General features: G+C 45.5%; 1 non-coding gene and 1 pseudogene across 1 annotated transcript; one reads left to right on the top strand and one right to left on the bottom strand.

The window, feature by feature from the left end:
- Nucleotides 1–16,814: 16,814 nt before the first annotated feature.
- Nucleotides 16,815–17,967, bottom strand: LOC142434823 (glyceraldehyde-3-phosphate dehydrogenase-like; annotated as a pseudogene).
- Nucleotides 17,968–38,102: 20,135 nt separating this feature from the next.
- On the top strand, nucleotides 38,103–38,266 carry LOC142435113 (U1 spliceosomal RNA). Its single transcript, XR_012781258.1, has one exon. It is a non-coding gene; the product is annotated as a U1 spliceosomal RNA (small nuclear RNA).
- The last annotated feature ends 30,303 nt before the right edge of the window (nucleotides 38,267–68,569 follow it).

Genomic DNA, 68,569 nt, shown 5'->3' with positions numbered 1-68,569 from the left:
TCGGGACGCCTTGGGCTAATGGGTTGACTTTCTGCTGCTGAAAGGTCGTGCATTCTGGAACGTCCTAAGGGTCACAGTTCTCCCTGGCCCTCACGAGGGGACCTGGGGCTGCAGTTGACTCCATGGCAATTGGAATGCTTTTTGAATCAAAGGTGAGCAAATGGACAATCCACGTGGATGCCATCAGGACCGTTGGTGGTTCGGTGCTCCCAGAGGGGCCCTGGCACAGAGGCCTGGTGATCAACTTCCAAAACACCATCCTCTGAAAACCACCCTAAGGTCAGCGGAACTGGAACACACGGATTGATCTCCACGAGTTGGCAAGGAGGTTGGAAACTCAAGTGGGGTCCTTATGCATGAACGACCATGTGATATTGCACCCTGCCCGTTGTGACTAGAATCCCTGATCGGGGAGATGTTGATTCCTCCTTTCAGGGGTGGAGCTGATTCTTACCCAGAAGTTCTGCCGTTTTGGTAAATCCTCCAAATGTATCTACCCTATTGTCCAGTATTATGAAAACTTCTTTCAGGACATGGGTAAGTTTCACACCATTGTTGAATGGACCTGGGAAGAAAATAAATAATGAGCAAGGAATATACCTATATTGTTTCTGGCATTGCTAGGACTAAGCGCGCAAAGGGACAGTCTCTCTACAAGCCTAGGGGCATTCCCACCGTGTGTCACAGAGTTGTAATGAAGAATCAAAATCAACTTAGTGAAGCCGAACTACCACCACCACATTGAGGACGGGACTTGAAAAGACAGTGAAAAACATGAAATCGAAATCTCATGGACTTTTCCTCCGCCAACTTTTTAAAGCCACCTCATGTACATTTACTGATAAGCACTTCAGTGTCTGAGGAGCCAAGATGGTGATGCTAAGTGAGCTTTGTACTCTGAATGGCAAGGTTGGTGGTTCTAGCCACTCAGGCACTCATGAGAACAATGAGGCTGTCTGCTCTTAGAAAGATTTACAACGACTCTGACATCTTATACAGGGTCACTATGAGTCAGAGATGACTCAATGGCAGTAGGTTGGTTTCCTGTTGATGGGCTGATCTATAGATTAATAAACAGTGGCTGTTGAAGAATTCAGTGAGAGCTTATATAAGAGATAACAGTTACACAGAGGAGATAAAATTGATTTGTAAGGCAACCACTGGGGCACATACTTTCATTGTTCGCTTATTTCTATTCACAGAGCTGCTACTCAACTTTCATCAAAGATTTAGTCTGAGCCGTTGAAAATGCATAATGTTCTTCATGACCATTAAAACATTAAGCAAAAATAATCAAACAGACAGACAAAATGAGGGGAAGAAATCTCAACCAACACCTGATTTTTAATGATATCTGACTTGGAGAAAGGGTGATGGAGAATGACATAGATTCCACGTCGTATGGGAATCAACTTATACGTTAAATGATTGGCTGGGATTGCTTTAAAAATCTCTGCTCTTGACAAGATGGCCTTCGTATCGATACTCAAACTGGATCCATCAGACTGTAGTCCTTTAGGTTATTTTTAACGGGCACAGAACCTTGCTATCTACCCATGGCTGACAAGAAATATTCTAAGCATTTGTCTTTAGTTTCTCCTGGTTATATTCAAAGTTTCAAGGGGCTTTTAATGTAATATCATTTATCTCCTTGCGTAACAAATTAAAATGCTTGGAAAATTCAGGGGGTTCTACTTGGTTTTACCTCTGATGGTTAGCAGAAGCAAAATTTGTATCTCCAGATTCCATGTGAGAAAGTTTGGCCCTCAATTGCATCTCAACAAGCGCCTATCCCAGAGAACACTATGGTACTTACCAATATTAACAAATTCATCGCTTCCTTTTCTCGATACATATTCATAATGGGGAAGGCATCGTTCTTTAAAGCTAGAACAGAAAAAAATTGTCAATTGAATTGGTAAATGTAATAAAATCATTCAATACATAACTGGATGACTAGGATTTCATGTCTGGCCTTGCATGCATCAACAATGTCCACATAGCTCCCTTGTCTACAAAACAGCATGTGTACACTTTACTCGAGGCAGTTTCCAAAGACCTTCCATTTGGAATATAATGCAACTGGTGAAATGCAGTAAGACTGAGTGAAATCAAACAAGGTGCGACTCTGCGGGCCTGTTCATCATGTGACAACTGTAGAACCACGGAGTCACACCCTGATCACTGTCACCAGTGACTCCAAGGATGGGTGTTAGTCAGAAAGAGCACCACCTTCCTCTCTGGGCTACAGACACACTGATACGTTTTCAGTGCTTTCTTGCTTACAGGGGCACAGACATTTGTCACCACTGAAATGTGAACCTCAGAAGGACAATTCTTCTCATGGGAAGAAAATTGAATCTCGGTAAAGTTGCTTGAAAGCATGTGTCCACATGTACGGAGGAGTTAAAAACAGTAGGAAGCATACATTCTCAACATGATAAGGAAAATGATACCCTGTTCATTTTTTTCTAATTTAAACAAAAGAAAAGGCTGGCAACATGGTTATTCTACTGGAAGGTTCTATGACACTCGTCTAGATGTGGAACCATAGGCACCTTACCCATTGTCACAGCGCCTTTGTTCATGATGTTTTCAATGCTGGTTTCCTTTCATCATTCAAAATCTCTCTCTCTCTGTGTGTGTGTGTGTGTGTGTGCTTGTGCTTGCATGTGCGCGTGATTCACACAAAGAGGAAGAGATACAAAGAAAGATAAAGACAAAGATTTGCACTCAAATAAATATTTTAGGAGTTAATGTCAAATTGAAAACCTAGCTCGTTATATACCCCCAACACAGGTCCAAAATCTTTTCTCTTTAGATCTCTTTTCTATGTCAGATTTAAGAACTCGTTATTGTTTACTTACAGAATTTCAAAAACTGTCTGTTATTTGGTATTTGAATGCATCCTGTGCCCAAGAGTTCCCAGAAGGTGCATGATCAGAAGGAAGCACAGAATGTAGCCGACTGCCAACTTCCATTGGCACCTGTTGGTGGTCTGGAGATGCTGAGTTCAAACCATATCCACAGCAGAAAATCGTCTTCAGCGTTATCGCTTCCTCCTCCTTTCTGAGAACTCTGACCTTATGATGCCATCACCCTGCTTCCTGTATTCAGCACCCTGGAACCTCCACATTTCTTGACCACTGAAGTGTTAAAGTATTTCTTTTTAAAATACCTGAGTAATTCAGAACACAATCCTTTCCCCTCTTCTTGCTCCCTAACTTGAAAACTCATTTCCTCCTCCAAATGCATTCCACACCTGTGATATCCCAGGTATAATCCGCTCATTCTTACCAGACTGCCACAATCCCCAAACATCACTGCCCTCTCTGCCCCTCATCTTAACTTTCCTTTAGAAACCCCAACCATATTCCAACATCTGTTTCTGGATCTGAACGAGGATTCCAAAGGAGCCAAAAATAATTCTACTTCTTTCTTCCTGACTTGAGTTTTTACCAAAAGCGTGCAAAATACCAACCACATTATCAGTTACCCTTTGGGAAATGAAAGCGTTTCCACAGTGTGTTTATGTGATTTTACGTCAACATGGACATGTGACATCCAAGGTGGAATTCCTGCTGTGAAGCAGGTCACAGCCGGATGTTGCTTCCTTGGAGGTGTGGCTCTCTATTACTTTTTAATTTAATGCACGCACTGTAGCATTCCATATTCTACCATGTCAATCAGATTTGGACAGTTGCTCCCACGATCCATTTCCAAACACTCTTTCTCTACTTGGACTACAAGATTTCATCTTCCTTTCTCCTGACCACCACCAGTACTGTAAACCCCTCCTCCTAAAACCGAAATTCTACTTGCTGTCTCTCTACGTACACCAATCCTGGGTTTCATATACCAGACTTCGGCTCCTAAATCTGCACATCTAGAGACTGTTCAAAGCCCACCACCCAGAGCCCTGAGATTTCTCTGCAACCAAGGAAGGTGGATTCTCCCTTGGTAACCAGATTTCCGTGTTCATTTTCATTCCATGAAATGACTACTTACTTGATATAGAATCCTAATCTGATGAGTCCATATAGCGGGAAATGCACAACATCGCGGATGAAAACACTGGAATCTCCACCGTCCTTTGTCTTGTTTGGGTTGGTGGAGGCAATGTAGAGTGGTTTATAATTTTCTCTGATCTAAAAGTAACATATTCATGAGAAATATTGGCACGGGACTGTCTTTTTCTTGAACGTCTTCGACAAGAATGCCACACATTTGCATAAGAACAGTAAGTGCTTGTGTTTAATATAAAAAGCATTTAACAACAATAACACCAAACACAATGGCAAGATAGGAAATGTAAGTGAGAAATCCCTGCAGGATTTCTACTATTTCCACCTGACATCATCTACTATTTCCACCTGACATCCAGTGTGTATTTCTAGGGCAAGTACAGAGGGAGACAGGTAGAAATGCAGCATGCCATTGATGTTGTTTGTGGTTCCAACTCACATCCACTGTGTCATTTCATGTGAAGTACAGAGGGAGAAAGTAGAAACGCAGCATGTTGCTCATGGTGTCTGTTTCAGCACTCCATTCAAACCAGAGAGTTGCCGGACAGACTGCCCAGAAGAGACCCCACCAGAAAGTTCCAGTTACCTATTTCTGAAAAACCAGCCACGCAAAACCATATGGAGCATATTTCTGCCGAGCAAGGCATCAAGGTGTCCTGCATCAGCATTCTCTCGTGGGGCTTGGTCGTAGAAACTTATCATTACCCAATAAATCAAAAGACTGTGCTTTGGGGAGTTACAGGTTTAGACCCAGGTGCACACATTTGGAAACACCAATACAATCCCTCAAAGCTACATGCACGTGCACAAAAGAAGACCCCTCTGTGATGGGATTTCCTCATTACCACGGAGAGTTTTTCTTTAGGAAGAGTGTCCAGGGCAGCGCAGGTGGGGGCGAGTCCCAGCATCAGGAGTAGAGTCTTCATCTTGCTGTGTTGTTCACTTGCCTTCTGAAGAGCCAGTAGAAGGTAACCTGCTGTAGAGGTTCTGTATTCTTCCCTCCTATTATGCCTCCTGTGTTTCCATGTGACTCTATCGTGTGGTTCCCTAGAGAGTTTCCTAAAATAGCAATAGTAAACATCCTGGCTGGCAGTTCTTTAAGGACATTTAGACTTTGCAGTTCATTTTTTCCACTCTATTTCTCTAACAAAACAAAACAAAAACCATTTTAGCTCAAGATCTGTTCCCCCAGGTTTCTTGTGAAAGGGCAGCAATGTCTGTTCCGTGAATCCTGAGAGAGATCGAGTGATCGAAGTGCCGACTCTGAGGAGGAAAACCCTGGTCTTTGGGGTCACTTTTGCCTCAAAGCCAGTGAGGGACTTGCTGGTGGTCATCGTCTTGGCGTCCCTCTGTGGATCTGCAGTGTTGTCTGTGTGTCTGACCTCTGGTGGGAAGGAGATCCTGCACTTGTCACTGTCTTCTCTGTGTCTCCTCTGAGCCATTCATGCAGAACCAGAGATGTCTTCCCTGTGTAAAGCTCCTACAACATGGCTTCATATGGAGACATGAGTCCCTTGTGTTTCTTTGACTTCCAGACAAGAGTTAGTCAGCCACTTGGATAAGTTATTACATTTGGTCCCGTGACCATGGCCCACAATCCATTGTCATACAGATGTTGTTCGGGACCGTCAGTCGGTTCCGACCCACAGTGATTCTGTGCGTAAGAGAAGGCATCAGCACTGGCCCTGTGCCATTCACACGGCTAGTTCTTCATGTTAATCCAGAGTTGCAGGCACTGTATCAGTCCATCTTATGGATTCTCCACCTTCCTAATACAGCGACCCTTTGATACATTGTCTCGTGCTGGGGAACCCCCCCGCCCCCAACCCTAAAGTCATTTTCATTGCTACTCTATCCCTGTCATTTTGCACCTCTGATGAATCAGGCACGACCCCTGTGAAAGGGTCGTTTGACCCACAGAGGGCTCTTGGTCCACAGGCTCAGAACTGCTGCTCTAAGGAGCCAGGTTCCCTACTCCATGGGACTTCCTCAGTCTGCACTCACGCCTTCTGTGGTGTCTGTAGATTTACAGATGGTGAAAGAAACTGAGCTCCTGGATCAATACAGACCAGCATCCCTCCACCCCTCACTTACCCCCCAGAGGATGCACGCTAGAAACTGTAGGGGAGGTAGATGGTAGTGCGTATAAGGTATGCAAATAATGATAATTTATGATTTATCCAGGGCTGACAAGGGTGGTGTAAGGGAGGAGGCGACACCAAAATCTCAATAGAAAGTAAATGTCTATGTATGTACAAATGTGCTCGATAAAATTGATGTGTGGATTGTTGCCAGAGCTGTCAGATCCCATAGTAAAATGTTTAAAAATAAAATAAGTAAATGCAAGCATAAAATTAAACAAATGGAGCTCCCAGGTGTATTGTTCTTCTCTGACACTGCAGATAAGTGGTGAGCTTTGACCCCCAACAAATGCCCACTTGCAATCAAGTTATGGAGAAATGTCTGTCTGTCTGTCTGTCCTCAAATGGATGACCTCTTTGAGCCACGTTTGTATCAGGCTGAAGAGTGAATTGACAGAGGAGAAAGGAGAGAGGAGGTGAGGTGTCTAAACCATCATGGGGAGCCATTCTATTGTTCAGGGGTGTGGTTTAGTGATCAGGTGTCTGCCTGCAAATCCCTTAGAAGCACCGTCTTCATGATCACGTGCAGGACATGAGAGAAGAGCAGTGTATGACCCCTCAGAGTGTCGTAAGTAACCATCCTGCTGTCATGCCACCCTCGCTCGAGGAACCCAGAAATGGTGTGGGAGAATGGATAATCCTCTACTGTGGGTTCAACACCAATCAATGATGTGAGTCTCTGAGACAGGAACTGAAGCCAAAAAACCTCAAAACTCGGAAATAGATGTATGTGCCTATATCTATAGGTTTAATATTATGGTGGCGGAAGGATATTGGGCCTCTACTCAAGTACTCCCTCAATGCAAGAATACTGTCCTCTATTAAATTGGCATTCTATGATGCTCACCCTCCCGACAGAACTGCTGTAGCCAAAGCAGGTGAACAAGCGGCTGTGAAATGCTGTTTCCTGCTCCGGAAAATGCCAGAGGAATTGTTGTGTTGCTGAACACAGCTGGCCAGGGCAGCGTTATGGGGAGAACTCAAGTGTGTGAGTGGTTGTCTCGTTTCAAAGGTGAGATGTTGATGGATGACAAACTTCCTTCTGGACATCCTCCAGCCTGCCGCATGGATGAAAATGTCGAATCGTAGTACATTTCGAGTTCGTTCTACCAGGTCAGAGTGTTCATAAAACTTTCCATTTAGAAGTTCTGAAAAGATGGTGTAATAACGTGTGACAACAAAGACCTGATTTGTGGCAACCGCTGGAGGGATTGGTTTTGCCACCTTGACAGGATGGCTCATTGTGTCAGTCTGACTCACCGGACCTCACTCCTTGAGAGTTTTTATTGTTTGTTTTTGCGAATGAAAACGGACATGAAAGGATAGCGATTTGGAGATGTAGAAAAGGTGACGGAAATAACAAGGAGGTGCTGTTCACCACACACACAGATGAGTTTGAACAAGGTTTCCAAGTATGGAATCACAGATTTGAGAAATATAGTAAGTGTCATAATTCAGAGGATGTTGAAGGTGATTAGATTGTTTTGTAAAAAGAAAAATTAAATGTTTTGGGGGTAGGGATTACCCCCTCATAGGTTGCAAACAGGAAGGATTGGGAATTGGAAAATACAGCGTTGGTGACAGAAATGAGACCGGAGGTGACATGATGGAAATTTGTGATTTCCTCACACAAAAGCTTTTTCAACAATGTAGCCAGTGGTTGTACATTTGGAACTCAAAAGATGGAAGACAACAGGCGTCAAATTTTGTGTGGAGAGACTGTTGAGAAACTCCATCTCATCAGCCAACAAGGGCATGGGCCAAAGGTGGATCACGCCTTTAATGAATCATCAGCATGTGGAGGGTGAAGCTGAAAAAAAAAATGCAAGAGAGCGCCCCCTAAAGTACCTTGAATTTATCCCACTAGAATTTAGAGGCCACTTATAGAATAGATTTGCTGCATTGAACGCTAATGACGGAAGACAAGGCAGACAGGAATGATATCAAGGACAGTATAAGAAAGTTCTTGGAAATGTCCAATTATTTTTTCTGTGTTTTTTTCGTGCAGAATTTTCGAAGCCCTGTTGTACTTGAAGAAAGCTAAAGGTCCTTAAAAGGGGGGGAAGGGGAGGGAGAAGAGAACAACATGGATGTCAGCGGAGATGCTGACGCTTTCTTCTACATGTTTAAATGCTACACGTGGAATCCAGGAACAGGCATGGGAAAAGCGATACCAAAAGGGTAGGGGGAAGGCGGGGAGGGGAGGAAGAGGGAACCAATCAGATTGATCAACACATAACAACACACACATACCCTCTAGGGGAGAGAACAACAGAAACCATGGGGGAAGGGAGACAGGTCATGGTGAGACATGAAAATAATAAGAATTTATCATGTATCAAGGGGCCACGAGGGTGGGGATGAGGGAGGGGGAAAAGAGCAGTTGCTTCTGAGTGCTCAATAGAAAGTAAATGTCTAGAAAAGAAGGCTGGCAGCCTATGTACACATATGCCTGATACAATTGATGTGTGGATTATAATCAGAGCTGTGTGAGCCCTCAATAAAGTGATCTTTTCATAAAATATAAAAGCTAAAGCAACTTGAATGCATGCACAGTGAAGTTCAAAGAACAGCTGGAGAAAATGTAAAATATTGTAACAAAACATGCCCGTACCCGGAATTAGGAGACAAAGGGAGAAAAATGTTCTCTGTGTCCCGCAAAGTAAGAGCTTAAGGGGTCAATTGGCTAAAGTTACACGTTTTAAAGATCCCGGGGAGCCTCCTTGGCATTGTGAGGGTTCAGAAAGTTATTTCAGAATCACAGAGAGAACCTGTGACAGCCAAGAAAGAAGAACTGTCACAGGAACCCCTGTGAGACCCCTCACTCTGAAGGGAGGCGACCGAGGTCAAGGCACAAAGACCATGAGACAGAGCAGAGGAGCAGCCATGACATTGGGAGGAACAGGCTTCCCAGAACCAAGCAAAGCTGAGGGACCGCACTGCCAAGAAGCTGAGGAGCAGTGCGAGGCGTGCTCTCCAGAGTGGCCGAGGAGGGGCATTGCAGACAAAAGAACTTTGGAATTGTTAGGGTTTTGTAACCTACTAGCTCCCCTCATAAATCCCCAGAGTCAGAAAGAAAACCGCAAGGGTTCCCATGCACCTGATTCTTCATCCTAGACACCCCACAGGGTGGAGGAGAATTGCTCCGTAACACATCCGATGTTGTCATCCTAGTGGACACGGATGGTCACATGCATGTTTTGGATTCCTAGTGTGAGTTGGGATGGCCACATCCTGAAAGTTTATTGTGTCCACCTGGCTTATGAACACATGGGAGTAATTGAAGAGCCTAGATAAATGGCTAGGTGAGCCTTGCCTTTCTAGTTCTCAGGTCTCTTGCTCTCTGATGATCAGACCAGGGTGCAGCTGCCTCAGCCAGTTCCCTCCTTCACCTGGCAAGACTCACTTCCTGCAAGACATCCCTGAGGAGAAGCTGCATGGAACTACCCTGACGGAGCTCTGGGTGCTGGAGCAGCCGTGTGGAGACCCCTGCCAGCGATGAGATGCTCACACACTCACTCACTCGGCTTTCCTCCTGCAGTCGGCTTCATTGTGTGTGTTTTGTGAGATTAAGGAGGACTTTGTGGATTGGTGTTGGACATATGGGCTAGTGTTGGACCTATGAGCTTGGACAGCAGTAAGTTGGGAGGCTTTCTTAATGTGAAATTCCCCTTTATATAAAACTCATTATACATACGAGTTCCTGTGGATTTGTTTCTGTTATGTACCCAGGCTAACATGTTAACCTAGCTCAGCTGCTGACTGAAAGCTTGGAAGTTCAAGTCTCGCTTGAAGAAGAAAGGGCTAGTGACCCATCATCCTCCAGATCATCAGGGGAAACCCTTCAGATCCCAAGGCTTCCCCGAGGCACTTTGGCTGGACTTCATGAATCAACTGCACCATTAACTGGGATATGGAGAGGAGCATGTTTAAGAAAAGAGCAGAGAGCTCTTCGCTCAACCAGTAAACGTGTTCTGGTCCGGCCAGATTTGTGAGATAGTATTGGGGTCACAATATTGTGGTGGGGTGGAAGGATGAAAGAACTAGAGCAGCGGTTCCTAACCTGTTGGTAGCAACCCCTTTGGGGGGTCAAATGGCCCTTTCACAGGAGTCGCCTGATTCATAACAGTAGCAAAATGACAGAGATGAAGTAGCAACGAAGGTAATTTGATGGTTGGGCGGTCACGACCATATGAGAAAATGTACGAAAGGGTCGCGGCATGAGGAAGGTGGAGAACGACTGAACTAGAGGAAAATTAAGTGTTTCCTCGAGGCTACACTGCACCCTGCGTGGTTTGTCCCTTGTGGCCCTTCTGACCTTGGGTGCCCAATTGACATTCCTGGCAGTTTTGAGGAAGAATGAAGTAAATTCTAACACTATGCATAAAAGTTTGCTTTCCATAAAGCTCCAGACAACCTGAAACAGTAAGGATATCTTTTCCATCTACCGCGTGGGGCGCCATCTAGCCAGCTGTGTGCACAGGATCAGGGCAACATTGCCTAGTGCAGTGAGATCATCGAAGCCCCTTATTATGTATGGCCCCATCGCTGTAGCCTCAAAAATACCTCACTGTGTGAAGGGATGATCTATTTTTCACCGACCCTCTACATTGCCAAACAGGCTATCCCCCTCTTACCAAACCAAACTCACTGCCACTCAGCCAATTCTGACTCCTGGCTCATTTCCCAGAAGAGGATGTGCACAACACGTGACATCAAGTCTCACCAACAACACGTCTGAGGAGCACACTGGCCATGGTATCGATTCTGACTCATGCAGAGCCTCTGGACAGGAGTGCATCTGGCCCTGTGGGTTTCTGAGGCTGTAAATCTTTTCTGGGGCACATGGCCTCGACCTTCTCCAGTGGACAAGCTAGTGGGTTATGGCCGGCAGCCGAATGTGGTGCTCAGTGCATCACCATGACTCCTTGACGGGAGTCCCTGACGTAGTTCGTATTCCTTGCCTACATCGTAATTGAGAGGCATCCTCTCTGGGTTTCCATAGTCATTGCTCAGCCTTCACACACATGTGAATCCCATGAACAGACCGTGTACTTGGGTCAGGTGCCCCATTGTCCTCACAGGGTCATAGTAGCTCCATCCCACGTTCCAGCAGTCTTGTGCACCTGATCTCTCTCTTGTCCGCTTCTGTCCAGTTGCTCTTCCTGGAAGGTGGCAGGAGCTCATTTATAGGGATGAGCTTGGGGTTTTCAGCAGCTACACCCTACGGAGTGGACAGCTGCATCCACCTGCACATTCTGTCTTTACTCTGGAAGCTGTCCCCTTGAACCTCCCAGCGCTTCAGTTGCCAGTGACAGCCTCCAGCAGCCCTGCAGTGAACAAGCCACCCCAGCACAGGAACCAGACAGACACAGTGGCTACCACAATGGGCTCACGTTGAGGAACGATGGTGAGGATGGCTCAGGACCTGACAGGGTACCTTTCCGTGGTGCACAGGGCGGCTAAGCATTGGAAGCTACCCGATGGCCTGGGACAACAGATTTCAGGTCCTTGGCTGGTAACCAGAGGTTGTAGGTTCATGTCTACTTAGATACCCCTTCAGAGCGATACCTGACGCTTGACCTCTGACAACCCAGAAAGTTGGAAACTGCAGGAAGTGCCATTGAAAGCCTGTCAGTCAGGGGACACTGTAGGTTGCACTCACTCCAAGGTCTCCTGCACTCTTGACCAAGCTGGAAGGGATGCCTGTGTCTCCAGTGGTGCTCAGACACCACTGGAGACACAGGCATCCCTTCCAGCTTACGGGGGTGGTGACGAGTGAGACCCAGCCCTCATACCGGAGTCTAAAGGTTTCTGAGCAAGGCCAGTGAGATGGGGACGGTCCAGTGACGCAGGAGGGGTCACCCTACATCACAGCAGGAGACTAGAAATGGGTCGTTGCTTATCAAGAGGTCTAACATACCGACTTCTGACTTTCACATATTATGGAGAGAACATTTTCCAGTTTTTCCATCACGATAAACAAAAGAAACAACTAACTTGGGGGAAAAAAGGGTGCGGGAAAGATGGAACTGATAGATCATGGACTGTATCACAGGAATGTTTTGAAACTCGTTCACACCACCCGTGGAAAATACTTATCAGAAACACAAGCACACATGTACTCAGAGACACTCTGAAATTAGAGACCGAGAACAAGCACAGAGTCCTGAGACAGGAACACAAGAGCAAGCACCTAAAACCCAAGGCCCACAGTGTCGAAGAACAAGGGACTTCTGTGTCTGGAGCTGCCCTCAGTACTCTTGCTAGGTTGTCACAGTCCAACCTGCGTGTTTCCTTGTTTGTCCTGAATGCTTCCAGAAGTGCTTCTGGACACTAGAAAAGGTCACAGAAAGTCAAAGGAATTGGGTAATCCTCTTTTTCACAGTCCCCACCTGCCTCATATGAAAGCACAACTGAGAAAACATCCGTGGGTCTTCACGCAGATGATCATAACTCACGGCAAGTCTGCAAGACAGAGTGCTGTATCCCTGGAGGCATCCAGGATGCCACCGTGATGGGAGTTGCTGCCTAATCAATACATTGGTTACAAACTGGACGGAAATTACCCAGATATGGGACCTGGTGTTGGATGGAATGAGTAGGGACGTTGTCAGGTGGTAAAGCACAATCTTCTTAGTTGTGACCTACAGGAGACTTTTCCAGGGTGATAGGCATAGCTGGACAATTGCTGGGCATACTGTCCAGATAGCAATGTGTGTTGGACAGGGTTCTCTAGAAAGACAAACCAGATTGCTAGTAATTACATATATAAATATATTTATAAAGATATATAATTCAAGAAATGAACCGTTAAATTATATACAGATAGATAATACAAGAAATTAACAGTTAAAGTATAAAGCAGTGAGACACTAGCAGTCCTTTAAGGCTTGAGAGCTGCCAGTTGCCAGTCCCCTTCTGTAGAGAGAGCTGGGCTATATATATCCAGGCAGCAAACAGCAAGGCAGGTCCCCAACTGTCATCAACTGTCGGTCCCCAGCTCCAAAGATGAACATTCCAATCGTGTGGGCTTAAAGGGACCTCAACTTAAAGCGACAGTCCACAGGCTAGACATCCACCAGTAGTGTTCCCCTTTAAACTGAGGCACATAACAACCAAGGTGAGGCTCACCGAGCCAGTTATCCCTCTGCCCTTCAGTAAATCCTACTTGTGTTTATGGGCTGGCACAATAAACTATCTCACAATGCAAGGATTAGAGGTTCAGCTCCACCCAGGATCCATCAGAAAAATTCCAGGAGATGCAACCCCTGAAGAAGCCGCCATTGGAACACAGTTCCGTTGTGGCTACCATGTCTTCCTCAACTCCATGGCCACCGGTTCAGTTTGATTGTTGGAGGTCCGGATGATTATCTAGCCCACTGTCTGAGAGCGGAGAGGGTTGATTCCACCCTGAAGAAGAAAGGCCTGTCCATCTACTTGCCCCCAAGTCAGCAACTGATAACTCTGCAGAGCACAGTCCTAAGGGACACATTGTGAGTCGGGGAGAACTCTTGGGTTGAGTCATCTTGATAGTGACTGAAATATAGACAGGTCTGTGGTAAAGAGAGCTGAGGAGGAAACAAAAACCCAGCTGAGGGGAAAGCAAAGACACCAGAAAGTATGGAAGGCAATGATATGGATCTCGCAGCTGTGGAAGAAAGGTGGAGACCCTGGGTTTCTGCCAAGCCTTCCTCAAAGGTCATGTCCAGACACAGAGGACAGTCGCTGGGATCCTGGTGTGTGCTTGGGACACGTTACAGCTGGGGACACCACATATACTTCATGCATCTAACTGGGATTCACTAAGAGCAGACCTCTCCTTCCTCGAACAACACAACTTTAAGGGTGCCTGCTGGGTAAGACCTTAAGAAACACAATAAATGTGCATGGAAATATGGAGGTGAAACACCCGGGTGAAGCTGTCTTGCTGTGTCTGCCTCCTGGATGTAACCATGTGTCCTGAGAGAACAAGGACTTCGTTTGCTTTTGTTGTGCTTCATCTTGTTTTGACCTTCCGAAACATGCAGTGCTGGGGTGGGGCAATGATAAGCTTTTTCTGATGTGTGGGAGGTAGAATTTAGACCAGAATAATAATAAGAATAAAAAGCTAGATGCTCATAAGCAACAGACATTGTAGTGCCATGAAGATTTTGTCCCCATCTTTTGCGGTTACATGTTGTTCAGTTGGCTCCATCTCACCAAGACCCAATGGACAATGGAGAGAAACCCGACGCGCCCAGCACTTGCTTACAAGACAGTTGGAGCCTGTCTCTGTGTCCCTGACGATAATGCGTTGTGTCCGGGGCCTCTGCTTCACCAAGCATGCGATCGATCCCTCTCTGATTCTAACTTTAACTCTGTCTCTGACTGTAACTCTAACTCACTGCCATCGAGTCCACTCAGACTCACGGCGATCTCAAACACAGGCCCGAACTGCCGCTGTGCAGATCTGAGAGAGCTAACTTCATGGGAGAAGATAGCCCCATTTTTCTCCCCAGGACCCCTGGTGGTTTCAAACTGCTGACCGTGCGTATTGCAGATGCACTCGTAACCACTGCACCAACAGAGGACCTTCTAGTCTTGTCCAGGGACTGGTTTCTCCAAACAGCATATCCAATGTGCAGAAGCTGATGTCTCAGCACCCTCGAGTCTAAGGTACACAATGAAACATCTTCGTACAATAGAGTTTGATTCATTTTTATCACAGTTCTTCAAATGTTTTCTAAAGCAAACTCACTGGGCACGGGGTCCATTCTCACTCATGAGAGCCTCGGGACAGGAGTCCAACTGGCCCTGTGGGTTTCTGAGTCGGTAAATCTTTATAGCAGCACACAGCCTCATCTCACTCCAGTGGAGGGGCTGGAGGGTTGTGGCTGGCAGCCCAGTGTGGTGCTCACCGCATCACCATGACGCCTTGTCGGGAGTCCCTGGTGTAGTTCCTATTCCTTGCCTTCATCGTAATTCAAAGTCATCCGCTCCGAGTTTCTGTCGTCATTGCTCAGCCTTCAAACACATGTGAATTCCGCAAACAGACCATGCACTTAGGTCAGGGCCCTGTTGCCCTCACAGGGCCAGCGTAGCTCTGTGCCACGTCCAGGTCTGGGACAGCTGGCTTGTTTTCATTATCGACTTCTACTGGCATGTTGTTGTTGTGGATGTGAAGTCATCCAGTGAGTTCCAATCCATAGCCACCTTGTGCACAACAGAACGAAACACTGCCTGGCCCTGCTCCATCCTCACCCTCCTGCTATTGCCTGCGCCCATCGTTGAAGCAATGGTGTCACTCCATCTCCATGAGGCCCTTCCTTCTCTTCAGCATCCCTCCACGGCACCAAGGAAGATGGTCTTCTGGAGGCACTGTGTTGTCCTGACAATACCTCCAAAGGATTTAAGGTGACGTCTTGGCGTCCTGGCCCCTCAAGAGCAGTTTCATCCTGCTTCTGAGACAGATTGCTTTCTTCGTGCAATCCCAATCATCTTGTCCACCATCACCATCCAGATGCATCACCAGTACTTCTGTGGCCTTTTCCATCATTCACATTTCATATGCATCTGAGCCCACTGGAAATACCGTGGTTTGAGTGAGGCACAACTTAGCCCTCAAAGTACCTGCATTGCTTTTCAATAATCTGTGTGGTCTTGTGTAGATTTACTTAGTGTAACTCGTCTTTTGAGCCCATGACTGCTACTTCCTGGAGCCTTGATGGTGGCCCCAAGAAAGACAAAGTCATCAACAACCTCGACATTGTCTCCATTTATCTTAACTTTACCTTGCAGTCCAGTTGTGAGGGTTTGGGTTTTCTTCATGCTGAATTGTCATCCACACGGAAGGCTGAAATCCTTGATTGTCATCAGCAAGTGCTTCAAGTTCTCCTCACTTTCAGGAAGTAGGGTGGTGTCATCTGCATATTGCAGGTTGTCAACAAGCCTTGCTCCAATCTGGATGCCACAGTCTTCTTCATAGAAGCCATTTTCTGATGACTCGCTCAGCAAACACACTGAACCAGTAGTGGGAAAGCATGTACCTCTGCTGCACTTGTCTTGATTTTAAACCATGCAGTGTGTCCTTGCTCTGTCTGCACAACTGCCTCCAGATCCATATGCAGCTCTGTGGGAGCACGATGGAATGTTGTGGAATCCTCATTCTTCTCACACCTGTTGATATTTTGTGATGGTCCCCATGGTCCAGTGCCTTTGCAAAGTCAACAAAACACAAGCAGAGTCGTTTCTGATCCTCCAGCGTTGAGTTAAGATTGATGTGGCATCAACCCTGATATCTCTTGTTCACTTTGATTTTTGAATTCAGCCTGAACCTCTGGCAACGAACGCCCTGTCAATTGGCTGCTGCAACCGATGTTTGCACCTCATCGGCAAAGTGTACCTTGCATGTGATGTCAGTGCTATTGTTCGCTAGTTTGGGCAGGTTTGGGGTCACTCTTCTTTGGAAAGAACACAAATGTGGGTCCCTGCAGTTTTTTGTCCAAGTATTTGTCTTCCAAATGTCCTGACAATAGGTGAGAGGGTGTCCCATCAATTCCTGGTGTTTTCATTATTCTTTTTTTTCTAGGTACAGTGTACTTTATTGATGGTGCATAACAAGGTCGGGCTCTCTAAGCCCCTCCCCTTCCTTCAGGGGTTTCCGATGTTATATTCTCAGTATGTTAAGGGATTGAATTAGAGGCAAAGACTCCCCAGCAACTGAGAGCCTCTCTTCCTCTAGTGCTGTTGCTGGGGCTGCTGGTCCAGGGGGCTCTCGCTCCTTGGAGGCCATGTGGACCATGAGGCCCACCACCCTGTTGCTATAGTCAAATTCATTGTCATCCCAGGAAATGAGCTTGACAAAGTGGTGGTTGAGGGCAACGCCAGCCCCAGCATCAAAGGTGGAAGAGTGGGTGTCACTGTTGAAGTCACAGGAGACCACCTGGTCCTCGGTGTACCCCAGTATGCCCTTTAGGGGACCATCGGACGCCTGCTTCACCACCTTCTTGATGTCATCGTACTTGGCAGCTTTCTCCAGACGGCAGGTGAGATCCACGACGGACACATTGGGGGTGGGGACACGGAAGGCCATGCCAGTCAGTTTCCCATTCAGCTCCGGGATAACCTTGCCCACCGCCTTGGCAGCGTCAGTAGATGCAGGGATGATGTTCTGGGCAGCCCCACGGCCATCGCGCCAGAGATTCCCAGAGGGGCCGTCCACAGTCTTTTGGGTGGCAGTGATGGTGTGGGCTGTGGTCATGAGTCCTTCCACGATACCAACATTGTCCTGGATGACCTTGGCCAGGGGGGCTGAGTAGTTGGTGGATTGTCCTGGATGACCTTGGCCAGGGGGGCTAAGCAGTTGGTGGTGCAGGAGGCATTGCTGACAATCTTGAGGGGGTTGTCGTACTTCTCATGATTCAACGCCCATCACAAACATGGGGGCATCGACAGAAGGGGCAGAGATGATCACCCTTTTGGCACCGCCCTTCAGGTGAGCCCCGGCCTTCTCCATGGTGGTGAAGACACCCGTGGACTCCACCACATACTCGGCACCGGCCTCGCCCCACTTGATTTTGGCGGCATCTCGCTCCTGGAAGTTGGAGACGGCCTTCCCATTGACGACAAGCTTCCCATTCTCAGCCTTGACGGTGCCGTTGAGCTAGCCGTGGGTGGAATCATACTGGAACATGGAGACCATGTAGTTCAGGTCAATGAAGGGGTCATTGATGGCAACAATCTCCACTTTGCCAGAAGTGAAGAAGCCCTGGTGACCAGGCGCCCAATGCGGCGAATCCGTTCACTCCGACCTTCACCATCGGGTCTCGGGGATGCGGCTGGGATTGCACAGGAACGGGAGAGGCGGCTATCTGTCGCACGAGGAAGAGCAGAGAGCCTGATTATTCTTTCAGTGCAGTTTGAACCTCTTCCTCCAGCACCATTCGCTCTTGCTCCCATACAATCCCCTGAAAAGGTGGACTGAGGACGGGTTCTTTACGGTATAGAACCGTGTATTCTTTCCATCTGCTTTTGCTCTTGTTGTTGCTGCTGGTGGTGGTGGTGGTAGCGTCGTGTGTTTCTTTCTCAACAGCCAAAATATGATAGGAGGGTAGTTTTAGGGATCTACTTCAGGTTCTTGGGTGCATGTCTAGAGATTGTGTGTTCAAGTCCACCCACGTAGCCATTCATAATGAGGCCAGACACATTACCTCTGTAAAACCAGAATTTTGAAAACTGAGAAGTTCCAGTGAAATCCTGACACAGTGAGTGTCTGTACTGTGAGTCATGTTCAAGTCTAAGACATCTTCCATGTTTCGCCAGTAGTTTAGCTGATAGTCCAAGTGAGGTCTTTCCACTTTGGGAAGCATGGAGCAGCTCGCTTCATTCTAGGGAATGCGCTGATGCACCCAACCTCAGTCAACGAGAAAACACAGGACGACCAGGAAAGTATATCTATTTTGGGAAAGTATGGTCACAATACTCCTTTGAAGCCCAGAGAGTAAAACTTGGTCTCATGTTACGTCAGCCATGTTCTCAGGGGGAGCCAGTCCCTACAGAAGGACATAGTTCCGGGTAAGATTTAGGGTCATTTAAAAAAAGGAAGATGCTGCAGCAGATGGAGGAACTCTGACTGTAACAATGGAACCAAACATAACCAGGCTGGTGAGGGTGGCCCGTGAGTCTTTTTGACACGTGGTTTCAATTGTGTCCTCTTCCTACTGTCGCCCGAAAAGTCAATTTTCCATTTCCACTCAACCTTCTCTAATCTCTGAAGATTAGTCTCATGAATGCAACTCCCCAAGGCAAAGGAAGGACTCGCCTGCCAAGTCGGATATGATACTCAGACTTTCTATTAGGCATGGCGTTTTGACTGAAGACAATCAGTTCCTTGCATCAGAAATGATATAAAGGTCCGGTCATGTTCAGGTGTCTTACCTGCCATCTGACCTAAAGGCCTGTCACGAAGGGACCAACGATCACCTGCAACATGAAAACCCTTCTCTTGACACTGGTCCTTGGTCTGGTTTGTGCCGAATCAGAACCTCAGTTGGAGACTTAGGTGTCACCTGAGGTATAAGGTGGAAGTTGAAAAGGAGTGTGTGTGTGTGTGTGTGTGTGTGTGTGTGTGTGTGTGTGAATGTTGGTCTAGTTGAGTTTGTATCAGAGTCTATATGCGGTTTGGTCAACCCATCAGTGTGTCCCTAAAGCCATGCTGCTGTCTGACAGCTCTTCATGATTCCCCACTCTGCTTGTGTCAGGGAGAAAGAGAGGCTGTCTGCTCCCATGAAGATGGAGCGTCTCAGGTCCTATAATGGGTTGTCGAGAGTCAGCACTCCTCCTTGTCAGTGGGTTGAGTTGTGGGTTTGTCTCACAGTGAAGAGACTCAGCGACTCCCGTGTGATTGTCAGGCTTCTGAGCCAACTCCATGACAATGGCTTTGCTTCTGCTTTCTTTGGATTTTATTTCCTTAGTTTGGGGTGGTGCTGTTGTTGCTCTCTCAAGAGGCACTCTGAGCTCTGGTTCATGGCTGCATTGTGGGCCTGGGTTAATTTTGGTTTTGTGCACAAGATCAGACCCGTTCCTTGTTTTCCTTCTGAAATGGGCGAAGAAGAGGTGTAACATTTCTCATGAAAACCTTGCAGATTACAGGGTCGTGGTTCACTGCATATGCAGCAGCGACTAACAAGGAGAAGACCCAGGTGGGCGGACCACTGCTGGGATACCTCCGTAACCCCACTGTTTTTGAAGACGGCAACGCAGTATCCTTTGATTTTTATAACAAGTAAGTAAAATCAAACTAAATTGACCCAATAAAAATGCAAGCAAATAACCCACATCTGATCTCAGGTATGCAAATGAGAAGATGGAAAAGACCACGGGTTGTCTCTTTGTTAGTCTTGAACATTACATCTTTGTTCCTCAGCATGTTGAAGGGTTCTTGTTCAGCAGTTGATCCAGTGCAGCACATCATTTCATGTCTTGGCTGATTCCATGCACACCGAGATCAGAGCAAGAGGAAATCATCCATCTCTCTGGACGCTTCGCTTCAGCCAAGAGGTTAACCTCTAGTGGTGCGCTGGTGAAGATTGGGGTTTTCTGTACCTTGACTTCTTCTGCATCTTGAATCCTTACTGGAGGTACCAGTCTTTGATCTTCCAGTGCTCCAAGTCCTCTTTGTTTCAGCAAGCCAGGTTGCATTACCTGAGTATTGTGGGTTCTCTTCGAACCTTCGTCTAGTCCCGGTGACATGTTCTCCTTCATATAGTCCAGGTTTTGGATTATGTCCTTAGCGTGCAGATTGAATGAGTAGGCTAAAAGGCTACAACAGTGACACACACTTTTCCTGGTTTTATTTTAATTTTTAAAATATTGCTCAAGACTAAGAAAATGAGAAGATACAGACACAGTATCCAGCGGAGTGCAGCCATGAGGATGAGTTCAAGAGTCACAGTTGGGAAGTTGCACAGATAGAGTAGGGAACAAATTCCTGGTGGGTGGCAAATCAATACATCACAGTTAAGAGTGGAAAGTGTAGAAGCAGGTACAGGTCCGCCGGGGGTGGGACCAGCGGGAGGTACATTACACTTGAGAGTGATGGGACCTGACTCATGACCATGTGACCCCATGCACTGCATTCAGTGTCCTACCCTCCATGAAGGATGCACTCAGCAAGGGCTAAGAAACACGTCCCCTCACTACACCCATTCCAGATTTTACACCTGTCAGTATCACCTTGTTCTGCCTGAAGGGCTGCCTGTTGGTGGACGTACAGTTCTGCACGAGCACAATACAGTGCTCTGGAATTCCCATTCTTTGCAAAGATGTTCATAGTCTGTTATGATGCACCGAGTTGAATTGCTTTGCATCATCAGTGAAACAGAAATAAGCATCTTCCTGGTATTCTCTCGTGTTAACCTGATATCAGTGATGATGGCACTCCTGACATATTCTCTGAATCTGGCTGGAATTTTTGGTAGCCCCCTGTTGATGCCATGCTTGTAATCGCTTTTAAATTGTCTTGCAAACAAAAACAAAACACACACACACACACCTTACTTGCAGGTGACGTTAAACATGTTGGTCGTTAACGCCCACATTGTGCTGAGTCCCATTTCTTTGACATCCCTCCACATGTACTTCTCTTTCAGTCAGGTGAGCAGGGGTTGACCTGGGTCCATCTCTGTGCCTTAACCCTCCAAGCAAATATCCCCGGCAGTCTTGTTTAAAATCAGATCGCTCTGTTTCGTTTCACTGATGAAGAATTCCTGCTTTGAACTGGGCTCCTCTTGAAGAACTGCCTCTATGGAATCAAACTGGACAGAGAAGTTGGGTGGGTTTTCCTCGGAAACTTAGGGGGCACTGGCTTTATGGTCATGAGAACAAGCAACATGGAACAGGTAGGGAAGAATGCTTACACAACTCCAAGGATGCCCCCCACAGTGTCTCCAGACCATATGCACAGGAATAATTCAACCGCTGTGGCTTCTTTTCTCTCTATTCTCACAAAATAAATCGTTTAAAAATGATATATTTTAAGATCACAGGGGAATATGTTGAGAAGAATATGATCCATAAAGAATAATTTTTTGTTTTGTTTGTTCTTCAGGTTTGAAGGCAAATGCCAGAAGACCACATTAACTGGGTTAAGAGCAGTACATGGTGTTTTTCAAGGCGACTATGAGTACCTTGGCCCGAGAGGTCTGGAATTCTCGAGAGCCCCAGCTACTTATTGCAAATGCCCTGAGAAGAACCTTCCTTCCTTTGAGCTCAGTGTCAGGTCAATGGTCACCAACTCAGCTCTATACACCGGTTCTGATTGAGGAAACCCTCGCTCCTGGAGCTTCCGTGCATTTCAGAGTAGAGCCGCACACGTGGAGCTTCCAAAGCCTGGTGTTCATTTTATTTCTCCTCTTTGTGGATTACAATGCCTTCCTTCTGCAGGGTCCTGCTTAGACTTGAACCCCAATCTTCAGGTAGCAGTGCTCATCCACTGCACCATGGAATCACTCTAATGCATGGAAGCAAACCTGTTTAACGTTTGCAGCTAAAAAAGGCACTTAAGCCCACCCCCAGTGTGTGCTAATTTCCATGGTGAAAATAATCACCGTGACCCATTGCAAGCTCCCAGTCTGATGCCAATCCACAGTGAGTTGAGAACAGATGACAGGAAGCCACCATTACGCATCCTGGGCAGCTTAGAGAGCCAATAGATTTAACGGCCCCCAAAGCACAGATGAACAGATCAGGGTCAGGAGGAGTAAGACAGGTAGGCAGTGGTGAGTTGGGGTGTTTACTGTCTTCAATGTTGTAGACTTTGCTCAGCTGTAAAGGTCTACCACCTACGTGTCAGTGTGCCCCACTTGCATGGCTTGCCCGTTGCTGTCATGCTGGAAGATTTGCCACCGAGATTTCAAATACCAGCAGGGTCATCCGTGGTGGACTGGTTTCAGAGGAGTTTCCAGGTGAAGGCAGAGCAGAAAGGAAGGTCTGCTGAGCATCCTCTGAATATCAGCCACTGGAATTGACTTGCATTCAAAGAGAGCGTTGTCCCACTTGTTGACTCTGGATTATCATCAGGAGGGAAGGAGAGCTGGAGGACTTATCTTTGGGATGAAGTAGAGGCACAGCGATATTGAGGGAAACCCTGGGTGGGATGGATTGACATCATTCTGGCAAGGATTGACTTGAGCATTTTAACAAATTGTGATTATGGCCCAGGGTGAAGCCCTAGTTCACTCTGTTGTACATGATCCCACTTTGAGTTAAGACCATTAGGTCTACTCTATCCATCTATCCCTAGATCTGTCTACCTATCTGCCCATCCATGCAACCAACCCCTCATATGTTTACTTATCCACATACAGTGGATACTAGCTACCTATCCATCAAACAATCCATCCATGCTTTCATCCACTCAACCATGCATAATCTACCTATTCACCATCTATCCATCTATAATTTATCTATTTACTATTCGCCCATTTGTCCATCATTAAACTGAATTTATGTATGGATCCATCATTCATAATCTATCTACCAAGTAGGTTACAAAGTTGTTTTTATTTAATAATAACTTTCTTGAAAAACTGACACAGTTTAATTCCCCTGATATGAACAATTGACTGGTACAAGGTCCTGTGCACCCATGATATGGCTCAGTGTCACCACTGACTGGAAAATAGAAGATTCTTGTGACTTAAGAAGGTTTTTCTCTGTCACGAAGCCCTGTGGGGTCAAGTAAGCCCTGAGGGCACAGGGGTTGCACCTTGGCAAGAGACAGGTCATTTGAACCCTCTCTCAGCTGTTCTGAGGGACACAGGCCTGGCAGTCTGATCTCCTAGAGAGGGCAGTTTTTCAAACCCTCTGGAGCAATCCTACTCTCACATGCGGTGGCCGAGAGTCTGAATCCACGCCATGGCACCCAAGAACCGCCAGGTTCTGTTGGCACTTAGACATCACTGGAGACACAAGCCTCAAGATCAGCTGAAGGAGGTGCTGGTGGGTAAGGCAGCCATGCAGAGACCCAGATCTCTGTTCTGAACAAAGTCCATGAGATGTCGATGGTCCTGTAAGGAAGGACAGATCACCAGGCCAAAGAAGGTACTGTAAGTTGATGATTGAGAGGATTGAAATACTACTTTCTGTCTATCACAGATTTGGGAGAAAACACCTTCTACTTTGCGAAGATTAGTGACAAGACCATCTGTGTAGTTATTTTCAACAAGGATGAAGCAGGCAACAGAACAAAAATGGTGGAAATCTTTTGTATGTATCTCAATAAGCTCTCTGGAGAGTTTCCAGTATTCACAGCCCCATATATTCCTGTGGAAGTGGGTCAACCTGTGGGAAATGAGTCTTTGGGTTTATGGGGCGAGGAGTAGTCTGTTAGGTGTGGTGGAAAACACACCACAGAATGACTTGAGACCTGTGAACTTCCATCCCTAAGATCCAATACGTGTTGCAGTGCGGTCCAAGAAGTCACTGACACTGACCGTGTCCCCCATATGTCCTGGAATTTATGCTTCTATTTCTGTTTGTCTACATAAAAGATTTTTTGTATTTGCTCTCCCTCTCCCATTTTTTTCCTTTTATTAGGGGCTCATACAACTCTTATCACAATCCATACATATACATACATCGATTGTATAAAGCACATCCGTACATATTTTGCCTTAATCATTTTCAAAGCATTTGCTCTCCACTTAAGCCCTTTGCATCAGGTCTTCTTTTTTTCCCCTCCCTCCCTGCTCCCCCCTCCCTCATGAGCCCTTGATAATTTATAGATTGTTATTTTGTCATATCTTTCCCTATCCGGAGTATCCCTTCGCGCCCCCCTTCTCTGCCATCCGTCTCCCACGAGGAGGTCACATGTGGATCCTTGTAATCAGTCCCCCCTTTCCAACCCATTCACCCTCTGGGCTTCTATTTCAACAGACTGACTGGCTTGGGGGTATCACTGTCGTCGTGTCAGCCCCCAACATCAATTGTGACACACACACATGAGGGTCCCCAAGGTCAGATGCCACTCAGGGCAGCTGGTGTTGGATCAGATGAACCTGCTGCTCGGCACAGCACCACTCGCTCAGGTTTGCGCTCACAATCTACATGTTCTCACACAAACCAACAAATCCTCTGTGGGCCAACTCAGCAGAGGCACGGACTGGAGCCTTCTGAGTTCCCCTACACCTCCATACCAGAGACATACCAGCAGGGCGGCTTTCGGGACCAGAAATTTATTCTGTCAACATTCAGGAAGCTAGAAATATGGACTACAAGTGTCAGAACCATAAACCAAATGACTCCATTCTCTAATCTTCCTTACACACTGCCCATCCTGGTTGAAGCTTGTGCTGCTTTGTGCTAAAGGCAACATCCTTGTTCCACCACAGTTTACAGAGTTTCCGAAGCAGTATACTTGTCTACTATTGTACAGGCCTGATTTATTAACTGAGCTCCTATCAGCTTTGATTGTGGAACCAAGCTATATGAAATCTTTGACAACTCGAATCTTTACCCTGTTTACCAAGCATGATGTGGTCTATGGATCCATCTGTGAGGATTGTTATTTGCTTGCTCTGTTCGTTCTTCTGTTTATTTTGCTCGGTTTTGACCTAATGTTGATATGAATCAGAAACTACTTGATGGGCTCTAACCGCAACGGTGATAGCGTTAAGGAAAGTTCTCGTTCTGAGTCTTGGATTCCGTGCTGTTCCTCATGTAACATCTATGTGGTTTGTTGGGTTTCATCTCATCTCTATTTTCTTGCTGTGTTCGTTCGTTAGTTATCGTCCCTTGAGTATCTCAAGAGATTGACTGAAGTAGCACCCTTCACTCACAGAACCTCACTCACAAAACCGAGGACACTCATGTCCCAATGGGGCTCTAATCACAGGGATGGACTTAGCCTAGATGACATGTATTTTCCGTCAATAACAGATACATAGGAACCTTTTGAGGGGTAGACCCACGTTGGGCATGGCTGCAGATTGAATCTGGGGTTTCCCAAATTGATGTGAGGCTTTGTGGTCATTGTTGGGTTTCTATTGCTGAGACTCACTTGGGACTGTGAAGTCATTAAGAAAACCTCAAAACCAAACCTAACAGCCATGGAGTTGATGAAGACTCACAGCAACCCTATTGGAAAGAGGACATGAGTTCCTGATGTTTCTAAGACAGTAACTCTTTATGGGAGTAGAGAGTCCCATTTTTTTTATCTTAAATCCCTCAGACCTGCTATTGATGTTGAACTAATGACCTTTTGGACCACACCAGGCTCATCCCCTGTATCCCACCAGGGCCCTCAAGGCATCCCCAGGAGTCCTTCATTGTCTCAGTAGAGCCAATGAAATAGCCACATAAACCAAACTCATTGCCACTGGCTGGCACTGATTAGCAGCCCAGGTTGTTCCTCTTTGAAGGCTCAGGCTCCTCTGTCTTCTAAAGGAGAGGCACAAGGAGGGGACTCTCACTATTTGGATTCCACCAAATATGACCCAGTGAGGCCCCCAGAGTCGAGCTTTGTCATCTTGAAAGTGTGGTAGTTCTGACGGGCACTGATGCTTCTTCCTCTTGCCTTACACCCTCCATGATATGCAGCAAGAGACGGTGAGGTCCCCAAGGAAGACTATGAAGCTTTTGTGGACGTGGTCAAAGAGAATGACATCCCTGTAGAGAACATAGTGAATGCCATGGATTCAGGTAAAGTCACTCCTGCGAGCCTCGCCTCAGATGACGGGGGTGGGGGGGTGGGGTTTCCAATGTCCTCCTCACGCTCATCTTTTTGGAAAGCTATCACTTTAAGGGCGATCAATGGGGATGCACGACAATGACCAGCTGTTTGTTCATTTCATGTCTTCTCTTTCCTTCCTTGTCCTTCCCATTCTCTTTCAGATGACTGTCCTGGGAATATCAATTAGGTGACACTTCTGCCCTCTGATAGTCATCTTTCCGGTAAGTAGGAGTTTAAAAACAATATCTGTAGCTACAATTTTAAAGGTTGAACAGTAACAACTACAATAGTAATATCTTTGGAATTCAAACATGTTCTTTGTTGGGTGGGAGAAGGGCAGGGCTTCTTTAAGGTTGGAGAGTTAAGAAGAAAGCAATCTAAGATAACTTTGGGGACTGCGGGAGGAAGGTGGGTAGAATTCTCTAAAAGGAACGAGGGTTCATTTCCTCGGAGACTTGGCTGACACGAGGGGTCCTCACGTGTCGGGGAGAACTGGGCTCTAGAGGGTTTTCCCTCTTCCAAAGACTTGGACCTTTCAGGAGCAGATCGCTGGGTCACGGGGTATTTTGACCCTCGAACCTTGCAGTGAGGCCAGAAGACAGTAAATCAGAGATCAGAAGGCATGGCCTGAGGACACACCCTAGGTGAATTTTGCCATGTGAGCAGAATAACTCAAACGGAACCCAACCAAAACAAGACAAAACTCCCCCAGATTTCAGTCGCTATGGAGGTGGCCCACAGAGAGGAAGTTGAGCTTCCGCATCACGTTTCCAAGGCTTTGCATCTTGGAAGAAGCACACCGCGATATTGCCGTCCACTGGAATGGGTGGCAGCTTTGATCTGCTGACCTTTCAATGAGCAGCTTACAGAATCACGCCGGGGGCCTCTGGGATGTGTACAATTCATCTCTGGAGGAATCTGTGTGAATACGTTATCTTGAAGGTCTTATACCTTTCCACTTCTGCACATGACTTATAAAAGGGACTTATGATGCAGACACGCCTAGGAAACAGCTGTGCTGTGTAACCTCCTGTTTGGCAGCCAGGTAACTCCTAGTGTTGAGTCTCCCTTGGGCGTTTCATGACTAGACACAGGACACAGAGAAGCCTACTCTTAACCCTTGACAGGTACAGGCTCCTATGAATTTGAGGTGTGAATTTCTCATGCGAACACCCACATTCATATTAACAATGTCTTTTCTCTGTCCCCCTCTGCCACCTCCCTTCTATTCTCCTGGAAATGTCTAAACCAGTCCAGTGATGTCCGTCTCTATATTGTTGCATGTCTTAAAGAAGTTCGCATCACGAATGCAGGCATCATCCCTTCTCCATGGCAACGGAATCATCATCAATCTGAAGATAATAGTCTCTTTGCCCTCAAATCACACTTTCTCTCCCATTCTACGAATGCACGATCGTTAATAAATGATTTTTCTTCCAGGCATCTATGTTGCTCTTTCAAGTTACTGATTCCTAACTGATTCTGTCTATTGAATCCATCTCTACTGATATGATCCTAAGCGGTGCAGTCTGAGTTGACCAGAGAAACAAATCCAGAGACACTCATATGTGTATGAGAGAGCTTAATATCAAAGAGCAATTTTATATTAAGAATCTAACCCAGCCCGGTCCAGTTTACGTCCATAAGTCTGATATTAGCCCATATGTCTGACACAGATCCATAAATTCCTCTTCAGACTCACGCATCGCATGCAATGATCCCAAAAGCAGGAAGATCACAGGCCAGTGTGTGGAAAGTCTTGTGGAAGACTCTTAATGCTAGCGTGGCACTCCGTGTGGCTGCTCTAGCTCCAGCTTTCCTCAGCAGAGATTCATGTGCTTGTCAACAGAATGTGAAGCAGGGAGTGTGTGTCCCGCCTCCAGTGAGGAAGACAGGAGTTTCCAGAATCCTCAGTAGAAGGCCACGCCCACACAGAGGCCTCATTGGCTAGGACCTGGTTGACAGGCTAGGCTCCACCCTTCACTCAAGTTGACAGAAGATGATGTAACTGCCATACAAACCCTAACCGAATGCCGATTCGAATCCATAGCCCTCCTGTAGGACAGTGCAGCATGGCTCCAGTGAGTTTCCCACACTATCTCTTTATGGAAGTCAGATTATTGTAGGTTTCTCCCTAGAAAATAATGATGGGTTTGACCTTTGACATTATGGTTAGGATCCAAGTGCTTTCACCCCGGTACTGCCAGGGCTCTTTAAAGAATAAACACACTGCCACAGAGTCAATTCCATCCCACAGCAACCTCCATGTAGGGATTCTGAAGCTCCCACGTTGATGGGAGCAGAGAGGCTCCTCTTTCTGCCTTGGAGCGGCTGGTGAACTTGAACCACCAACCTTGCAGTTAGAAATCGATGCTTCCCAGGCGCTACTGCCAGAGCTCATAGAATACATACTTACATATAATTCGCAGTGCACCAAAATATCTATTTCCACGCAGATCTCCATGAAATGGTATCTGTGACTCGATGAGAGACCTCGTCAGAGTGAGCAGACTTTCTGCAGTGGTGGTCACGCGAGAGGGATACATGCGATGCCATGTCTGCTGAAACGCACCGTGAACCTTCTCTGTCCTTGTCTAGTTGCTGTTGTTAAGGGTCCGTGACCCATGTGACCAAACGGAACTGCTCCATCGGATCCTCCAAGCTGAGATCTTTATGGGAAGAGATCGGCTAGGTCATTCTCTTGTGGAGATGCGGGTGGATTTGAACCTCTGACCTTTACAGTTAGCACTTGAGTACTTAATCAGTGGCTCCCCTTCACCACCATGATACTCACTTCTATCAAGCTGATGCCAACTGTAGGGCGGGTCAAACTACCTCTGTGAGCAGTTTCTGAGACAGTCACTGTTTACGGGAGTAGAGAAGCCTGTCTTTCTCTCTTGGACTCACCTGGGGTTCTGAACTGTGGACTCTGGCGATCACAGCACAGGATGCCACCAGGGCTCCCCACCAACTACATTATATATATATATATATATATATACATATATATATATATGCATTTTTTCCCAGTACAACAACCAAAAAATGCAATTCCAATGAAACAAAGAAAATCCAGCAAACTTAGAGGATGCAGCCAAGGCAATGCTTGGAGAAAAACTCATAATTGAATCATATCAAGTTGTAAAATCACTACTGCCATCCATTTTAGAGCATTTTACTCTTCCTTGTAGTCACTATTTTTTGTGCAATTATTTTTTTAATGTGGGGAAAATATACATGAGACATTTTAAAATTCAATGTCTCCATGTTTAATTCGGTGCCCTTGGTGATACTCTTGTACAACCTTTTCCCTAGCATTCCATTACCATTGACATAATTCAATGTCCGTAAAAGAGAAATTCTTCCTCCTTCCCCAATGGCATCATTCTACATTGTACGCGACAACCTACACTTCACAATAATGGTCGGTCAGTTTGGCTTCCTGTGGCAGCTTGCGTTGCTGTGATGCTGGAAACTATGTCCCAGGTAGCAGTGGGGTTCACGCATTCCCACCTTCAGGAGAACTCATGCCTAAGGCTTTGTTGAGTCAGCAAACTTGTTAAAATGGCCCTGTTAATCAGGGTTCTCTGTCAGGTGGATGCCTGGGCAGCCGCGCAGTGTAAAAGACACGAATTTATATTCCTTCCTTTGTGTGTTTTTTTCAAATCATTTTATTGGGGGATAAGCTGTAAGAATAGATCTTCCATCCATCGTGTCAAGCACATTTATACATTTGTTGCCATCATCATTTGCAAATCCTTTTCTCTCTACTTGACCACTTGGTATCAGCTCCTTATTTCTTCCCCCTCCCTCTTTAGCCCTTGATTATTAAAAATTTTTTTCATGACTTACACCAAATGCTGTTTCCCTCCACCCACTTCTCTGTCTGTCCCCCTGGAAGGGGGTTTTATGTCAATCATTGTGGCCACTTCCCCCTTTCTCACCATACCTTTCCCTTCTGATACAATTGATGTATGGATTTTTACAAGGTGTAAAAGCCCCCGACAAAGTGATCTTAAAAACAAAACAAAAAAAGAAGGATCAACGTTCCAGGCATTCGTGAGCTGAAATTGACTCGTATTAACAAATAATGTGCTGTACTCTGCTGGCAATGACAGATTCAAAAGAAATGGAGTTGAATTCATCATCACAAAGGATATTTCAAGATCAATACTGTAGGCATTATCTATCCACACACAAGGAAAGCCAGCGAATACAACTAGTATACAAAATGATAAACACACCACTGAAGCTAGTCATGCAGAAAATGAAGAATTCCCCAATGTCCTGTCTGATTTTGATCAAATGTGCAATCGAGATATATGGATTTTTATTGGCAATAAGAATGGAAAAACTGGAAACAAAGAAGGAACAGTAGTTGGAAAATATGGCCTTGGTGATAAGAGCCATGAAAGAGGGAGGAGGACAGGGGTGGGGGGTGTGTGAAATGAGAAGCTGGTGCCAAAAGCTCAAGTAGAAAGACAATGTTTTGAGAATGATGATGTGAGCAAATGTACAAATGTGGTTGACACAAAGGTGGTCGTATGGACATGGTATGTTGTTCTTGAGTCTTCCTCCCATCCTTGTGCACATGCTTTCTTCATGTCATCCAGCTTCCCAGAATGTTGGCTTAACCTGCAGATTGAATGTGGAGACCAGGTGGTGCTGGGCTGTGTCAATGAAGACATCAGGTAATACAACCTTGCTTCTTGAAAGGCAAGAAGACTTGAAGGACTTGATGAGGGACATCAAAGACCATGGCCTTCAATGAAGATGAAAATTTAATCTCTTACACTATGTTGTAAAATAGTTGAATATTTATGTGGATATGCATGCAAGCCACAAGACCTCTTTAGAGTACAGCAGAGCAAGGTTGTCACCTTGTGTGATAAGGTGTGCCTGATCCAAGACATGGTCTTTTCAGTGGCCTCATGTGCATGAGAAAGTTGGGCATTGAATAATGAAGAGCGAACAAGAGTCAATGCACTTGAATTGTGGTGCTGTCGGAATAATCAAAGTAGCATGCATTGCCAAGAGGAAAAATTCATCTGTCTTGGAAACAGAAGGCCAGAGTTCTCCTTATGTCAAGGAATTGAGACTTTTTCGGACATGTTGTCAAGAGTAACCTATCTATAGAGAAGGACATCATGTTTTGTAAAGTAAAGGGACAATTAGAGGAAAGCCCTCGATGAGATGGGGGCACACAATGGATGCCCCCATGGGTTGCAGCATAGAAGCAAATGTGAGCGTGGCACAGAACCCACATGTTTCATGGGGATGAGTATGGGGTCGCTAAGGGTTAGACATGACTTAATGGCAACTAGCAACAACACTGCATGCAGAGTTTATAACATGCATCCAGTCATGCACAGAGAAACCCCGATACGTGCACCTGCATTGACTCCCACATGCCTTCGTATATTCACCTGAGGACATCCGTGTTTGTCTCCATCACCACACCCACGACCATGACTTGTCTGTGCTGGTCTCATCAAATGCATGTTAAGTACAATTTGCAGACATTGTCTGTTTCCTCCCATGGTGTCTCTGGGCTCCTCATTCAAATCGTGCTGATGTTACTCACCTTTTTCTTACCCTTCCCATCACCAAAAGGACCTTCTTTCTAAGGCAGTGGTGAGAGTCACATAATTCAACAGCTGGTTCGCCAACCAAAGGGCAGTTTTAAATATTTACAAAAGGTGTAGAGAAAGGTGGTATATTATTCCATAAAGTTAATACCTGAATAAGAATGTAAGTCATACAAAGCTAGATTGTTATAAGAAAGTGTGTAAAAATATTAATTAAAAATTAAGTTGTACCTGACGAAACCCAATAAAAATGTTTCGTAGGATATTTCCCTATTGCTTCTTGATTGGCTTCCTCATTTGCAATATCCTTTGGGCATCATCAGCTGCGTGATTGTTTCTTAAGCATTTTTCACAGTAGTAGGATCCCACTCCTTAAAGGCAGGCCAATCAGACAAGAGTCGTAGCGTTTGACAGGTTAGAGACAGTTCAGAGACTTCTCTTCTCTGGACATGTCCTGTTCACCTTTGGAAAACCCTCAGCTTATGTTGAACTTACAGCCATTGCTTGAACATGATTTTTAGCTCTTTGGAAACTCTCAGGAATGGCATAATGCACTCATATCATATCCAGTGGGATTTGGGGGAAACGCAAAGCTGAACAGATGAATAGTGTGTCACCCTCTGGTAGTCTGAAACATTTTCTTTCCATGTTCTATGTTTGTTTACTGAAGTGACAAATGCAAGGGAATAAAAACTATTTCATCAAAAGTACAACAAGTTTTATGAAATGAGTGAATTAACACTGCATGTATACTTCCCTCTACTTTCACAGCTTCGGACGTTTAACATGTCTTGTAATAATTATAATTTGTCTAATTGTATTACCTGAACCCCTGAAGGTACTGCCACTGCCATTCTGTATGAACCTTCTTTTGTTATGCTGCCAGTGAATTACAAACTGCCCACTTTGTAAATGAATTATCCAAAAATGTGACTAATGTGTTGGGTACTCAAGAAGATATAGACAGGAAGTTAGAACAAAAAAGTAAATGCTCTTTATGACATGACCATCTATTTAGGAGATGATATACAGGGGCTTACGGCCAGGTCTAGTCTACAGTGCCATGCTGTACATACATAGATCTGTGTTACACCTAAACAGTACAATGGCAGTCAGCATAGCTGGATTAAAGTGAAGAATCATCTTCAAGGTATTTGGCACAATGCTAATGAGTCTTTAGTTTTATTAAAACTCCATCAAGAAATATTAGCCATAAAAGATGCTCAGTCTCTTAATTGTGATGCCGCTAAGGTTGCTGAGGATTGGCTCCAGCATTTTCAAGATGCTTTCCCTCCCTTGGGAAATCTCGGAGGCCTGCCCCACATGCATATGTCCATGGTCTCAGCAGGAGTGCGTGTATGGTTGATCTTATGCATACTCCCTATGATACTGCACAAGGTTATGATTGAATTATTGGCCTTAAGAACAAAGCTTCATGAAGTGCACATGTGCACTTTGCCCCCTCCCCAAACAGGGGTGTAAGGATGGTTAGTCAAAGACGGGTAAGATCGAGTCTGCGTTTCTCAAGCTAAGACAGGTCATAGTCGCCTGGAGGACTGACACTGATGATGGGTGAGGGAGATTTCAGGACTCGACAAGCTAAGAAAGGAACAGTCATCTGCTGACGTTTTGAGTAAAAACGTTTTCAGTAACTAAAAGAGGGGGAGAGATGTTGAAGGCCATTAAGTCTCAGCCTTGAAATGGCTGAGAATTCTCATGACCTATGTGTCAATGTTTGCCGATTTCTTCTGTGACTTTACGTTTTGAACAGACTGTCAAGGACAAGAAAGTATGCAAGGTCTGGAAAAACAGGTTGTTTAATGTTCTCAAGGATGTCTGGTTTGGCAGAAGATAGAGTTGCTGTGTGTATCAAATGTGTTTGTTTAACAAAGAGATCATTAAACCCAGGTTGTGTATGCATGGACATAAGGAATATATTTTTTGTGTGTGTCATTTTGGGAATTTTTGCATGTTATTACCTTCTTATATGCAATGTCTTCAAACCATTCTGGCACAAATTACGGCACAAGTTCATCTGAACAGCCTTCAGTTGAATCGAGTTCATGGAGTTATCCCCTACACAAAGTCTGAAGAACTGGCACTCAATGATGGGTAAGAGGATTGAGTTCAGAGGCATCAACCTAAGACAGGAAACTGTTTTTAAATAAAAATAGCCACAATGACAGGTGGGATCATCAGAAGCTATCCCAACCTAAGACAGACCCAGTCCCGCTTTGCTCATTTTTAGTAAATAAAGAAGGGGGAGATGTAGGAGGTGGTCGGCTGGTCCAGGTGTTTCTTGGTGGGTGACTAATTAGGCCCCTGTGCCTCCGTTTACCTTGCAGATAAATAAACTGCGAGATAACTCAGTTCCTTAAGACCTCCTTGAGATTCTTTTGAACCTTGCATGTCCTTGTGCTTATCTTAGAATGCAGAGCTTTTATTATTCAAGTGTTCAGACAGTGTGCTCAGTTAAGTAGTTTGCACAGACAAGAGGTTCACAATGTTTTTTAGAGCAAGTGCTTTAACCTTTTTCTAGTAACCATTCCCTTGTATGAATCGTATAAAAACCAAGCTTTGAATATACTCGGTGCTACAGTCTATCAGACTGCTGTCCTCCCAACCCCACACTTTGTACATGTCTGTTTTTTTCCTTTCATCCGCACGCCTCATTTCAGATGCAGCTTGGTGCAGGGTAGCTGGTCTGTCTCCCACAATAATGAGGCCAGACACATTCCCTCCGAAAAACTAGAATTTTGAAAACTCTGAGAAGTGCCAGGGAAATCCTAACACAGTGAAGGCCCCTGATGTGAGTCACGTTCAAGTCGAAGACATCTTCCATGTTTGTCCAGTGGCTTAGCTGATAGTCCAAGGGAGGTCTTTCAACTTTTTTGGAAGCATCGCGTCGCTCGCTGCATTCTAGGGAATGCGCTGATGCACCCAACCTCAGTCAGCTGGACAACACTGGACGACCAGCAGAGGTACATCTACATTGGAAAAGTATGGTCACAAGGCTCCTTAGAAGCCCAGAGAGTAAAACTTGGTCTCACTGACGTCAGGCATGCTCTCAGTGGGGATCAGTCCCTACAGAAGGATGTAGTTCATGGTAAAGTATAGGGTCATTTAAAAAGAGGAAGACGCTGCAGGAGATGGAGGAACTCTGACTGCAACAACGAAATCAAACATAACCACGATGGTGAGGGTTGCCTGTGACTCTCCTTGACACAGTTTCAAATGTGTCCTCTTCCTGCTGTTCCCTGAAAGGTCAATTTTCCATTTCCACTCAACCTTCTCTAATCTCTGAAGATTAGTCTCATGCATGTAACTCCCCAAGGCAAAGAAAGGACTCACCTGCCATGCCAGATGTGAAGCTGAGACTTTTTATTAGGCATAGTATTTTGACTGAGGACTATCAGTTCCTGGAATCAGAAATGATATAAAGGTGTGGTCACGTTGGGAGCTTCTCACTTTCGATCTGACCTAAGCTCCTTTCACGAAGGGACCAACGATGACCTTCAGCATGAAGACCCTTCTCTTGACCCTGGTCCTTGGTCTGGTTTATGCCGAATCAGAACCACAGTTGGAGACTGAGGTGTCACCGGAGGTATGTGTGTGTGTGTGTGTCAATGTTCGTCTAGATGAGTTTGTATTAAAGTGTATATGCGGTTTGGTCTACCCATGTGTGTGTCCCTAAAGTCATGCTGCTGTCTGACAGCTCTTCATAATTCCCCACTCTGCTTGTCTCAGGGAGAAAGAGAGGCTGTCTGCTCCCATGAAGTTGGAGTGTCTCAGAGGTCCTATAATGGGTTGCCGAGAGTTAGCAGCTCCTCAGTACCAGTGGGTTGGGTTGTGTGTTTGTCTCACAGTGAAGAGACTCGGCGACCCCCGTGGGGTCGTCAGGCTTCTGAGCCAACTCCACGACAACGGCTTTGCTTCTGTTCCCTTTGGATTTTATTTCCTTGGTGTGGGGTGGCGCTGTGGTTGCTCTCTCCAGAGGCACTCTGAGCTCCGGTTGATGGTTGCATTGTGGGCCTGGATTCATTTTGCTTTTGTCCACAAGATCAGACCTGTTCCCTGTTTTTCTTCTGAAATGGGTGGATAAGAGGACTCACATTTCTTGTGAACACCTTGCAGATCACAGGGGAGTGGTACACCGTGTACGCAGCAGCGAGTATCAAAGAGAAGGCTGAGGAGGGCGGATCACTGCTAGGATATGTCCGAAACATTACTGTCTCTGACGGAGGCAACTCAGTATCCTTTGAATTTTATGTCAAGTAAGTAAAATCTACCTAAAATTGACCCAATAAAAATGCAAACAAACAACCTGCATCTGATCTCAGGTTTGCAAATGAGAAGATGAAAAAGACCACGGGTTGGCTTTTTGTTAGTCTTGAACATTACATCTTTGCTCTTCAGCATGTTGAAGGGTTCTTGTACAGCAGTTGATCCAGTGCAGCACATCATGTCATCTCTGCACTGATTCCATGACACCGGGATCAGAGTTAGAGGATTCATTCAACTCCCCGGGTGCTTCTCTTCAGCCACAAGGTTAACCTCTAGTGGTGTGGTAGTGAGCATTGGGGTTTTCTGTAACTTGACTTCTTCCGCATGTGGAATCCTTACTGGAGGTACCAGTCTTTGCTGTTCAAGTGCCCGAAGTCCTCTTTGTTTCAGCAAGCCAGGTTGTGTTGCCTGAGTATTGTGGGTTCTCTTTGAACCTTTATCTAATTCCGTTGACATGTTGGGCTTCATAGAGCCCAGGTTTTGGATGATGGGCTTAGGATGCAGATTGAATAAGTAGGCTAAAAGGCTATAACCCTGACACACACCTTTCCTGATTTTATTTTAATTTTTAAAAATTGTTCAATGAGAAAAATACAATGACAAGACAGACACAATATCCAAATGAGGGAGGACATGAGGATGACTTCAAAACAGCATCCAAGGAGTCACAGTTAGGAACCTGCCCAGATAGAGTAGGGAACAAGGACGTGCTCCAAATTCCTGATGGGTGGCAAATCAATACATTACAGTTTAGAGTTGAAACAGGAACAGGACCACTGGGGTGGGTCCAGCAGGAGGTACATTACACTTGAATGGTTCACAAGATTGGTCCAGAATCCTCTGACCAAAATAGCAAGTTGAGAGTGATAAGACATGAATCATGACCATGTGACCCCATGCACTGTGTTCAGTATGGTACCCTCCATGAAGGATGCACTCAGCAAGAGCTAAGAGACACATCCCCTCACTGTATCGCTTCCAGATTTTACACCTGTTCCGCCCAAAGGACTTCCTGTTGGTGGATGTACAAGTTCTGCACGAGCACAATACAGTGCTCTGGAATTCCCATTCTTTGCAAAGATGTTCGTAGTCTGTTATGATGCACGAGCTGAATTGCTTTGCTTCGTCAATGAAACAGAAATAAGCATCTTCATGGTATTCTCTCGTGTTAACCTGATGTCAGTGATGGTGGCACACCTCACATCTTCTCTGAATCTGGCTGGAGTTTTTGGTAGTCCCCTGTTGATGCTGTACTTGCCATCGGTTTTAAATTGCCTTGCAAAGAAAAACAAAACACATACCTTACTTGCAGGTGACGTTAAAGATGTTGGTCATTAATATTTACAATGTGCTGAGTCCCTTTTCTTTGACGTCCCTACAAACGTGGATCTCTTTTAGTCAGGTCGGCAGGGGAACACCTGGGTTCACCTCTGTGTCATAATACTTACAGCAAATATCCCCGGAATTCTTGTTTAAAATGAGATAGCTATGTTTTGTTCCACTGATGAAAAACGCCTGCTTTGAACAGGGCTTCTCTTGAAGAAGTGCCTCTATGTGATCAAACTGGACAGAGAAGTTGGGTGAGTTTCCTAGGAAACGTAGCAGACAGTGGCTTTACATTCATGAGAACAAGCAACATGGAGCAGGAAGGGAAGAATGCTTACACAACTCCAAGGAGGCCCCCCGCCGTGTCTCCAGACCATATGCACAGGAATCATGGAACCGCTGTGCCTTCTTTTCTCTCTATTCTCAGTAACGCACTCATAGAATAAACTCTACAATAAAATGACATATTTTAAGAGCTCAGGTGGAATGTGTTGTGAAGTACATGATCCCTAAAGAATAATTTGTCATACTAACCTAGCAGGGGAGACACCATGATCAGAAAGGTAGTTTTCCCGGGGCGAGTCTCATCCTTTGCACTGCGGGGATGCTGACCATTGTGATCTCCCCAAATGCGGGAAACTCGACTGCAGAGTTTGTGGTAGTGGGGGGCTGAGTTCGCACCCTCCCCTGAAAGAAAATAATAATTTTTTGCTGTTTGTTCTGCAGGGTTAATGGCATATGCCAGATCGTCACATACACAGGGGAAAAAGTAGCAGATGGTCGTTACCAAATTGACTGTGAGTACCATGTTCCCAGAACTCTGGAATTCATGAGAGCCCCTGCTACTTATTGCAAATTCCTCAGAAGCACCACGAGGATTGCACCATCCTTGCCTTTGTCTGCAGTGACAGGTCAATGGTTAACCATCTCAGCTCTATACACTGGTACTGATTGAGGCATTCCTGCCACCTGGAGCTTCCATGCATTTCAGAGTAGAGCCACACACATGGAGCTTCCAAAGCCTGGTGTTCATTTTATTTCTCCTCTTTGGTGGATTACAATGCCTTCCTTGTACAGGGTTTCTGCTTGGACAGGAACCCCAATCTTCAGGTAGCCACGTTCATCCACTGCACCATGGTAGAACACTAGTGCATGGAAGCAAACAATGCGTACTGTAGTGCAGTTGAGTCCCACTGCCGGCGCCCCCATCTGTGGCCATGAGAACTGCACTGCTTATGGTTTTCTGGCATCCTTTGTTGCTTTGTTTTGTTTGGCAGTACATCACCAGGCATTTCTTCTGGGGTGCCTGTGAACGTGAGCAGCTGAACCTGCTCATCGTTTTCAGCTAAAGAAGGCACCGAGCCCCAGCCACAATGTGTGCTGATTTCCATGGTGAAAATGATCACACCGTGACCCACTGCAAGCTTCCAGGCTGATGGCAATCAACAATGAGTTGAGAACAGATGACAGGAAGTCACCATTACGCATCCTGTGCAGCTTAGAGAGCCAATAGATTTAACAGCCCCCAAAGCACAGATGAACAGATCAGGGTCAAGAAGAGTAAGACAGGTAGGCAGTGGTGAGTTTGGGTGCTTACTGTCCTTAATGTTGTAGACGTTGCTTAGCTGTAAAGGTCTACCACCTACGTGTCAGTGTGCCTTACTTGCATGGTTTGCCCATTGCTGTACTGCTGGAAGCTTTGCCAACAAGATTTCAAACACCAGCAGGGTCATCCGTGGTGGACAGAGGAGCCTCCAGGTGAAGGCAGAGCAGAAACGAAGGTCTGCTGAGCATCCTCTGAAATCAGCCACTGGAATTGACTTGCATTCAAAGAGAGCGTTGTCCCACTGGTTGCCTCTGGATTATCATCAGGAGGGAAGGAGAGCTGGAGGACTTATCTTTGGGATGAAGTAGAGGAACAGTGATAGTGAGGGAAACCCTGGGGGGATGGATTGATATCATTCTGGCAAGGATTGACTTGAGCATATCAACAAATTGTGATGTCGGCCCAGGGTCAAGCCTTAGTTCACTCTGTTGTACATGATCCCACTTTGAGTTAAGACTATTAGATCTATTCTATCCATCTATCCCTAGATCTGTCTACCTATCTGCCCATCCATACAACCAACCCCTCATACGTTTATTTATCCACATACAGTGGATACTAGCTACCTATCCATCAAACCTTCAGTTCATGTATTCATCTACCCAACCATGCATAATCTAACTATTCACTAATTATCTATCATCTATCTATCTGTTCATCCATCTATCCATTGATTTGTACATCATTAATCTATATATATGTATCCATCTGTCTACCCATTCAACCATCTATCCATCCATCCATTGATTTAGCCATCATTAATCCATATCTATATATATATCTATATATTTATCCATCTATCCATGCATTTATCCATCTGTTTGTTTATCCATCCACCCATTGAATTATCCATCATTTATCTATATATGTATCCACCTATCCAGCCATCTATTCATCCATCCATCCATCATGTATCCATCTAATCATATATACATCTATCCCATCATCCATTCATCCACCCCCATAGTCATCTATCCATTATCTAAATATCTATCTACTTCTCCATGAAACCATCATCCATCCATTCATGCATTAATCCAACCAACCATGGATAATGGACCATTCACCATCTATGTTTAATTTATCTATTTACTATTCATCCATGTATCCATTATTAGACTCTATTTATGTATCCATGCAGCATCCATCCATTCATCAATAATCTAGTAAGTAGATTATAAAGTTCTGTTTTTAATAATAACTTTCCTGGAAAACTGACGCTTATTTTCCCCGATGTGAACAATCGATTGTTACAAGGTTCTGTGCACCCACAGTATGGCTCAGTCTCACCACTCACTCGAAAATAGAAGCTTCTTGTGACTGAAGAAGTCTTTTCACTGTCAGCTTGCCCTTGTGGGGACAAGGGAGCCCTGGGGACACGGGGCTTGCACCTTGGCAGGAGACAGGTCATTTGAACCCTCAGCTGTTCTGAGGGACACAGGCCTGGCAGTCTGACTTCCTACAGAGGGCAGTTTTTCAAGCCCTCTGGAGCAATCCTACTCTCACATGCAGTGGCCAAGAGTCTGAGTCCACGCCATGGCACCCTAGAGCAGTCAGGTTCTGTTGACATCATAGGAGACGGGCATCAGGATCAGCTGAAGGAGACGCTGGTGGGTAAGGCAGCCATTAAGAGACCTCTGTGTTCTGAACAAAGTCAGTGAGATGGAAACGGTCCTGTAAGGAAGGACACATCACCCAGGGCAAAGAAGGCACAGCATACTGATTATTGAGAGGATTCAAATACTACTTTCTGTCTTTCACAGATTCAGGAGACAACAGCTTCTATTTTGCGAATATCACTGACAAGAGCATTTCCATAGTTGTTTTCAACACGGATGAAGAAGGCAACAGAACAAAAATGGTGGAAGTCTTTTGTATGTATCCCAATAGGCTCTCAGGGGAGTTTCCAGTATTCACAGCCCCAATATTCCTGTGGAAGAGGGTCAACCTCTGGGAACTGAGTCTGGGTTTATGGGATGTCGATTAGTCTGTTAGGTGTGGTGGAAAACACAGCTCAGACTGACTTGAGACCTGTGAACTTCTATCCCTAAAATCCAATACGTGTTGCAATGTGGCCAGCAGGTATTGACACTGACCATGTCCCACAAGTTACCTGGAATTTACGCTTCCATTTCAACAGACTGACAGGTTTGGGGGTATATCACTGTCATCGTGTCAGCCCCAACATCAACTGTGTCACACACATGAGAGTGTCCAAGGGTCAGATGCCACTCAGGGCGACTGGTGCTGGATCAGACTTGAGTCTCTTGCTTGGCACAGCACCACACGCTCAGGTTTTAGCTCAAAATCTCCGTGTTCTCACAGAACCCAACAAATCCTCTGTGGGCCAACTCTGCAGAGGCACGGACAGGTGCTGTCTGACTTCCCCAGCACCTCCGTACCAGAAACATACCAGCAGGGCGGCTCTTGGAAGCAGAAATTAATTTTGTCAATTTTCAGGAAGCTAGAAGTCTAGACTCCTAGTGTCAGCACCATAAACCAAGCGACATCCTTGTTCCACCACACTTTACAGTTTCCCATGCAGTATACTTGTTTACATTATAGGGGCCTGATTTCTTACCTCTGCTCCCATGATCTTTGATTGTGGATCCGAGAAATATGAAATCTTTGACAGCTCCGATCTTTACCCTGTTTACCGTGCGTGATGTGGTCTATGCATCCATCTGTGAGGATTGTTATTTGCTTTCCTATGTTCATTTCTTTGCTTATTTTGCTCGGATCTAACCTAATGTTGATATGAATCAGAAACTACTTGATGGTCTCTAACTGCAACGGTGAAAGTTTTCTTTTGGAGCCCTGGATTCCGTGTTGTTGTTCATGTAACATCTATGTGGTTTTATCACATCTGTTTTCTTGCTGTGTTTGTGAGTTATCGCCCCTTGATTATGTCAAGAGATTGACTGAAAGCACATCCTTCACTCACACAACCTCAGTCACAGAACCGAGGACACTCATGTCCCAAAGGGTCTCTAATCACAGTGATGGGAGTTAGCATGGACAATATGTATTTTCCGTCCATAACAGATACACGTGAACCTTTTGAGGGGCAGACCCACGTTGGGCATGGCTGCAGATTGAATCTGGGGTTTCCCAGATTGATCAATGAAGTGTTGCAGTCGTTGTTGTATTTCTATGCTCCCGTCTCACTCGGGACTGTGAAGTCATTAAGAAAACTTCAAAACCAAAACCTCACAGCCATGGAGTCGATGCTGACTCACAGCAACCTTATAGGACAGAGGACATGAGTTCTTTGGGTTTCAAAGGCAGTAACTCTTTATGGGAGTAAGAGTCCCATCTTTTTTTATCTTAAATCCCTCAGAGCTGCTGTTGGTGTTGAAATACTTACCCTGTGGATCACACCCAGCTCATCTCGTATCCCCCCAGGGCCCTCACGGCATCCCCAGGAGTCCTTCATTGTCTCAGTAAACCTAATCAAATAGCCACATAAACCAAACTCATTACCACTGGCTTGCAGTGATTAGCAGCCCAGGTTGTTCCTCTTTGAAGGCTCAGCCTACTCCATCATCTCAAGGAGAGGCACAAGGAGGGGACTCTCACTATTTGGACTCCACCAAATATGACCCAGTGAGGCCCCCACAGTTGAGTTTTGTCGTCTTGAAAGTGCGGTAGTTCTGACGGGCACTGATGCTTCTTCCTCTTGCCTTACGCCCTCCCTGATATGCAGCAAAAGGCCGTACGATCCCCAAGGAAGATTATGAGACTTTTGTGGAATTGCTTAATGAGAATGACATCCCTCTAGAGAACATAGTGAATGCCATGGATTCAGGTAAAGTCACTCCTTTCCCCAACCCATAGGAAGAATCTTTTACCGTTTACCGGAGTTACCACTCCGAGGCTCACCTCAGAGGATGGGGGGGGGGAAGGGTGTTCCAATGTCCTCCTCACACCCATCTTTCGGAAAGCTGTCACTTGAAGGGTGCATCAATAGGGACGCACGACAATGACCGGCTGTGTGTTCATTGCATGTCTTCTATTTCCTTCCTTGTCATTCCCGTTTGCTTTCAGATGACTGTCCTGGGAATATCAATTAGGAGACCCTTCTTCCCTCTGATAGTTGTTTTTCCTGTAGGTAAGACTTTTAAAACAATATTTATAGTTACGACGTTAAAAGGTTGAACATTGACAACAATCGCAATATCTTTGGAGTTCATATATGCTACTTGGTGGGTGGGAGAAATGCAGGGCTTCTTTAACGGAGGAGAGTTAAGACAAAAAGCAAACTAAAAATAACTTGGGCACCGAAGGAGGAAGGTGGGTAGAATCCTCCAATGGGAACGAGGGCTCATTTCCTCGGACACTGGGCTGACATGCGGGGCCCTCGTGTGTCAGGAAGAACCGGGCCCTAGAGGGTTTTCCCTCTTCCAAGGACTTGGACCTTTCAGGAGCAGATGGCTAAGCCATTGGGTATTTTGAACTTCGAACATGGCAGTGAGGAGGCCAGAACACATTAAATCAGGTCAGAAGACATGGACTGAGGGAACACCCCTGGTGAATTCGGCCTCATGAGCAGAACAACTCAAACAGAAACCAACTAAAACAAGACAAAAGTCCCCCAGATTTCAGTCGCTATGGAAGTGGCCCACAGAGAGGAAGTTGAGCTTCCGCATCACGTTTCCAAGGCTGTGCATCTTGGAGGAAGCACACCGCGATATTGCCGTCCACTGGAATGGGTGGCAGCTTTGATCTGCTGACCTTTCAATGAGCAGCTTCAGAATCACACGGGGCGGGGGGGGGGGGACTTCTGGGATGTGTGCTATTCATCTCTGGGGGATTCTGTTTTGAATATGTATCTTGAAGATCTTATGCCGGTCTACTTCTGCACATGATTTACAGAAGGGACCTATGATGCAGACACGCCTAGAAAACAGCTGTGTTCTGTAATCTCATGTTTGGCAGCCAGGAAACTCCTAATGTTGAGTCTCACTTGGGCTTTTCAAAACTAGACACAGGAAACAAAGAAGCCTACTCTTAACCCTTGACAAGTACACACTCCTATGAATTTGGTGTGTGTGAATTTCTCATGTGAACACCCACGCTCATCTTAACAATGTCTTTTCTCTGCACCCCTCTGCTACCTCCCCTCTATCATCCTGGAAATGTCTAAGCCATTTCAGTGATGTATGTCTCTATATTGTTGCATGTCTTAAAGAAGAAGTTGGCATCAGGAATGCAAGCATGATCCCCTCTCCATGGCAACAGAATCATCATCAATCTGAAGATAAAAGTCTCTTTGCCCTCAAATCATACTTTCTCTCCCATCCTATGAATGCACGATCTTTAATAAATAGATTTTCTTCCTGGCAACTATGTTGCTTTTTCAATGTTATTGATTCCTAACTCATTCCGTCTATTGATTCCATCTCTACTGATATGATCCTAAGATGCGTCAGTCTGAGTTGACCAGAGAAACAAATCCAGAGACCCTTATCTATGTATGAGTGCTTTATATCAAAGAGCAATTTTACATTAAGAATCTAACCCAGCCCAGTCCAGTTTTAGGCCATAAGTCTGATATAGGCCCATAGGTCTGATATAAAGCCATGAAATCCTCTTCAGGCTCACACAGCACATGCAATGATGCGGAAAGCAGGAAGATCACAGGCCAGTGTGTGGAAAGTTTGTGGAAGGCTCTCAGTGCTAGCGCGGTCTCTGTGTGGCTGCTCTAGCTTCAGGCCTCTGGCTCTCCTCAGCAGAGATTCATGTGGCTTGTCAACAGAATAAGAAGCAGGGAGAGTGTGTGTCCCGCCTCCAGTGAGGAAGACAGGAGTTTTCAGAATCCTCGGTAGAAGGCCATGCCCACACAGAGGCCTCATTGGCTAGGATCTTGTTGACAGGCTAGACTCCATCCCTTCACTCAAGTTGACAGAAGATGATGTAACTGCCATACAAGCCCTAATCCGATGCCTTGGACCTGATTCGTGTCCCGTTCCGTGGGACATTCAACGTGGATCCTGGAGGAGAGAGTGGGAATTGGGGGGGGGGGGTACAAGAGGCACGGAGAACGAGGACAAGACAATATCCTGATCAAGTCCTGTTTTAATGAACAAAGAGTTACAGCTTATAACGGCCAGCCAAAGGGGGGAGCCTCAGCCGCACATGCAGATTAGGCTATCTTGGCAACAGGCCAGTCAGGGAGTTCAGGGGAGCGGGCCCTGCCTGTGAGTCAGCAAGGGCTTACAGTCTTCAATTAGGTACGCAGAGGAGTGGCATGTACACGCAAATCAAGCATAGGGGAAGACGATCTTTTGCCCAATCAAGGGGATGCAGGGCACGGGTGCTTATCTAAAGAGCATCACCCCTTGTTTGCACAAGCTTTACAGCTACAGTGCTCTATCACGTAGGCTGGGGTAGAAGAATGCCCAGAGCTCAGGCTAATAAATTCCAAGTAATGGCCAGGCCTCAGGGCTCCAAGCAGGTCCTAATAAATTCCAAGCAATGGCCGGGCCTCATGGCTCCGGACAGATTAGAATCCATAGCCATCCTGTAGGACAGGGCAGCATGGCTCCAGTGGGTTTCCCACACTGTATCTGTTTATGGAAGCAGACTATTGCAGGTTTCTCCCTAGAAGATAATGGTGGGTCTGACCACTGACATTGTGGTTAGGATCCAAGTGCTTTCACCCGGTACTGCCAGGGCTCTTTAAAGAATAAACACACTGCCACAGAGTCAATTTGCTCTTACAGCGACCCCCATGTAGTGTAGGGATTCTGACTCTCATATTGATGGAAGCAGAGAGCCTCCTCTTTCTCCCTTGAAGAGGCTGGTTATTTTGAACCACCGACCTTGCAGTTAGCAATCAATGCTTCCTAGGCACCACTGCCAGAGTTCATAGAACACATACTAACATATAATGAGCAGTGCATCAAAATATCTATTTGCATGCAGATCTCTATGAAATGGTGTCTGTGACTCGGCGATCGATCTCGTCATTTGGAGTGAGCAGACTTTCTGCAGTGGTGGTCATGAGAGAGGGATACATGCAATGCCATGTCTGCTGAATCGTACCGTGAACCTTCTTTTGTCCTTGTCTCGTTGCTGTTGTTAGGGGCCCGTGACCCATGTGACCAAGCAGAACTGCTCCACGGGATCCCCCAAGCAGTGATCTTTATGGGAAGAGATTGGCCCGGTCATTCTCTTGTGGAGACTCGGGTGGACTTGACCCTCTGACCCTTGCAGTTAGCACCTGAGCACTTAATCAGTGGCTCCCCTTCAACACTGTGATATTCACTTCCATCAAGCTGATGCCAACTGTAGGGCGAGTCAAACTACTACTGTGAGCAGTTTCTGAGACAGTCACTGTTTACTGGAGCAGAGAAGCCTGTCTTTCTCCCTTGAAGTCGCCTGGGGTTCTGAACTGTGGACTCTGGAGATCCCAGCACAAGATGCCACCAGGGCTCCCCACCAACTATAAACATTATATAAATATTTGCCGTTCAACAACAAAATCCAATGAAATCAAGAAAATCCAGCAAACTTAGAGGATGCAGCCAAGGTAGCACTCAGTGAAAAATTCACAGCTCAATCATATCAAGTTGTACAATGGCTACCATACTCTATTTTAGAACATTTCGCTCTTCCTAGTACTCATTGTTTTTCATGCAATTATTAATTTTGTTTAAATATCGGGAAAATACACACAAAACATTCTCCAATTCAACGTCTCCATGTGTAATTCAGTGCCCTGGATTATACCCTTGCACAACCTTTTCCCAATCATTTCACTATCATTGACATAAATTCAATGTCCCCAAAGCAGAAATTCTTACTCCTTCCACCACAGTATCATTCTACTTTGTATGTGACAGCCTAAACTTGCCACTACTGGTCTTTCAGTTTGTGTTCCTGTGCTGGCTGGGGTTTTGCGACTCTAAAAACTATGTGTTCACAGGTAGCAGTGGGTTTCAGCCCATTCCCACCTCCAGAACTCATGCCTAGAGTTTTATTGAGTCAACAAACAGGTTGTTAGAATGGCCCTGGTAATCAGGGTTCTCTTGTCAGCTGGATGGCTGGGTAGCTGCTCAGTGTAAAAGACACGAATTCATATTCCTTACTCTATTTGTTTTTTAATCATATTCATTGGGGGATAAGCTCTAAGAATAGCTCTTATCACAATCCATCGTCAAGCACGTTTGTACATAGGTTGTCATCATTTCTCTACTTGAGCACGTGGTATCAGCTCATTTTCCTCCCCTACCTCCACCACTCTCTTGAACCCTTATTTGTAAAAAAAAAAAAAATGTTCATGGCTTACACCAACTGTTGTCTCCCTCCACCCACTTTTCTACTGTCCATATGCCCTGGAAGGGTGTTTATGTCGATCATTGTATTCAGTTCACCCTTTATCCCCCTACTTTCCCCTTACCTTCCTGGTATCACTACTCTTAATATTGGTCCTGAGGGGCTTATCTGTCCTGGATTCCCCGTGTTTCCAGCTCTTATCTATACCACTGTACATGTGCTGGTCTAGCCGGGTTTGTAAGGTAGAATTGGGATCATGATAGTGGGTGGGTGGGGAGGGAGCATTAAAGAACTAGAGGAAATTTGTACGTTTCATAGGTGCTATACTCCACGCTAATGGCCTCTTCTCTTCCTTGTGATCCCTCTGTAAGGGGATGTCCACTTGTCTGCGCACTCCCCCTCATTCACATCAATATGATTTTTTTGTTCTGGGTCTTTGATGCATGATACCTGATGCCATCGACACCTCGTGGTCACACAGGCTGATATGCTTCTTCCATGTGGGCTTTCTTGCTTCTCAGCTAGATGGTCGTTTGTTTATCTTCAAGTCTTCAAGACCCAAGACCATCTTTTGATGGTCAGGCACTATCACCTTTCTTCACCACATTTGCTTCTATACTTATTTTGTCTTCATTATGCAATTGTGTCGGGAAGGTGAGCATCACAGAATGTTGAGTTATGACAACAAAGTGCGCTTGCATTGAGGGAGGGCTTGCCTTACTTTTTTTTTTTTGCCATTCATTTGGGAAACAGCATCTTCTAAGGGCCCATACTGATAATGTCCATTGTATCCACAGGTCTAGATCAACTAGATAGAACAGTATGTATCACATCTTTTATTCATACTTTGGATGAAACTGTACATTTCCATTACCTCCTGTTTGTTAATTCAGTTAATGGATATAGAATGTAAAGAGGAAAGGTGGCAGACAACCCGAGGGTGACGTGCTGCCATGCACTTCAGCTTTGTGTTTTGCCCCAAATCCCCACAAATGGTATGAGTGAATCATACTGTTCCTGAATGTGTTCAATGAGCTAAAATTCCTGTCAGAGCAATTGAATCACTTCAGAAGAAGCAGAAAGGTTTCTTTCCAAAGACAAACGTAAAATGTTCAGATGAAAGAGGTCGTCTAACGATTTCTTTTTTTTTTATAACGATTTCTAAGATACCAAACATAATGACTATTGTCTCACTGACCTATCACTAAACGATGGTTAAGGATGAATCACACAGATGATGAAGCTCAAATGAAACTGAAGAATATTGCAAGTGAGAATGCCAATCCAGGGAAATATGAAACACCTTTAATAACAGTCTATTGGTTTGGGGTCCGATATGATTTAATATTTTTCATTAATATTTTTAAACTATTTCTTACAACAATCTAATTTTCTCTACCTCTTATGTTGTTCTTATTTAAGTACTAACTGAATGAAATAAGAAACTACCTTTCAGTATATTGTTTTCGAATCCTTAAAACCGTCATTAGGGCAGCAAACGAGCTGTTAAATTAATTGTATCCCACCCCTAGACACAAGTATTTCAAATACCAACAGGGACGCTGAAATAGGTAGGTTTATTGTGCCAACCTGGCCAATAGGAACATGTGGGATTAATCAAGGTCGCAGGCAGGTTGATGGGCAAGGCCTGGCCCCTTCTCTCTTGCTCTCTGGTGATCAGACTAGTGTGCTGTTGCTTTAGCTAGTTTTCTGCCTCAACCTGTGGATCATGTCGCTAGAGCTTAAGGCTCTGTACAGATCTGCTTTGCCATGCTGCTGATTTGTACATTGGTTGAACTTGAGGTTGGTGGATCCTGTCTTCTTGCATTGCTTGTGTTCGATATCCCACCTGAGCCTGTTTCCCTAAACTCCTGAGCTGCTGACTGTTGGTGACTCACCCTGCTGGTTGCTGCCCATTGGTGGCACCCTTCCTGCCTTGCCTGAGGGAGCACTCAGCTGTCTGTACACATGCATTCCTCCAGTTGAATCCACAGAAATGAAATGGGCTATATTTGTGGGAAGAGATGATAGAGAAGACCGATATCAGCACCTAACATGACACCGGGAGCTGATTGTGGAACAGACCATCAATTGTTCCTATGTAAGCTCCAGTTGAAGTTGAAGAAAATGAAAATTATTGCCTAAGATCCAAAACAGTACCTGAATTCTATCCCACCTGAATTGCAAGAGCAGATTGGATGCACTTAACAGTGCTGGTAGAAGACCTCGGGAGCTGTGTTATGACACCAAGAACATCATAATTTTCTTCTTCTTCTTTCTTTGAAGATCATCATATCTGTAGAAAGTAGAAGGTCGTTCAAGAGACAAAAAAGAAAATAAAGAAGAGACTCTGACATTTGCTATCAGCAGGAGTAGCTAAGGGAAATGGAAGAAACAATAGGATGTAAGGACAGGACTGAAAACTCCAAAGTGATACCAGGAGGCTAAGGATGAGGTGGGGAAGAAAGGGGGAACTGATCCCAAGGATCTACATACAAACCCCTCGCTGGGGGATGGACAAGAGAAAAGTGGGTGAAGGGAGGCATCGGACAGTGTAAGACACGAAATAATAGTAATAATTTATGAACTATCAAGGGTTAGGAAGGAGGGAAGGTAGGGGAGAGGGGGGTAAATGAGTTGATACCAAAAGCTCAAGTAGAAAGACAATGATGTCAACAAATGTACAAATGTGCTTGACACAAAGGATGTATTTATAGATTGTGATAAGCATTGTATAAGCTCCCAATAAAATTACTTTTTTAAATGTTGAATGCATATCTGAAAAGTAACCTCTGATATTTACAGAGTAGATATAAGACAACAGTCATGCTGGTCTAGTAAAAGAGGAGCCGGTTTGTGAGGAATGGGTATCATTGAAAGGAATTGTAACCATTTCCGTAATCCTGAGAGATGTGCTAGAGTAATGTAGTTGCTTGTATTCTTCGGTGCATATTGGAGTTACATGATCTCGTACCAACTTGAAGTGTAGGGGTGGAGTTTAGCCTGTCAATCAGGTCACGGCTGGATGGTGCCTCCTGGTGTGCGTGACCTCCCATAGGAGGGTCCTGAGAACCTCCCCCAGTCTCTATGGCTTCACCTGCCTGCTGTCACGTCCCTCGGAGAGCTGAGAGACCATGTCATTGGACTCACACAACTCTACATCCTTCAGCCTGTGACGTGCCTGCATTCTGAATCACTGACCCTGGCTGCAGGGGCCTGAAGAGGGATTGGTCTAGTATCAGACTTATGGATTAGTATAGACTTGTTCGGCACCAGGCTGGGATGTTTGCTGGATACGTAATTATTTCTGGATGTAAAGCTCTCTCTTACACATAGCTGAGTGTCCTGGATTTCTTGCTCTAGTCTACCTGGTCTAACACACTGCATTAATCACTAGTATTTCACACTGGTGCCTTCCAGACCATGAGTGTCACTCACAGGTCAGGCACTCCTCTGTGCACTGAGAGGTTGGTGTTTCCAGAACATCAGTGGGTACCTAGGAAGTAAGTCCTAATGTTTAACTTCCTGTCAATCAGACTATTTTCCCCCATCCATTCATACTTTTGCATCTGTCAACACGGTCATTTTATAGTGTCCCTTGACTACTAAATAAAAATTTGGAAGTGTCTGCTCGCCCACAATTGCTTTGAAGGAAGATGTGGTGCTTTAATTTAGAAAACATAAAATTTAAAACAACCATATCATCATAGTTGTACACAGAAACACCTGCGGGCACCCAGAATTGAAACTGACTGTGGTAACGCTAAATTGGATGGTCTTTGAGAACAAAACAAAGGATTTTGTTATTCCCGTGGTTTTCTGGGGATTTTTGCAATGAGGAACAGGGGTTCTGATGAATTACAGACCTCTGGGTTTCACCTGGTCAGAGCCAACTGCACGACCCTTTCATGGTGGGGGTTGGTAAGGACTCACAGGCACCTGGAGAGAAGGCATCCGCGGTCAGTTACATACCTCATTGATCTCAGACCTTATTCTCCAGACTGAAACCTGGAAGCATCCACCAGCCATTCTTGAAAACAGATAACAAAGCATCCCTTGGCTCATTCACTTCCCAGCACCCTCTGCCCTTCCCTCTTTCTTAAGTAATGAGTTCTATTTGCATTGTTCTTGAGAATGCACACAGATGAAAGCAAAGCAAGTAAAAAACTTTTACACAGATGTTTCACTTCACATGGTGCTGCAATCTACTCCTCCTGACCTGAGTTCTTCCTCCTAAACATAGTCTTTCCTCCTTAACCTTTTTAAAAATTCTCTTTTGAATGAAAAAGAGTTTTAGTATATAACAGAGATGAATTTTCCAATAACTTATTTTATGATTAGTACATTTGTCGCACATATAAGAAATCTTTCCCTCCTTTAAGGTACTGTGTTTTTTGTTACTTTTTTAAACATCCTTTTATTGGGGGCTTGTACAACTCTTATCACAGTCCATCAATCAATCCATCGTGTCAATCACATTTGGACATTTGTTGCCATCATCATTCTCAAAGCATTTTCTTTCTACTTCAGCCCTTGGCATTAGCTCCTCATTTTCATCACGCCTCTCCGGTTGCCATGGTCAGTTGGATCCCACAGGGCTAGGTCTTTGAAAGAGCACAATGTTCAAGGCAGGGAGTCTTTTGCAGGTAAGCTACACACGAGTTTGATTTTCAGCAAGACTTCAGGAGTTATTGTCTTTTTAAGAATTTAGGTTCAAAGAGGATATCTGGCAATAGGTTCAAGGGCACATCCAGCCTTCATGGTCCCAGAAATTCTAGACCAGTTCTCAAACCTGTGGGTCGTGACCCCTTTGGGGGTTGAACGACCCTTTCACAGGGGTCACCTGATTCATAACAGTAGAAAAATTACAGTGATGAAGAAGCAGAGAAAATAATTTTACGGTTGGGGGGGTCAACACAACATGAGGAACTGTAATAAAAGTTGCTTTGGGGGCTGCAGAGGATGCTCTACATCTTGAATGTGGGGGTGTTGGCACAGGATTATGTACTGGTGAAATCTCAACTGTGTACTTCAGATGCGTGTTTCTTAGTATATGGAAATTCTTCCCCAGTAAGGGTGGTTTAGTACTTAAGGTATGTCGACTTCTGAGGGCATTTAACAATAGAAGGAAGTAAAATTGTCCTGACAGAGAAAGATAACCTTCTGCTTAAAAGAAAAAAGACAACTGATGGCCATTCCATTGGAGGAGGGCTAATTGATGCTCGCCAAGCTGAATAGGCCTTGGTCTCCTGGTCACCATCATTCACTGTCAGAGACTGGGTTAGGCATGTCGCCCATGTGGGCTGAGTTTTTCATTCCTTCCAATTCTGTGTTTATTTAGATGTGTGTGTGTGCACGTACGTGTGTGCTTGTGTGTGTGTGTTTTGCTATCTGTAAGAGAGAGAAACAGAGAAGGAGGAAAGAGAGTGAGAAACAGAGAGGGAAGATGCAGATAGTGGAGTCCATGAAATTACTTCATTTCATTTGAGTGCGTTTCCAAGGATAGAAACGCTCAAGTGGAAACTTTTGAATTAAAATCCACCCTGGAAATGCTGCTTCTTCTACACCCACAGCACACCCTTAAATGCCACATAAAATGTAAGGATCTCCATGCACTTTAGATGGTAGAACTTGTTACTTCTTACTTTCCCCAGGGGTCTCCTACTGAGTGTTTGAACACGCTCCGCCCAAGGGTTCTTAGAAGAGGCAGGGCGGAGATGAAGTAACAAGTGCTGGGTAGTGCAGGGTCAGACTTAATATACCCAGAGGTGATATCCTAGAGTATGCTATTTACTCCCAAAACCAACCCTCTATCTTGTCCAACCACCTGTCTAGGAAACTTCCTGGAACAATCTCACCTGGTTGAATATAGGTTCTATAAAGGTAACTGGATGATTCTGAACAAATGCCCCCTCCTCTTCCTTTTTTGCTTCAAAGGCCAATTCTCCCTTCTAACTGGACACCCCCCACCCCCCCACAGAAGTGTTACAAGGAAGGGGAGATTCAACCAGGGTGCTGCACAGCACCAACAAACACACATCGTTCCTCAAGTTCCTGCATGCTTTCTCACACATGCACCCCTACCGTGACCCACCTCTACGTTATAAAGCTGGCTAGGCCAGAGAACACACATTGGTACAGATAGGAGTTCTCAGCACATGGAATTCAGGACAGATAAACCCCTCAGGAACAGTACTGAGAGTAGCGATACCATGAGGAGAGGAGTATGGTTGAGGAAGGGGGAGAAAAAAAGGGGAACCCATCACAAGGTTGGGTATATAACCTCTCCCCATCCCCCCAAAGGGGACCAATAACAGAAATGTGGGTGAAGGGAACTCCTCATCTGTTCCCTCCCCCACCCTCCCTCATGAACCCCCGATAATTTAGAAATTATTAATTTAAAAAGAAATTTTTAATGTCTTACACTGACCATTGTCTCCCTTCACCCATTTTTTTTCTGCTGTCTATCTCCCAGAGAGGGAATTATATGTATATCATTGTGATTGGTTCCCCCGTTTTCCCAGTATGGTGATGCTAAGTGAGTTTGGGTCTGCTAATTGCAAAGTTGGTGGTTCCACCTATTCCTGCCCTCCTTTTGAGATGAATAAAGCCATCTGCTCTTAGAAAGGTTTCCAAAGACTCAGACATCCTGTACAAGGTCACTAGGAGTCAGCGATGACTCAATGGCAGCATGTTGGTTTCCTGGTGATTTGCTTGTCTGTTTGATTTGAAGATTTGAGTGGGAGTATTTGAAAAGGATAAGGGTTACAGAGGGCAGAGGTAAACTTGATATGTAGGGCACCCAATGGGGCGCATCAGTTCAGTTACTAGTTTGTTATTTCCATTTCACTGTGCTGCTACTCAATTTTCATCAGATATTCTATGCTGAGCCACTGAAAATTCAGAATATTCTTCAGGAACATTAAAACATTAAGCAAAAACAAGCAAAATGTGGACAAGAAATCTGAACCCACACCTGATTTGTAACCAAATATCTGACGTGGAGAAAGGACCATGGAGACTGGCATAGTTTCCTCCAGTCTTATCAGCTTATACCTCAAATGATTGATTGGGATTGCTTTGAAAATCTACACTGCTCATGACAAGATGGCCTTGGTATCGATACTCTAGCTGGATCCCTTAGGCTTTAGTTCTTAAGGTTGGTTTTTATTTGTTTGATAGCAGGAAACACTTTCAAGTGTTTATGGCTACAGTTTGTCTTCAACAGAAGTTTTGTGAAGAAGGAAATCCTATAAATAGTAAAAAGGGGGAAACTGTTAGTGCTCCCATGCTTGAAGCAGATGGGTGTCAATACATCTGTAAACCAGGTGAGGGTGCTCCGCCTACTTAAAGGGCAAAAATAAAAGTAGTCACAGACAACAAAACCGCTAACCTCAAGGATAGGGTGGGAAGTGTTTACTTCCAAGTTGAGATGCCTGAATGACCGCAACCAGAGCTAATTTTCAAGTTTCTGGGCTCAGTCATCTGTGCCTTCTCTTCTCACAGCAAATCACCTCAGATGATGCCAGCCCTCACGTCTTCAAGCTTGAGGTTCTAAGCTACCACTGACAGCAACAGTTGTGCTGCAACCATCAGCGCTGTGGAACATCAGCATTCCCGAGAGAATATGAAACATCCCTCAACTTATTTTTTTGCAGGATATACTGGAAGCATTGGGCTATCAAGTTCCACAGCTGGCTAGGGGGATTCTACATTCGGGTATATGGAAGCATTACGGAGTCAGCATCTCTGAATCTCCGGTTAGAAAATCGAACTACCCCATAGCCTCTTAGGAGCGGATATTAAGGGCTCCAGTAGAAGGCAAATGTTTTGAGAATGATGATGGCAACAAATGTACATATGTGCTTGACACAATGGATGTATGTAAGGATTGTGATAAGTGTACGAGCCCCCAATAAAATGATTAAAACAACTACTCTAAAAGGAGAAAACATCATTTGAGGATAACAGTCTTTGCATTAAAGGTGAATCTGAAGCCTATTTGCTCAACTCACAGATCTGGGGATTGACAGGAAAGACAAGCTTTGAGATACCATTTGTCACAGGTGCTGACATTTCTAAGACGCTGCTGGTGCAAACCACAAGTGGCTACTGGGTGGGTGACGACAGAAATCTTGTCTTCTACGTGCATAGTTGTCATGAGGGTGCATCCCCCAACTTTGAAAGAGGACTTGAATTTCACAGCGAATAGGCAAGACGACTTCCGTCAGCTTGGGCAGCTCTTTTGGACGAAGTTTTTACCAGTGACTTGAACTGAAATTAATGCAAGCTACTGGCTCATGCAGTCAGTAAATGAAAACAAAGGGCCCAAGTAGGAAGGAAAAAACAAGTCGATTTACCTCAGGAGAGGGGAACAAAAAACCTAGTTAGTGCATCGTTTGAGTTGAGTTTGCATTGGGTTGGGGAACAGAGGAGGGACATTTTCAACATGGCTTTAGGTTAGAAGCGCTTCAGAATGCCTTGCACACCCGGCCCCCAAATCAAAACCCAGGTGGCAGAGACAGAACCAGGAAACAACCCGGCCTCCCAAAACTCCCAAGGAAGCAGCTACTGCCCATTCCAGGGGATCCAAGGCCGGGCAGGGGGCAGAAGGAAAGCCCCTGTGGGGGTGCACGCTGCCTGTTCCAGATCGGGTCGCGCACGTCTCCGGGGCACCGCTCCCAGGTAAAGGCTGCACGGGAAGACCTCGGGGCCCAGAGCGGGTTCCCCATCTCACCACAAGCCATCAGTCTGCAGGGCCTCCAGAAGCCACGCCCCTCGGGCAGGTCAGAAGCCAGCCCAGCCAAGGCCTCCAGGGCACCATTGGCTGCAGTAGCAGGTATGTGGGCACTTCCGGGTCACCGGGGTCGTGGGGCGGGACTTCCGGAAAGCGCAAGTGAACTTACGCGGCCGGCGGGCGACGGTGGCGGCAGCGGGGCCGTGTTCAGGCCTCAGCGCGGGCCTGGAGGTCCCGTGGGTCCGGTTCTCCGGGACCCCCGACGACGTCGCAGCCGGTAACGGGTCGTCTCCGGGGTCGGGGCCGGGGCGGCGCGTCGGGACGGCGGCGGGTCCAGCGCGGCGTGAGGAGGCCGGGCCGCCGGCCGCAGGGTGCTCGGCGGGGCGCGAGCGCAGCCCCCGCGGCCTCCCGGCGCCCCGCTCCCCGCCTGCAGCCGCGCGGCCCACCTGCTGCTCCGGCGGACGGACGGGCGCCCCGCCGCGCCTTTTACCTCAGCGCGCCCTCAGAGGCCACGCAGGCCCGGGGTCGCGCGGCGGGAGGAGGAGCCGCTTTGGCGCATGCGCGCGCCGAGGCTGCCGCCGTGCGTCGTGCCGACGTGCACGTGGCGACGTCGCCGCGCTGGGGCAGCGCTGCGGGGGCGGGGCTCTGGCTCTGGCGGGGACTTGGCTGCGCAGGCGCTTCCATTGACTCCTGTGGTCCGCGAGGCGCGTGGACCGAGCTCTGGAGTCGCTGCGCGCTGAAGCGCCGCCCTGGCAGGTGAGGAGCACCTGGGGCCGATCCTCGGAATCCAGGAGGCTCCTCTGTCTCTGGTGCTCCGAGCGGGCGGGGCCGGGCCCTGCGCCCACGCTTCCCTTTGACCTCTACGTCCCAGGTGTCTGCGTGGCTCCATGCTTCCTGGGAGAGGCGCGAAGTCCCCCAAGGTCCCCAGGTCTGCAGCCACGGGTCCTCCACAGCTCCATTTAGGTTGTTGTTAAGGAGCCCAGGACCTTGCCCTTTGCCTGGCGCTGACATGAAGGAGATGCTCTGAGCATTTGTTTTCAGTTTCTCCTCAGAATATTTAAAGTTGCAAGAGGCACTTCCTGTAATATCACTTATCTCCTTGCATAACACGTTAACATGCTAGAAAAATACCTGGGATTCTACCCGGCTTGACCTGTGATGCTTAGCAGAAGCAGAGTTCAGATCAACAGTCTTTGAAGCTGTGGCCATCTATCCAATCTGAACACGCCCATTGCCAACAGAAACACCTTAGTACTTACCAACAAGAACAAATTCATTGGCTACTTTTTTCTGTGTGTATGAATAATGGGGAAGGCATTTCCCTTTAAACCTAGAACGGAAAACATGGTCAGTTGATTTAGTGAATGCAATAAAACCATTCAATACATAACCCGGATGACAAGGATTTTGTGCCTGGCCTTGCATGCATCAACAATATCCGCATAGCCCCCTTATCTACAAAACAGCATCTGTACACTTTACTTCATGGAGTTACCAAAGACCTTCCGTTCGGAATAAAAAGCAACTGGTGAGATGCAGCAAGACCGAGTGAAATCAAACAAGGTGTGACTCTGCAGGCCTGTTCCATTATGTGACAACTGTAGAACCGCTGAGTCACACCATCAGCATCGTCACCAGTGGCTCCATGGATCAACACAAAGGACCGCCTTCCTCTGTGGGTTGTAGACACTCTTCTGCATGTTTAGTAGGATGGTATTTACAGGCAGACAGACAATTGTCACAACTGAAATGTGAGCCAATTCTGATCAATGGAGAGAAAATTGATCCTCAGTAAATCTGACTAAAAGCATGTGTCCACACGTACGGAGGAGTTAAATATAGTACAAACCTTACATTCTCAACACGACAAGGCAACTAATACCCTGTTCATCCTTTTTTTTTTAAATTTAAGCAAAAGGAATGGCTCTCGACATACGGCTATGGTATTGGAATGTTTGTGACTGTACGTCTGTCTACCACAGATACAGAGAAAAATAAAGACAAAGTTCTACAGTCAAATAAAAATTTCACAAGTTAATTTCAAGTTGACAACTTGGGTCATTGTATATCCCCAGCACAAGTCCAAATCTTTTTCAGTAGATCTATTTCTCTATGTTAGACTTAAGACCTCATTGTTTCTGACTTACGCAATCAATTTTCAGAAATTGTCTTTTATTGGGTGTTCGTCTGCCTTCTCTGCCCCAGTCTTCACAGAAGTGACATGATCAGGAAGGAGAGAATGTAGCCACCTGTCACCTTCTGTGGAGAACTGGGGCCTGGAGGTGCTGAGTTCAAATCAAATCACCAACAGACAATCGTCTACAGAATAAATGCTACCTCCTCCTTTTTGAGAACTTTGATCTTCTGCTGCCATCACCCTACTTCCTGTATACAGTTCCCTGGACCCCTCCATCCCACTCTTCCACGCACATTTTTTGAACACAGAAGTGTTAAGTATTTTTTTTAATAGACTTGAGTGTTTCAGAACAGAATCCTTTCCCTGCTTCTTAATTCCTAACTTCCAAATTCAATTCCTCCTCCAAAGGCCTTCCATACCTGTAGAAACCCAGGTATAATCCACCCAAATTCCATTATCTCTTTATGAATCTGAACTAGGAATCCAAAGAAGCGAAAAATATTTCCACTTCTTTCATTATTGACTTGAGTTCTTACCAAAGGTGTGCAAAATACCAGTCATATCAATAATCCTTGAGGTAATGAAACCTTTTCCACCTCATGGGAGTGAGACTTTATATCATGTAGGCTATGTTACATCCAAGGTGGAATTCCCGCTGTCAAATGGGTCAAAGCCTTAAGTTGCTTCCTTACAGTGTGACTTTCTTTTTTTAAATTTAACGCATATATCACAGCATTCCATAATTCAGTCAAGCCAAGCAGAATTGTACAATTGCTCCCTCAGTTTCCAAGCATTCTTTCTGTTCATGGACTCTGTTACTGCCTCTCCCCTTCTCCTGACCACTGTAACTCCCTCCTCCCCAAACCGATAGTCTACTTCCTGTGTCTGTAGGTACATCAATCCTGGGTTTCATATACAAAAGGAAAATAAAAAGGAAAAACTTAACACAACTTCAATGACATAACACCTCTGAGATACACCCTGATTTGAAAGCCAAAAACAAACGTGAGAATACAAACCAAAGATAGCAAAAGTTTTAGAAAATAAATTAGATATAGCATGTATCAAGGGGGGTGGTGGGAGAGGAAATCAACGGACAAAATATTAGCTGTTCAAGTCAGATCTGTGCCTTTAATCTTCTATACTCATTCCTCCAAAGCACTCTATTTGGGAACCCCCTTCCTCTAATCTGTCAGTTGTCAATAGAGGAGATTTGTTCCACAAGTGGATGTTGGGCTCCCACTGTCATCCATAGCTTTCTGCACACCAGATTCTGATAAGCAGGGGAAGCTGAGAACCTACATAACCCTCACCCCACGACTTCAGCTTTCTGTTTGGTGGGATTCTGTTTTTAAGGGTGGCCCATCTGGGTCACTGTTTGCTGACAGTCGTCTGTCATATCTCTACTGACCTTGGATCTAGGCGACTGACTACACCTACTGGCCTGTGATCCTGCTACAGTCCACATCACATTTCTGCATCCACACCCTGCAGCTACTTGCAGGTGAAGGGGGCCCTGGTTTGCCTCTCATTGTTGGTCTGAGTAGGACTGGGCTGGGATGCGTTCTGTGGGTGTGAGATTGCTTGTTGATCTCAAGCTCTGTCTCACAGACATGTGAGTGCCACTGGATTGATTTCTCTAGGCTACCTGTCCTACCCACAATTCCACCTCAACCCGCCCACGCACACAGCAATGTATTCAAAGTAGCCAGGAGTCGGTTTTGTTGAGAGAGGTTATGTTGTGTTTTTATGCTCTGCCCTCAGCTTTTAAAACTACCTCAGGTTCTGTGAAATTTGATAGGTGTCTCGAAAGTGATACATGAAGGATTCCATTGGAAACGTCAGGATTTGAGGGGACTCTTCATTTGTCTCACTCTAATATTTGGTAAGGCTTTGGGTCCTAAATCTCCGACTGTACAGAGTCTTCCAAACCCACCGCCCAGAACCCTGAGATTTCTCTGCAACCAAGGAAGGTGGATTCTCCCTTGGTAACCAGATTGTTGTGTTCATTTTCATTCCATGAAATGTCTACTTACTTGATATAGAATCCAAAACTGATGAGCTGATTGACCAGGAAATAGTCAATCTGACGGATAAAAGAACTGAATTCACCACCTTCCATTGACTTCTTTGGGATGGTGGAGGCAACGTACAGGTGTTTATAATTTCCTTTGACCTGAAAGTGACTTTTAGGTAAGAAATGTTGGCACAGGACTTATTTTTTCTTGAACATCATCTACAGTAATGCTGCCCATTGTTTGCATTAGAGCAAACACTGCATGTGTTGAATATAAAAAGCTTATAACAATAAAAACAACAAATGCCAACATAGGAAACAAAAGTAAGAAATCTCTGCAGCAGTTTTCGCCATTTCATCACCTACTTATCCACCTGACAACCAGTGTCTATTTCTAGGGCAAGTACAGAGGGAGACAGGTAGAAATGCAGCATGCCCTTGATGTTGTTTGCGGTTCCAACTCACATCCACTGTGTTATTTCATGTGAAGTACAGAGGGAGAAAGTAGAAACGCAGCATGTTGCTCATGGTGTCTGTGTTTCAGCACTCCATTCAAACCAGAGAGTTGCCGGACAGACTCTGCCCAGAAGAGACCCCACCAGAAAGTTCCAGTTACCTATTTCTGAAAAACCAGCCACGCAAAACCATATGGAGCATATTTCTGCCGAGCAAGGCATCAAAGTGTCCTGCATCAGCATTCTCTCGTGGGGCTTGGTCTTAGAAACTTATCATTACCCAATAAATCAAAAGACTGTGCTTTGGGGAGTTACAGGTGTAGACCCAGGTGCACACATTTGGAAACACCAATACAATCCCTCAAAGCTACATGCACGTGCACAAAAGAAGACCCCCCCCTCCCCTGTGCTGGGATTTCCTCATTACCATTGAGAGTTTTTCTTTAGGCAGTGTCCAGTGCAGCGCAGGTGAGGGCGAGTCCCAGCATCAGGAGTAGAGTCCTCATCTTGCTGTGTTGTTCACTTGCCTTCTGAAGAGCCAGTAGAAGGTAACCTGCTGTAGAGGTTGTGTATTCTTCCCTCCTATTATGCCTCCTGTGTTTCCATGTGACTCTTTATCATGGGGTTCCCGAAGACATCATCTTGAAACAGCAATCGTAAACATCCTGGTTGGCAATTCTTTAAGGACATTTAGACTCTTTGCAGTTCATTTTTTCCACTCTATTTCTCTAACAAAACAAAACAAAAACCCTTTTAGCTCAAGATCTGTTCCCCCAGGTTTCTTGTGAAAGGGCAGCAATGTCTGTTCCGTGATTCCTGAGAGAGAGTGATGGAAGTGCCAACTCTGAGGAGGAAAACCTTGGTCTTTGGGGTCACTTTTGCCTCAAAGCCAGTGAGGGACTTGCTCATGGTCACCGTCTGTAGGATCTGGAGTGTTGTCTGTGGGTGTGACTCGGTGTTGGGGAGGAGAACCTGCACTTGTCACTGTCTTCTCAGTGTCTCCTCTGAGCCATTCATGGAGAACCACAGATGCCTTCTTTGTGTAAAGCTCCTACAACATGACTTCATATGGAGACAGGAGTCCCTCTTGTCACTCTGGCTTCCAGACTAGAGTTAATCAGCCACTGGAATAAGTTAATCATTGGTCCTGTGACCATGGCCCACAGTGCATTTTCATACAGATGTTAGGGCCCGCCAGTCAGTTCCGACCCACAATGATCCTGTGCGTAAGAGAAGGCAGCAGCACTGGCCCTGTGCCATTCACAGTTATTCTTTCGTGTATCCAGTGTTGAAGCCTCTGTGTCAGTCCATCGTATCGAGGGCCTTCCCCTCTCTCTCTGCCCTTCTACTTTCCAAACATGTCATCCGTCTCCAAGGATGGGTCGCTCCTGAAAACATGTCCAAAGTCTGTAAGAGGAATCATTGCCATCCTGTTCTTTAAGTAGCACACTGGCCTTAATTCTTGCAAGATACACTTGTCCTCTGGAAGTCGGAGGTGCTTTCTTGTAACATGATTCAAATGCATGACTTCTTCTGTGGGCTTCCTTTGTGAAATGTTCACATACAAATGAAGACATTGGAAATACCATGGCTTGGGTCAGGTGTACCTTCGTTCACAAAGTATCATCTTTGCTTTCAACAGCTTGTTTCGAAAATATGCCTAATACATCTTTTCATAACTTTCTGCCGCTTCCATGTCATCGATTATGTATCCATGCGTAACAAAATAATTCCGCACTTCAACTTTTTACGCTGGGTTTTTCATGGTGTCACCTATTGGACTACCTGTGAAGACGTTGGTCTTCTTGACAGAGTTGTAACCTGTTATGGAGGATGCAATCCTTGATCTTCATAAGCCAGTATTTCAACTCCTGCTCACTTTTAGCAAGCCAAGTGGTTCATAAGCTTTTCTTCAGTTCTGATGCTTCATTCTTCCTCATATAATCTTGCTCCTCTGATGACTTGCTTGACATTCGTATGGAAATGTATGGTGATGGCACACAACAGAGACATACACCTTTCGTGAATGCCAGGCAGGTGCAGCATGCCCTTGGGCTGTGGGAACACAACCAGGAGTTCTGGAATTCCCATTCTTCTCAAGGCTACTCACCTTGTTAAGGTCCTTGCACTTGAATGCCTTTGCATAGTCATGGGTACACAAATAAACATCTTTCTGGGATTATCTGCTTTGACGCAAGGATCATTTGGTGTCAGCAGTGATATCCCTTGTTTCACACCCTCTTCTGAATCCCATGGCAGCTCCCCTGTCACTGCATTGCTGCAACCATTGTTGGATGATCTTCAGCAAAACCTTACATGCATGTGCTTTTTAAAGGACATTGTTCTTGAATGGGAGCCTTCTGTTGGGTCACCTTTCTTGGGGATGGGAACGATATTGGTTGCCTTCCAGTAAGTTGGCCAGGTTGCTGCCTCCCAAATTTCCTGCCATTGATGAATAAGTCTTCAATGTCTCACGAACTTGTTGAAACATTTCAGTTGGTATTCTACCCATTCCTGGAGACCGGTTACGAGCTAATGCTTTTAGTGCAGCTTGAAGGGTTTCCTTCAGTTCCGTTGGTTCCTACTCCCTCTGGAAATGGTAGGTAAAGGACGAATACTTTTTGGTACAGTGACTTCGTATAGTGTTTCCATCTTCTTTTCAGGGTTCCTGCACCATTCAGTATTTTCCTTATAGAATCTGTCAACATTGTAACTCAAGTCTTGAACTTTTTTGTGAATTCTTTCAGTTTAAGTTGTGCTGCGTGTATTCTTCCCTTTTGGTTTTCTAACTTTAGGTCTTTTGTATTTCTTCTTTTTTTAATCATTTTATTAAGAGTTCATATGATTCTTATCACAATCTATCATACATCAATTGTGTAAAGCACATTTGTACATTCATTGCCCTCATCATTCTCAAAACATTTGCTCTCCACTTAAGTCTCTGGCATCAGATTCTTATTTTCCCCCCTCCATTCCTGATCCCCCTCCCTCGTGAACCCTTGATAATTTATAAATTATTATTTTGTCATATCTTGCCCTGTCCGACGTATCCCTTCCCCCACTTTTTTGTTGTCAGTCCCCCAGGGAGGAGGTCACATATAGATCCTTGTTATGGGTTCCTCCATTCCAGTCCACCCTCTATCTTTACTCCCAGTATCACCAGTCACACCACTCGTCCTAAGGGGATCATCTGCCCTGGATTCCCTGTATTTCCAGTTCCTATCTGTACCAGTGTACATCCTCTGGTCTAGCCAGACTGGCAAGGGAGAATTCGGATCATGATAGTGGGGGGTGGTCCCTATCCCGCCTCACCGAGGCAAAACACTTAAGAGGGTGGAACAGAACAGCAAGGGAATGGAGCGGCGAGGTCCTAAGGGAATGCTGAATGTGGACTTTGGGGCCAGGGCATGGTGCCCCCACAGACTAGACTGAAAAACACTCTTAAGGCCAACAAACGCTCTTTAACTGCAAGCTTTTCTTTCTTGTGTTTTGGGTTTTTTTGCATTGCTTTTGTTTAGTTGTATATTGTTACTTGGTTTTTCTCTGTCTTGTTTTTGTGCATGTTATTATCTCTGCAGGTCTGTCTAAGGAAAATAGGCTGGATGCACAATCTGGAGGAGAAAACAACGGGACCAACAGTTCTGGGGGGGCAGGGGAGAGGGGGAGGGGAGAAAGGAAGTATTGTTAACAAACCCAGGGACAAGGGAACAACAAGTGATCCAAATTGATGGTGAGGTGGGTGTGGGAGGCCTGATAGGGCATGATCAAGGGTAATGTAACCAAGAGGAATTGCTGAAACCCTGGTGGGGACTGAGCGTGATAGTGAACCAGGAGGGAAGTCAAGGGAAATAGAGGAAAGAGCTGGGAGGCAAAGGGCATTTATAGAGGTCTAGATAAAGACATTACATATGCAAATATATTTGTGTATGAGGATGGGGAAATACATCTTTGTTTTCCCATCTATACATCTAGAGATAAAAATACAATATCTATGTTTATAGGTTTAGTATTAAGGTAGCAGAAGGACATTGGGCCTCCACTCAAGCACTCCCTCAATGCAAGAATATTTTCTTCTATTAAATTGGCATTCTATGATGCTCACCTTCCCGACACAACTGCTGAAGGCAAAGCGGATGAGTAAGCAAATGCGGTGAAGAAAGCTGATGGTGCCCGGCTATCAAATGATACAGCATCTGGGGTCTTAAAAGCTTGAAGGTAAACAAGCAGCCATCTAGCTCAGAAGCAACAAAGCCCACATGGAAGAAGCACAAAAGCCTGTGTGTTCACGAGGGTCCGAAGGGATCAGTTAATGAGGCATCAGAGAAAGAAAAATCATATCACTGTGTACTCACCTCCATGATAGAATTGCTGAAGACAATTCAGCACATAAGGAATTGTGGCAAAGAAAGCTGATGGTGCCCGGCTGTCAGAAGATACAGCATCTGGGGTCTTAAAGGCTTGAAGGTAAACAAGCAGCCATGTAGCTCAGAAGCAACAAAGCCCACATGGAAGAAGAACACCAGCCTGTGCAATCACTAGGTGTCAGAGGGACCAAGTATCAGGCATCATCAGAACAAAATATCTTACCATAGTGAATGAGGGGGAGAGTGCGGAGTGGAGACTCAAAAAAGCCCATTTGTAGGCCACTGGAGATGCCCTAGTACAGGGGTCTCAGGGAGGAGATGAGTCAGTCAGGGTGCAGTGTAGCAAAGGTCTTGCACATTTCATTACAAGATTTTCCATTGTCTTTTCGAGCTACCCTTTGCAATGTTCTCTCTCACACTGTGACTTCATTCATCCTTTCGTCCATTTGTGTGGCTGCTCCACTATTGAGTGTAATTTCCCGAGTCTCTTCTGACATCCCCTGTGATATTTTCTTTCTTGTCTTTTTTAATGAACTTTCATTTTTCCATGAATGATGTTCTTCAAGTCCTTCCACATCTCAGCATGAGCTGTTGGAATTAGCTTCCAGTGCAGCTAATCTCTGCTCGAGATGTTCTTGATATTCAGAAAGGACAGACTTAAAGTCGAATTTTGGCTCGCCTGGATTGCTGTGACTTTTCTTTGGCTTCACCTTGAACTTGCATATGAGCAATTGAGGTTCCTGTTCACATTCAGCCCCTGGCCAGGTTTCAGCTGCTGATGCTGAGATTCTGCGTCATCACTTTCCACAGACGTCCTCAGTCTAGTTTGTGTGCATTCTGTCAGGAGAATTCCATGTGTATAGTGTTAAAAGAACATATTTGTAGTTAAGAGAACACATTTGCGATGAACAAACCCTCACACTTCCAAAATTCTATTATGGGACCTTCGGTTTAGTTCCTGTCACCAGGTCCATATTTCCCAACTACTGTTCCTTTTTCTTTGTTTTGACTTTTTGCATTCCAGTCACTAATAATTATCAGTGCCTCTGATTGAGGATGTTGATACAATTCTCCAACTTCTTCAGGAACAGCCTTTGTGGTTGGTGCGTAAATTTGAATAATAGGTACCTTGATTAGATTACCTTGATGGTGGATGAATATAATCCTTTCACAGACAGCACTGTTGGTGAAGATTCATTTGGAAATGACCATGACACTTTGACACTTAATTTAAGGTCTATAAATTGATTTTCCCTTGCTTTTTCTGAGTAGTTTGGAGGAAGCAAACCTAAGTTTCCTTCTGCCTCGTGCTTGCAGAGGAAACTTTTGAGTTTATTTAATCAACCTGATCTTTGTTACAGCTCAAACTGTGACAAGGACGTTAGGATCCTTGTTCCTGGCAAAAATACAACATAAATAAAACAGGAGACTCTTGATACCCCTAAGAGTGTGACAAAGAGCAGGTTTAGCTGCTAACCTAGGAAACAGTTACCCATACGTAGCTCTCTCATGGCCTCACCCCAGTCACGTTACTTTCAGTGTCTCCTACTAACTGCCATGGAGTCAATGCTACTCCTAGCGACCCTTATCAGCTGGGGGGAAAATAACCGCTGTGACTTTCTCAGCCTGCAACTCTCTGTGGGCCAGAAAGTCCTGCCTTTGTTCTGAGGAGTGGTTGGTGATTGCAACCTGTGGACCTTTCGGATCACAAGCGAATGTAAAACCATCCTGCCACTAGGACTCCTAACTGCCTCGGGTGCCTGTGAAACTTGGGCATTAAGTAAAGAAAACTGAAGAAGAACAGATTTGTTTGAATCGTCAAAGAATATTGCAAGTAACATTGATTGAGAAGAGGACACAGATCTGAGTTGGAAGTAGGGACAGAGGGTACTTTAGCTAGAAGGATGGTCAGATTTTGTCTCATATACTCTGGACTTGCTGTCGGGAGGGACAAGTCCCTGGAGAAGGGCATCAGGCTTGGTGAAGTAGAGGGGCCGTGAAGGAGAGGAAGACCCCCGACAAGCTGAATCCTCACTGGCTGTAATAATAGGCTAAGACACGGGAACAATGTGAGGAGGGTGCAGGAGGGCCCATGTTTGTTGTTCTGGTGCAGGGAGTTGCTATGGATTGTAACCTTCTCAATGCCATGTCCCAGGAACAGCAGCTTGTGTCCCCAGTGGTTATCACACCATCCCTGAAGCCCTGTAGTCTCTTGTTGATCTAAATGGAGGAGGCTTTGGATCTGACTTTTCTTTTTTCTCTCTAAACTGTTTTGTTGGATGTGAATGCAGATATCATATCATTCCACAGTTTAATCACATCAGGCAGTATTATACAATTAATACTACGGTCAGTTTTAAGACATTCTTTGTGTTCTGGAACTCCTTGACATCAGGTGCCTTTTACCAGCCCCGTTCCTCCCCCTTCTGTACACCGCCCCACCCCCTCCCCAGACACCATTATCCTACTTGCTTTCCCCGTAGTCCTGGGTATCGTATACTGACCATCAGAGAAACACATAACACAAATTCAGCAGGGTCAGCCCCCAATGACTAAACACATCTGTTGTGAACCCCAACATGAACAAAGAAATACAGAAAATGAAAATAACTAGATCAGTCCCAGTTGGATCATAGTGGGGATCAACTGACAAGGTTTTAGCCATGCCAGTCAGGCTTATCCCTCGCATTACCTGTACTCATCTTCCCAAAGCACTTTGTTTGGTAACCAGGATCTTCACATCCCTCTGTTCTGGATCATGAGAAATCACTGGAGCTTCATCTCAATGGCATTGCCCACCCCCTTCCTGAGTTAGGACATCGCTGACATAAGTCACAAAATATTTTCTTCCTGCACTGGAAGGGGTGACTACACTTAGGGATTACAACATCTAACTACAGCTTAATTTTATTAAATACTGGGTATTTTTATCAAGAGCATGTTACGTCTTCCACCCTCCTGTGATTATGTCCCTTACATCTGGTGGGCGGTTATGCAGCAAAGAGATGGTGGGTGCCTTTATTCTTTTTACTTGGTTTCCCAACAGCTAAGTCTTAATTTTACTATAAGTATTTTGATGAACAACAAGCTAACTCTTTCACTCTTTTGTAATAATGTCTCTTAATCCTTGGGAATATATATGCATCAAGAGCTTGAGTGTGCTTTTATGCACTTTTTGTCTGTTCTCATTGTTCTTGAGAACGTACCCAGTAGATCATATGCCAACGACACAAATTATTTATAACCCACTGAGGGACAATGATGCTGTTGTTCAAATTGTGGAACCAGTCTCACTCTCCTCCCCTGAGCTGATCCCCCATTTGCACCCACTCCTTAATTCCTGGTCTCCTCCTCCTAGTTCACTGAGACCTGTTACCGCAAGAGCGTTCGGCCTACA

This window comes from Tenrec ecaudatus, chromosome X (assembly GCF_050624435.1).
Source record: "Tenrec ecaudatus isolate mTenEca1 chromosome X, mTenEca1.hap1, whole genome shotgun sequence".
In the NCBI taxonomy this organism is placed as follows: Eukaryota; Metazoa; Chordata; class Mammalia; order Afrosoricida; family Tenrecidae; genus Tenrec; species Tenrec ecaudatus.
This window is presented reverse-complemented; position numbering and strand designations above follow the sequence as displayed.